The 72,089-nt window shown below is 40.9% G+C and overlaps 1 protein-coding gene across 1 annotated transcript; it reads left to right on the top strand.

The window, feature by feature from the left end:
* Positions 1-13,390: 13,390 nt before the first annotated feature.
* Positions 13,391-64,879, top strand: BASP1 (brain abundant membrane attached signal protein 1). The gene is made up of 2 exons (XM_057708034.1): positions 13,391-13,597; positions 63,302-64,879. The coding sequence occupies exon 2, from the start codon at positions 63,311-63,313 to the stop codon at positions 63,986-63,988; it is 678 nt and encodes a 225-aa protein (XP_057564017.1). The 5' UTR covers positions 13,391-13,597; positions 63,302-63,310; the 3' UTR covers positions 63,989-64,879.
* Positions 64,880-72,089: the final 7,210 nt, after the last annotated feature.

Here is a 72,089-nt window from a genome sequence, read left to right as displayed (position 1 = left end):
TCTGTTGAATGGTTGGGAGAGCAGCTCAGGGTACATTTGTTCTATGCAGGGACTGTCAACCAACCCCCTGCACTGCCCCTCTTCCTTTGGGTATCTCCTATCTCAAAGTCATGGATCTTTGACGGTTCTATAGGGTAAGCTGGCTTTCCAATCCTTCTGGGAAAGAATTACAGTTAAAACTATTTTCTTCACATTAGAGGGACCTGTTGAAGAAGTATTGCTGTGAATTGTGTGATGGGGTGGAATTGGTGATGCTTGATCTGGGCTGAAAGAATCAGCAGGAACTGCAGGTCAGAATCTACATGACTCAGCAAGTTGGCTGTTAACAGACACGCACTGAAAGCTATATTAAGACCCCTAAGTTGTCACCAATTGGAAAGCAAATTTGTATTCTTTGGGACATTAGAATGCAGTCTCACAGAAACATCAAGGGGATGTAAAAATAATTTTAATTTGGCACCAAATAGACATTGCTTTGTTACTGTGCCCTAGGACCAGCAGGGGAGTATGTACTTTCCCTTCCTTGATGTCAAGAACATAAGTGAAGAGAACAAAACTGTTCAATGGAATGGAATTTTAAAATCAGAATATCTTAGGTTAAGTAATTTGCCTTCATAGAATGTACTTAGCAGTTAAAGAAATGTGTACCTTCCGGATAACAGGCTGTAAAGGAAGAGAAGCCGCATCAGGGAAATTAACACTAGTTGTTCAATAAATACTCTTGAGTATGCGTGTCCCATAGATGGCACTTAATCACTCACACTTTTCATCACTCTCCATGTGAAAGATGTCTTAGACTCTTTATTGGGCTCTAAATCTCATTTTAAACCTCTCAAATGATGCCAACACCTTCTAATACAACTTAGATAAAGCCCAAGTGTGCTTTTATCATGTGTATGGTAGGTAAAGTGGATGAATGGAAATGATCAATGACACTAATAACACTTATTCATTGCTTAATATACACCACACTTGAGGCTAAGCATTTTATAGGTATTTGCTGACTTTTTCTTACAACCGCCATATAAAATTTTGTATCAGTTAATTTAGATTGTTATGCTGCAGTAAAAAGTAGCCCTCAGATCTCAGAAGATTATGACAACACACACTTGCTTTTAATTCACATGACATGTCCATCGTGGGGCTACATCACTGGGGACTCAGAGGTTAGGGCAGCATCTTGGTGGATACTGGTGGTTTCAGATGACAAGAGAGGAGAGATGGTAGACCATGAGCTGGTTCCTAAAACTTTTATTCAGAAGCAGCATGTCACCTCTCCCCTCCATTCAATGGCCAAAGCGGGTCACATGGTCACTCCTGACCTCCATGTATCAGGGAGGTTTTATTGTATTTCATGGAGACACATCTCAAACCACGTAGCCATGCCTGCTATGGGGCGGGGGTGGGGTGGGATGGAGTCCAGTCCTCCATCAGGGAGAGCAGCAAATATTTTGAGGAATACAACCCACTACAGACAAAACAGAACCAGCAAAACGAAACAAAAATGCAAGATCGAGGGCTTAATTATGCAGAAATCTTAGAATCAAACCCTATATGCCACTTTTTTAAAAAGAGAAAGAATTAATTTTCCCCTGTATGTTATTCGTCTAGGAGGTAGTTGGGAAAGAGAAAGAAAATGTTTAGATATTGTCTATGAGAAATAACACCAAGAGAGTTCTCTACAAAAGGGCCAATCTAATGTTATTTCTACAAATTAAATTCAGGTTCTAAAATCTAGACTTCAGACAGCTTAGGTGGTCTCGAAGAGGATCCTGTTTCACTTTGGGGATTTTGTAGTGTTTTACATTCATCATGTGACTCTGGAACGTGCCAAATGTGAGAAATAGCTGAGGCAGTTAAGTGTTATTGTTTTAAGGGGAAATAATTTTAAGAGGAAATAATTTCACATCACCAGAAGTGTATCTTAAACTCTTGGGTGACTAGCCAATCTTTGCATTTTATTTCCTTTCTCATGGTCACATGAAGTTTTGTTTGTCAAGTACGTGCTTGTCAAGACAAGTAAGTTAATATACATCCCAATGCTAGGAATTGTTTTCTAGTTTATTGGAATGTTCGTTGAAAAGTCAGCGTTCCTCTGGGTTTAGCACACTAGAAATTAGCCAACTAGGTGACAGTGTTTCCTTGGTAGGAGCCTGCCATCTTGCGGTCTTTTGGAAAACCAGACTTGGCAAAACAAGTGCTCTGCAGTACTTTTCCTGCCATAAATATTTTTTGACCTCCGAATGGGTCATGTGATGTCCTAGATACTCAGCTTACCACAGTGAATGAAATGGACAAGAATCTCTGCCCTCTTGGAGCCTACCTTTTAAAGCACAAAGACTTGCCTATATAAGGTAAAATTTGGAAACACGACCCCTTTTCATAACCTGTTAACCTTCTATCCTACTGGCACCTGTGCCCATCTTCCCTACCGTTCTCCTGCTTATATAGGTGAGCAAAATATCCCTGCTGCTTTAAAGGTCAGCTCGACCCTTTTATATTCTCTGGATCCAAACACCTCTTGCCCTCCCAAAGACTCAAGGACTCTGCATCTGTAATTACCCCTTGTTTTGCCAACATTCTCAGTCTTCCTCCTTCTTTGTACCTTTCCTTTAGCATACATGTGCTCCAGTAACTGGCATTAGAAAAAATCTTTCCCTAATCCCTCATTCTCTCTCGCTAATGCTGCATTTCTCTGCTTCCCATCACAACAGAACGTCTCAAAATTTTGTTTTTATTCCCTGTGTCCGTAAGAACCTCACCTGCCTTGTCTACTGCTGAATTCACAGCACTCTGGCAGAGTTTCTGACATTTAGTAGGTACTTGATACATGTTTAGTTTGCATATGAATTCATATGGCAAGAATGGTGACTCCCACCTGACCCTGGTCTCTCCGTAACCTGGTGTTTGGAAAACAGAAGTAGCAAAGGCCTTAAACTGATGAGAATGATGCTTAGTATTTGGAAAGATGCTTTAACTTTACAGCTTCCCAATTTGTAAGATGAGGGACTAGAATACATTGGAGATGACAATTATATATCAGCCCTGGGGTAAGATCTATTTGGTAGAGGCATCTTAGGTGGGTATAGTATTACACAGAACTTTTGTTGGCCAGGAAAAGAATGCTGTAATTGACTGACATTGATTGATTAGTAACGCCCACCTGGACGTGGGAGGTGGTGTTGGCTGTGCATTCCTGGGTCACATGGTTTCCTTCAGCCCTAAAAGGAAAGTGATTTAAAAAGACAGCTTCTCAAAACGTTTCAACTGTATTTTAAATTTGAACTAGACTTAAACCTTTGAGCAGTTCTCAACATTTGATGATAGAGTAAGAATTCAATTCAGACTCAAAATTATGAACTACAATCTCCAGAAATAAATCTAAGATGAATGGAAAGGGTTCTGCATCTATTTATTTTAACCAGAGTTCATCTGGTATCCTATATCTTGAAAGAAAACATTTTATTGTACATTAAAAATGTCCCTTGCAGAAAAATGTCTTGCACAGTCTGGTGTTTATTATACCTATGATTTTATTTCCCTATATGTGTTATCTTTTCTTCTAGTTGGCTGGCTTGATTTGCTTTCTTTTCTTCCATTTTGGTTCTTTACAAGGAGATAATTCCAGGCTAGACTGACAAATATTTCACTTACAGGAACAGTAAATGTGAAATTAATGAGATTAAGATAAAATGAACCTCAGAAGGGAGTGCAAGCCCCTTTTAATGAAAATCAAGATGAAATGCAAATTTTCATCACTTTATAGGTCACTCAGTCAGTCACAAATGTTTTGAGTGGATGAAAAAAAACACTTGAATGGACATGGAAATGTAAAAGAATGTGTAGAGTTTATCTTAGTGAAAAGAAAAGATAGTGACTGGTGATTTTAGCAAGAGGAAATTATTAATGATCTAGACCAGGGATGGGCAAACTGCAGCCCTTGTGTCAAAGCTGACCTGCCAATGTGTTTTTGTAAATAAAGTTTTATTGGGACACAGCCATGTCCATTTGTCTTTGTGGCTTATGTGGCTGCTTTCCTATAAAATGGCAGAGTCCCAGTGGCAGACAGAAATCTCATGGCTTACAGAACCTAAAATATTTACTCCTTGGCCCTTTCTAGATTATAAGCTTCTCCATTAGAGTGTATATTTTTGAAGGCAGGGATTCTAGGTTTAACTTCAGTTTTTAATTTCTCTTTAAAAAAGTATCAATCCTGTTGAGATGATCAGTTAACAACAACTTCATAGTATAAACATAGTATAAAATATAAATTCATGCAGTGGGTGGTATTTTCTCTCAGCAGTTACATGTGTCCTTTAGGCCCACCCTGTTTTCCTCAGCCATCAGGGAAAGGCTTGTGCTCTCTGCTTCTTTGCCCTCAGCTGGGGTCTGCAGTGAGTCCCACCCAGGAGAGCACTCTGCACAGCAGGACCTCAGAACCATCACCCTCCAGCCTGGATCTGCTCCCAACATTCCCCAGGAGACACTTAGGGCATCTTTGAGGCCATCCGGCTGGTTGGTAGGAAACAACTGCCCTCAAAAGTCTTCCCGGCCCAGGCCACCTCTTCCATCCTCAGGCTTCCAGCCTCTGCAGCAATTTGCAGGCCCCTGAGCAGATTTTAAGCAGCTGCCGGCAAGATGTGGGATGTCTATCACCAGAGTCCCATGGCATCCCTTCAGGTAGACATGGGGGAGCCCTCTACCTGGGCCAAAATACAAGCTCACATCTTAATTTTAAAAGAAGGAAAAGAAAAGCTTAAAATACAGATATTTTCTTATTATTTTTTCTGCCAACACGATACTTGAGAAGTCAATTTTTGTGCAGCAGAGTTTGCTTAAACTTCACAAGAAAATATCGGGCATTAGTAAGAAGAGGCTAAGGGAGAGGGGTGAAGAATTCCTGATGGCCACCCCTAAGTCCCCCAGAAGCCTGGAGTCCCAGGTTGAAAACTTCTGCCTGAGATTCAAGGGGAGAGGCCACATCAGAGCCTGGGGATAAGGGTGGATGCATATTCTGAATAGATCTTTCTCTCCCAATGGACATTCTGCCCAGTCCAAGAGAGGCTCCCTGTTTCCTCCCTGTGTCCTCCATCCATATGGAGAGTCTGTCTACCTGCTCCAACACAGAGTTGCTGGTCTGGACCACATGATTTCTACTCTTGTCATAAAAATGCTTTAGCAGAATGCTACTAAGATGGTTTCTGCAGTTTGCAGGTTGATATAATAAATGGCCTCATTAGAAAATTGCCTTATCTCCAGTAAAAGTCATTATTGAAAAGTTGTCCATTATGAAATTCAGTATCTTTTACAGGAAGGGATATCGCGATACATTCTTCTTAAAGTTGATTGCTAGATAGAGTTGCCCCTTCTAACACATTTGAAATGTTTTCCCTTATTAGCAAAATTAAGAGCCCATAATATTTTGATTTTTTTCTCTTGGCTGTCAGGAAGCATAGAGCTAAATTCTACGTGCAAACATAGTGACACACTTTGGGTCTTCTGTTACAGCTTATCTGTGCCCTCCCATCGTCCCAGATTCCATACTTAACTGTTATTATTTTTATCCTTTCCTTAATGGTCATATTGGTGGTGCTATTAAAATTAGCTTCTTTAGGACACATTTTCTGAATGTGTTTTATAAATTGGCTAAGGGCTTTAAATTCAGTTTCTTGTATAATTTTCAGAACAACCCAATGAAGTTGGTAATTTTCCCATTTTCCAGATGAAAAGACTAAGGCTAAAAGACAGGAAGGATTGTCTTCAAACTCATAAAGCTAGAAAGTGAAGGCAAAGTTAGGATTTGATACCATTATCATCTAAAAGCCAAGCTTGTCAACCGCTGAGATGGACAATTTCCCCGAGTCATACTCCAGTGGATTTCAACAGATGTCAGAGAGAACAGCTCTGTAAAAATGGAATCAAGTTTCCCATTGAAAATATGATTAAAAGGATGTAGTTAGAAGAGTTTTATCAAAACATAGAATTGATATTAACCTTTTCATAGGAGACTGAGACTGTTACACCAAATGAGATCCAAGCACTGAATCAACATTGGAAAAACAGTAATTAAATCAACATTGGAAAAACAGTAATTAAATATATGCAACTTAAATTCATTTTGCACCTATGAAAAGTTGTAACAGGTTTTTTTTCGTTTTTTTTTTTTAAGAGTGAGCCTTTATTGAGTACTTTTTATGTACCAGCCTCACTTACAAGGAAATACATTTTAAGTCATTTTACTCTTTTTTAAAATATTTATTTGGTTGCACGGAGATTGTGTGCTCCTTAGTTGTGGCATGCGAACTCTTGGTTGCAACATACATGTGGGATCTAGTTCCCTAACCAGGGATCAAACCGGGGCCCCCTGCATTGGGAGCACAGAGTCTTAACCACTGTACCACCAGGGAAGTCCCCTGTAACAGGTTTTAATGTTGGAGCTCTGGGGAGACAGGTTCTCTGAGGTTCTTTTGGTTGCACTGAATTTGTTTAATCTTATTGGAAGACAAAAGTCATAAAAATCAGCATAGCGATGATTTACAGGTCCCATTCCAGAAGCTGAAACTGAGGACATATTTTAAAAGATGAGAACTACGTGTTCAAAGCTGTCACTGAAGCATTATTAGGAGTAAAAAACAGAAAGGAGATGATCGATCTTCATTAGAAGGTAAAATGCTTAAGTGATTTTTAATTCAGCAACAATGCTGTGTACTAGAAGTTCACTCATATACTGAGGAAGACATGAAAAGCAATGTTATATAGAAAACAGAACTTTGTGTTGATTTTGAGTCCATCAATGCATAAATTAAGTAAATACATGGATGGAGTAGCAGGAGCTAACTATAGACTGTAATCACCTCAAAAGCTAGGGGTGGGGGCAGTCTTCTGCATTAGAAGTGGACTGGCTTAGGGCACCCCAGAGACCTCGACCCACAGCCCAAAGGGCAGTGCCAGGGCTGTGGCCGCATTCTTCATCCAAATTGAGCCACTAATTTAGAGGTGAAGAAGCAGAGAGATGCAAGAAGCAGAAGTATAGTGTTAAAATACAGAGTGCCAGGAAAGCTGATGAGAAGGCAGTTTCCAAGTAGTGATTTCTCAGCCCAGGTCTCCTGAGCAGCGTACCAAATTATATATTCTGATTCCCAAAGTAATGAGTGGTCATCGCAAAAACCTTCAGTCAACATAGAACCTTAGAACAAGGCATTAGAAAATTGAGCAACCCTCTGCCCCACCTCTGAAATGATACGAATTCCCAGTGAGAGCTACGATGAATAGTTTGGGCTAAAATCCTGCAGATGTCTCCCATGTATTTATTTATAGCAAAATATAGGGACAATAATACACTCTACATTGTTTAGCAACTTTACTTTAGGCACCTAAGAGGTTGTTTTTGACATTCTTCCTTGTGTTTGATTTTGATCGGATAAATATTTTAAGTACTACAATGAGACTGCTTTTCTTTTCTGTTCCACGTCCTCCAGAAACACTGATGCTTTAAGACGGGAACCATGATTTTCGTGTTGTGTCCAGTACCCTGGCCCATCACTCATTTTCACAGATGGCTTTTGTGTCTTCTTAAAACTACTGATACAATGGCTGTTTTTGTGGTTGGTTGGCTGGTTTTTGGATATCTTCAGCTATTTATATCAGCTCAATATATTTTAAGTCTGACTCTCATTTCTCACTATTTTACTTTTTTTGTTTGGGGAGAAATCATTCTTTCTGACATTGAGTTGAACTTAGCTGAGTAGGAGATTCCTGAGCTTGAGAAGCAAGAGGGTCAGGGCATCTGTTTGGCAATCTTAGGGAGTCTATCCAAAGAGCCGAGTTAGGTAGATGTTGGAATTTGACAATATTTGCACTTGGAGAAGTAGCCAAAGTAGCATCACTTTATTAATTTATGGCAAAAAGTGCATCTTCTGCATTCTGTTTGGCAACTGCCTTTTGCACTTACCAATTTATTTTGGGCACCATTTCTTGCATTGGAGTTAAAGTAAAAATATTTTCGTTACCAGTAGGGGCTGATCTGAGAGCAGAAGCAGGTGGTAACAAGAAATGGGGCTAGACTTAAGGTTCACTCTATTAACTTTGGAACTTCTGCAGTCTCATTTACTCAAAAAGGAAGCCATGAGAAAAAATGTTCTACAACATTCTTTATGCCATTGTAAAGTCACTTGTTATTTGAAGGGTTTAACTGGTGATTATGGGGGAAGGGAAGCCAAAGACTTAAGGACTATTTTCCCAAGAGTAAGGTCCCTCTGTTCTAATCCCCTGCCCTGTGTCTGTAGAAACAGGTAGCCACCACCTGAAAAAAAGCCCTCACTGGTGAGTGTGGCAACACCCTTTGATTACTATTTTCTTTTATTTATTTTTTCATTTATTTATTCATTCATTCATTTATATTGAAGTATAGTTGATTTATAATATCGTGTTAGTTTCAAGTGCATAGCACAGTGATTAAGCCCCCCCCATCCATATATCTGTATCTACATATATTCTTTTTCGGAGTCTTTTCCCTTATAGGTTATTACAAAATATTGAGTACAGTTCCCTGTGCTACACAGTAGGCCCTTGTTATTAGTGTGTATCTGTTAATCCCAACCTCCTAATTTATCCCTCTCCCCTCTCTCCCCGTTGGTAACCATGTTTGTTTTCTATGTCTAGTTTTAAGTATTTTCTTAATAGAAAATGCTGGTGCGTAGAAAAAGTGCTTTGGGATTGAAAGGATAGGTGGGGAAATTCCGGTCTCTGAAAGGGAGGAGGGAGTTGGGAATGAGAGCTATTCAGGTGGAGGATAAGATTGTTTTTTATCCGTTTTTTATCTTGAGCAAAAATGTTCCCAGTGTGGTGCCAAGGCCAGGTTGCTCCTCGCATTTCAAGTCCAATGCTTCGTGGTAAACACACATTGGCTCAGGTTTCCAGCTATCCTTTCACAGGACATAAAGAGGAGCGTGAAACAGGGGACCGGGTAAGGTGTTTTCTTCCAGTTACTCAAGTGTGTAGGAACGGAGTGGAATTCAAAATCCCGGAGGGTAACCTTTGCCATTGCTCTAGAAGCCACCGCCTAAATCTGTGTTCTAGCCGGGGAAGGTGGCAGTGAAGCGCTCGGGGCACGATGCAGCCCCTGCTCAAAGGAAAATCTGTTAAAAGCTTTGCAACTCCAGACCTGCTACCTGCTACTGACACCCTGGACCACAGCAAGAGGCGGTTCCCCAGGCAGCATGTGCTCTTCAGAAAAATCAGGTTTTAAACCAAGATCTCTTAGCTTGCCATTTGACATTTTGGGATGGATAACTGCCTGTTATGGGGCTGTTCTGTGTGCAATACAGATCTTTATCCAATAGATTCCAATTGCGCTTCCCCCCTTATAGTCCTTTCCCCAAAGCCTGGAGATATTGCCACATGTCCTCTGGGATACAGAAGAGCCCCTGATGGAAACAAAGTCCTTTCACTTGGCTATGGGAAGGGTGAGGTTGTAATGATGGGGGGAGGGTAGAAAAGGAGAAAGATGAGGTAAACATACAGATTTCAATATTTTCCTTTGATTAAAAATTATTAACGTATTTAAGAAAGAAAAGCTATCTGCTTTCATATGTAATATTGGCTCTCTGGCCTTTAGCTTGCAATTTGTAGAGGAGATCTTGTGAACAAATTATAGCAACTCAGTCCTTCACCCAGTACTTAGCTGTCAAGCTGAAATGATCAAATTCTCTACACGAGTCTCTGCAGGTTTGCGTTAATTCGGTGGCCTTGAACAGGAACTAGTCAAAAAGATGTCAAGCAAAGGTGGCTAGGGTAACACTGGGGTGACACTGCTGTCACCCTGCTTTTGCTTCATTCATGTTTTTCTGCATTGTATTTGGGATCTTAATTCTTTTTTTACTGTTTAGGAGGAAAGGATGGGGAACTGGTAGGTGCTTAGCCTCAGTGCGTGATATGAAAGGTACTGAGAGGGGAGTTGTGGGTGAGGTTTGGAGGTGAGATAATGTCTAAATAATAATCTATCATATATGTCTCAACTGACAATAGATATGATTTGAAAAGCTGAACACACATTGAGGTTTTTGTAAACCTACTAATTTAGCTGACACTGAGTCCATTACGTTGCCAGCAATTTTACAACAAATCATTTAGCAAAAATCAGTAGTCACTGACTCATTTATCTTTTTGATGAATATTTCCATAATGCAGGTTATGCCTCACTGAAGTAAAATAAGTAGGTGATTGAAAATGACAGTGGAATTCATTTTACAACCCAGGAAGTCTAGCTGTATTTATTAAAAAATTATTCATTCCTTTTGGAGAGTAAAGCAATTTTTATTTTCAGGAGTATAATGTTGAAAGGTAATTAAATGTGTCATAAATTGCACTTTTAACATCTACTGCCAGAAGTTCATTTGTCTATAATCTAAACAGCTAGTGACATCCACAATAGTTAATGTTAAAAATTTTCTGAACTCCAGAGCTTTAAATGCTTATTCATTAATTCCCTAAGTGTGTGTTAAAACAAACCCAACAAACTTTCAAGAGCATGCACCTTAAAAACGTAAGATGTTAGATGAACAACTAAAATTGAGACTAAAAACTTAACCAAATTGGATTTTATATAGTAATTTATTCAGACATAACATTTTGGGTACCATCTGATGCATATCTATACATTCTGGAAAAGATTCCATTCTTAAGATTAAGAGCACTATCCGCCAGTTACATTATTTTATTAAAGAAGAATTCCTTTAAAACCTTTTAAGTAAACAAATAAATCTGATAGAAGACAAAATTGAGACCCACAGTCTCACTGGTGTAAGCTTTTGCCTCCTGTTTCTATGGTAACCTGTGATCTATATTCTAATCACACCTTTGAAAGGCTTGTTTTCTCCATCATGAAAATTTAGCCAGGAGCACCCAAGGTAACAAACATTAATCTTTATGTCTTTTTTTTTTTTGACAAATTGAAAAAATCAAAGATAGAAAGAAGATAACATCCAGAGGCTTATGCAAACACAATAGGAACATATAGCTATTCATTTTGAGATGAATTTACATGCCTGGAAGGTCACTGGGATAAAAATTGAATGCTAAGTGAAATAACTACGCAGATACCCTAACAAGTACACTCAGTAAAGGTTTTGAGCATAAAATTGTAAATGCTCATTTAATTGAATAGAGTAAAAACTTAGAGACTTGCTCATAACAGTTAAAAAAAATTACAGTCCTGTAGTTTTCAACCTAGAGTGATTTTTACTCTCCGAAGGCATTTGACAATGTCTGGAGACATTTTTGTTGTCAGAACTGGTGGTGGTGATGTGTGTGTGTGTTACTGGTAACTAGTGGATGGATAGAGGCCAACAAAGAGGCCGCACAGCCTACAGTATGCTGGACAGGTCCACCCCCCCATCAGAAGATTATCTGCCCCAAACAGGAGGGTGAGAAACCCTACATCTAGCTTCGCAGATAATGTGCTGAAAAGAGGGACATGTATTTGACATGTTAAATTATTGAACATTTAAGTTCAAATAAATAAAATGCTTTGGAGGAAACCCTAGTTATAATTTGCTTCCCTGTTTTTGTACCATATTTATTTCTTTGTTACTTCATTTAAGTGGCAAACAGACAAAAGAAAAAATGAAAAAGGTAGCAAATTTCTCCTGCCACTTTGGCTTTAATATGTGAACATTCAGCTTGCATGCCTTTGTCTACTTTGGTGTGGCCCGTATAAATTGTAAATGCCTGTACAATGGGGGAGCCTTGTTCCACTGCAAAACTTCTAGCCAAGTATGGGGTTGGCTCTTCCACCCCGCTTAATTTATATACAGTAATTAAATTCTAAGTTTTTTTCCCTGTTAACCGAAAATGGACTTACCTTACCCCCAGTTGAATGCGGATGCACTTGCCTTTGGCGTCTGCCCCCCTAAATATGGTTACATTTTGTCACCCCGATTTTGGATAACATTTCTATCCTCGAATCCACGCCCAGGTCAAGAGGGCAGAACCATCCTGGAGGAGAAACATCAGCTCAGTCTTTTTTTTTGTCTTTGCTGCGTTGTAGGCGAGCATGAAAGCAATCCAGACACAGCCAGAGGGCGCCCAAATGCCGCAAATGAAAGTTCCAACGTTCAGATGGGTTTTGCAGGAAGGTAAAATTGGCTTTTGTCTAGTGAAAGAGCTACCGTTGCGAGCGATGTTGTGTTACGTTATTTGTTGCACTTGCTTCTAGCCAACAGATAAGCAAGGTGAGCACATCTCCCCACCCTGGTGGTTTTTGTATTCCTGTGTTAAACAAAGTGGCAGCCCCCCGGGACACCCGGACACACCGCAATAGGCTACGGTTTTGACCTGTGCGTTTCTGAGCGGCACTGTGAGGGTCGCTTCGGCTAACTCAGTCTTCCTGAGAACTGGTGCCTCCATTAAAGCACAGACATCAAAAACCGACGGCTCCTTGCCTAGGGCTCTTGTCTTCCCTCCTTCCTCTCCCAGGTCCTGAGAGCATCCTCGCAGGGGCTACGATGCCCAGCCGGCCGGCTGGACCTTAGCGCGGCGCTTGCTCAAAGCCGCAGCCTTCCCGGCTCAGCCCAGCCTGCGCGGGAGCCGCCCGCCAAGCGCACTCAATCCGCCGGGGCGCCGCCCAGGCGCGCCTGCCGTTGGAGGCCACTGTCAACCCCGAGGGCATCTGTCCTGATGGGCTAAGGGCTGCCACCAGGTCGCCCCCAACCTCATTCTGCCTGCCCGGGTATCAGAATCTCAGCCGGACGTAGCGAGCGGCCGGGTTGGGATGCTGAGGAGGGTAGCAGGTGGCAGGGGATGTCATTCATCACCTCGAGGCAGCCCCTTGAGTCTGAGCGAGAGCCCGAGCACTTCTTATCCAACCGTTCCAAATAGAAAGAAAGGAAAAAATTGAGAGACAGAGGAAGAGAAAGACTGAGAGAGAGAAATAGAGAGAGAGAGAGAGAGAGAAATTGAGAGAGAGAGAGAGAGAGGGAAGTGCCCACGGACATCTCTGGCGCTGCGGGGAAGGGGAGGCGACGGAGGTGGGGGGCAAGGGACGGGAGAGGAGTGGAGGGGAGGTGGGGAGGCAGTGGGAACCCGGCATTCAGATATGATGTAGAGAGGCAGGAGGGGCTCAGGGATGGAGGGAAGGGGAGGGGGAAAGCAGGGGACCAGACGTTTGGAGGAGAAGGGAGGTGGGGGTACCCGCGATGGAGGGAATTTGAAGGGAGACGGGCGGGGCACCAGGACGGTGGGGAGTTCAGGGGAGGCGGGCGGGGCACAGGGAGGGAGGGGAAGGGAGGGGAGCGAGGTGGGCGGGGTGAGCGGGAGGAGGGAGGCTGGGCGGACGGACTCGCCGGGGGAGGGCGCTGGGCAGGAAGGGGAGGGGGAGCGCGAGCGCGAGAAATGCAGAGGCTGCAGCGGCGGCGGCGGCAGTAGCGGCAGCGGCGACGGCGGCGGCGGCAGCGCTCCAACTCGCTCTTCGCTCCGGGCTCCGCCGTCGAGCCGGGGAGAGCCTCCGCCAGCGGCCAGGCACCCGGCCGGACGACGCCAGCCACCCGGGCCCCTGCGCGGCACCGCGTTCACCTAGGGGCGGCACAGGCACCCAGACCCGGTAAGGAGGCGCGCTCCGGGGGCTCCGGCGCCGCCGCCGCGGACCCGGGGTGCCGGCCGCCCGGGGGCCTCCGTTCCCCCACTGCACCCGCCCCACCCCCGAGGCCCTTTGTTCTCTCGCGGCGCCGCAGCCGGGGGCGGGGAGGGAGTGGTACGCGGCCCAATTCGAAGGCGCCGGTCGTGGGGTCCCTCCACGAGGGCTCCGTCGCGCTTCGGGGTTCTGGGGTGATGGGGGGCCCCCGAGGTGGGTGGCTTCAGCCACGCGCAGAGCGGGGAGGCTGGGGCGGGGGGTGGGGGGGTGGTGTTGAAGAGTCTGATAACCGGAGTTGGGGGTGGGTTATGTGAGGGAAACTGCTAATTAAGGAGGAAATAGCCGAATGTGAAACCCTTTAAATGGAGTCCCGAAGAGACGGCGTGGGGAGGCTGTTGGGAGAGTATCTGTCATAGGCACCGCTCACAGCCGGGAAGAAAGCGCTTGGTGCGAGGGGCGCAGCAGCAGAAGATGGAGGGTGGGGGTGGGGTAGGGCGGGAGTAAGGGGAGAAAGAATACGGGGAACCTGGTGTGATCAGGAGGAAGGAGATGGCTTTTTGATTTAGCAAATGGGTTTCCTTGACCCGTGGGACTCCTGAATCTTGGCTTGGGGTGGTTAAGGAATGCGAGGGTCACACGACAGCGTGTTTCCAGAAGCACAACTGAACAGATCAGAGCCCCGGCCTCGACGTGGCAGAAATGCCTTCCCATTAACCTGTGGGCCATATCTGAAGCATTTTATTTTTTTGAGTGTTCGTTTCGGAGAATGCGCTGGGCGCCTCCTCTCGAGGCCCCTGGCCGGGAGGGTGTGAGCTTGAACCTGACAACGCGCAGCCCCTAGGCGCCCAGCCCCTCTGTGAGCGAAGGTTTTTGGGGGTTTAGCAGGTTTTGCTTAAAGCGCTAACCCGACGCCCGGTCCTTGTTCTCCCTCCTCGCCCCATCGCCCCCTCCCCGCCAAGAATAAAAATTGCAGAATCCCTGGATCTGAGCGCACACAAAATGCGTGGCTACAAACCGCATTCTTTTCATGAATATTCATCGAACGCTTGGCTGGGCTCCTTATCTGCTTCCTCAGAGACATTTCCGCCTTGAAACGAACTCCGGGAACAGTTTTTGCCCGTGTAATTTTCATTCTGCTTAAATTAGCAGAGCACCCACGGGTGCATTTTTAGTTTCTTGAACAGGATTGACACCACACCTCGGTCTGCCGCGAGGCCACTAGCACATCTGGGGTGGGTTAAAAATCAAACACTAGCCTGGAGGTGGTCTTCCTGCTATAGGGGTGTGGACCAACCTCCCTGGTATTACAACCGGGGCCACAGGATCCTCAGTGCTGCGGGCAAAATGAATGAATCGGGACTGTAATTACCTATTCCTTTGTCTTGGCCTCGCGCATGCGCCAGAGAGCAGGGTGTGGAGGGCCCGGGCCGCCCCATCTGATCTCTCCATCACCCACCCACCCACTCCCTTCCCAAGCCCCGGAACAAAGGCGTTTGCCCTAAATGTTGCGTGAAAGCATTGGATACAGATGACAGTTTTTTTCCCCCTGTGTGTATGTTTCTTCTTTTCCAGGCTATCTCATCTTTTGCTTTCCCAGCGATTTCAATTGATGAAAAATAAGATTAGCCTTGATCATGAAGGCAAACTGTGGATTAAATATTTTTGTAACCGAACAGAACACTGCTATTTTCCTTTCTCGTGCTGTTCATTGTTCTTTTTCCTGTAACATATTGCGCTGCAGTGATGGTGGCTGTCTTAATTTGCATCAATTAACTGTTTGTCTGACAGGTTTTTGCTGCTGGCCATTTTATAAAGGGACATTGGTCTCAAAAATGACAGTGGGTATTGCCCCTAGTGTCACTACTTGGGAAAAATTAAGACATTTTGGCATTTATACAAACAAGATGGCCTACCAAACCCAGAGCTGAGAAAATGGTTACCTGGTCAGGATCCTAAGGCTTGCTGTCTGTTTTCTCTTGATTCATAGTATCTCATTGTTTCATTAGGCATCCCAAAAATAGTGCCATAAAGATAGCAATCCACAAATAGAAGAGGAAGAAGGCAGCTGGGGCTGCTGGGGTGAAGATGGTTGATTAAGTTCCTAATTTTTTTTTCCCCTACGTGTAACAGAAGCCATGAGCACCCCCGCCCCCCAACACACACACACACACACACACACACACACACACACACACACACACACACACACACACACACACACACACACGATGGTTGATGACTGATTTTCTTTCCAATGATGCAGTAACCAGATTATGGCCTCTTTTTAGGCTAGTTTGTTCTGCCAACTACAAGGAGACTTACTGTGTGTATAAAAAGGAGCTAAGTATTATATTTTCACAATGGTTTGTTATGCTTGAAAGAGTTTTATGCTTAGGTATTGTCAGTACACCCTGGTAAGGCAACGCGTGGCAGGAAAATGGAAGTCATCCCTTTTGTTCCTTTTGATAAAACTTGATATTGATCACCTTTAATGTATCAGGACCTTTATTTGGTAGGGTAGCTGCCTGCTACCTCTCTACTCCATAGTATTCAGTAGGTTTTTTAATGGTTTAGCGGGCTAGATTTAGTTTGGGGTTTTCTTTTTTTCCTTTAGGTTATATTTTTGAGATGAGTTGGAATACAGACCACATGAAATGACAAATATATACCAATATGCCCCCAATGCAATGAATCCTAGGTTTTTGAGCAAGATAATTTTTAAATTATAAATGATCAATTGCCTTATTCTTTTATCCAGCTAGCTTTTTGGCAGGCTTTAGCAGGTGGAGAAAGGGAGTTGGGCCTTTTGACAAAATGCGCCAACAATGACTACACAGTATTACCAGTGGCTCTAGTGGCGTATCTCTCCTTAACTGTGCTCCTGCTCTCATTATGCGGGCAGAAGAGGACCTTTTCTCACCACAGACCACCCTGATTTGAACATCTAATTTGAATGGAAGAGCCCTACGGGCTCTAACTCCCTATCTTTGGAGGCATCTTTATAATCTTCCTGGATTCACTGGAACAAACCATATTATAATTTAAGATGTGATGTATTCTCTTTAATTTTTGTCTTTTTTTAAAAAAATACACATTAAGAACAATTTCAAACCATTTTCAAGATAAGCAGAGTATGAAAAACTTAGGTTTAGAGGAGATTTGGTCACTGTAACATGGATGTCTGTAATAGTCACTGTAGTTTTGTAAAAAATGACAAAATCCAAAACCATTTTTAAAGCAAGTAAGGTGCTGTGTATATACACATACATAGTTTATATATATATAGCAGTGTTATTAATGACATGAAACTAATCTAGTTGGTGTAGAATATCATTTTACAGAGCTTCATGTTGGTCTTCAGAAGATAATCAGTTTTCTCCTTTTCTCAGTATGTATGTAGAAGGGAGAGCCTAGCTAGTCTACTGAGATGCTCATTTCCAATTTTTACCTGTGTACCCCTGATACAAACGGGTTGTTGCATTGAGCATCTGAAATCAACATGTTCATTTACTGGCTTAAACATTCACAGGAAGCACTTTAAGAGCTGTAATAAACAATACTAAATAAAAGATTTATAAAGTTGCTCTGCCTTATTTTTGTTATCGTTTGTAAAATTTCATTTCGAAAAATATTCAGAAAAGGCGTGCTAACTGTTGTTTGTTAAGAGCAATTGCCTTCTGTGTCTGATTCTGTTGAAAGCAATGCTCTGATTTGCTTAGGTCTTTATCTTTCTAATATGTAGTTTTTCCCTACTCATTTTACACTCTCTTTTTCAAGAGATTAATATCTTCTTAATGATTGTTTTAGATGGTAAACTGGAAACCAGGTAACTGCTGAGGGAAAGCTGAGCATGTGTGAGTTGAAGTTCTCTGGGGAATGGGTGCGGAATCTGTCATTTTACCAAGTTTCCTCAGGTCACTGAATCCTTTCCATTTATTCTGACTCTTAAGACTTTGGATAATACAATGCAGTGTGAACTTTACTTTGCAGCTTAATCTGGTGGATTAGTATCAGGAAATAACTGAGGTTGTGAATAGCCAGAATGTTTTTTACTGAGAAAATACCGTTGATGGGGAGGTTTCCTAGGATGTAGTGGAAAAGAGTCAGTTTTAAAAATCTTTAGGCACTGGCTCGGCCACTTTGGCCAAAATTACGTCAGACCTCTTTGAATTTCAATTTATTCAATTGTAAAACTGGAGTAATAATTCCTAATTTTAGGCTATAATAAGGACCACACATATGTCTGAAAAGGGTGTAAGTGCAGCGGCTGGCTCTGAAGGGCCAGCCTAACCTCTCAGTCTGCATTTTCAACACAGTTGTGATTGACAACGGTAACTAATTTCTGTATATTGAGCTGTATTTTTGTTCCATGTTGATTAAGACCTGAGGGTTTCGGTGTACCCAGTCAGAAGTAGGATATTTCAAACCTCATGTAGATACATATTTGAAATTCTGTGGGAATTTGCCCCAGAGTGGATTGAGTGAAGCCAAGGCTGGCCACCCTCAGTGGATTTCCCATGGCTGCTTACGTAACTCAAGAGGTGGCATTATGTTGTTTTGAGAAAATGCAGGGGTAGTCTTAAAACCACAGGAGTTCCCAGCCTGCCAAAGGAAGATTTTTGTTAAAAGCCATTCCCTCCGCTGCTGTTCAGACAGACATCTAGGTAAGTGTCGTGAGAAAAAAAAGGCCAGTAAACCTTATCAAAAGTAAAGGATAATCATTTAGAGAATCAGATTCTTACCGGGATATAGTTAAATTGTAATTTTGAAAAGACACAAGCCTGAGAAGCAATGAGATAAACAACCTTGTTTTCTTCCCTCTGAAACTCAGAAACGGGATGAAATGGATACAAAGTCTCATAGTGTGTTTTCCTTCTTCCGCACCCGAAGGGTTTAAGTAACCTTAAAAATAAGGCTTTCCAAAGGCAGTAGATTTTTTGAACAAAAATAGGGAAAGCAGAGATTTTTTTACTTTTTTGTTTTTTTGTTTTTGACTAGTGAAAGCAGTCAGTGAGGGGAGGTTATGATTGAGCATGGCTTGAAGTCTGGGAATAAATTCCTGGAAGCTTTAGAGACATAGAAATGGAGGCCCTCTGTAAGCACAACAGGGACCCAGGTCATAAGGAAACATTTCAGGGTAATGTAAGAAAATGGTGTTCAATGGGGAAGGCAAAGCATTTCCACCCATTTCTTCCTTATCACTTAAACACTTTCTGAACTTGTTTTTGACTTGAGTTTTTAATTTTCTTATTTATTTTGGATGAGGGCGGAAGGACTGGACTTAATTGGTTTGTTCCTTGAACTTATATAGAGTTCAGCCACTGTACCTTGTGTAGGAAATATGATATTTAGAAAGCATGATTTGGAGGGCTGGGTGTAGAACCAAATGCACTGGGTTACAAATCTTGTCTCAGCCATTTACTAGCTGTGTGACCTTTGACAAATTGCTTAGCTTCTCTGTGCTTCTGTTATTATAAAATGGGAGTTGCAATATAGTTATTGTAAGGATTAAGGAAAATAGTCAAACACTTAGGACAAAGCCTCACACATATTCTGCACATACACTATAGTGAGAAGACCAGCTTTCTTTACTTCATCCTCTACATTTATAGCTGTTTGTATGCTTATTTCAAAGGTCATTACTGCAAGACAGGCTGGTGGTAGTGCTTTGGACAGTTGGTAGAACACAGAAGTCTGTAGTTTAGAAAAATCCTCCAGGTGTACCTTCTTGAATATGTTGCCAGGACACTTGCACTAGTTTCGAAAGTCCAAAGTGGGTAGATTAATACAACCCCAGCCTCCATATTGATTGGTATTACAATATAAAACAATAATGTGAAAGTCCTTGGAACTCGAGAGACCTTCGGAGAAAGGCTCACTGTTTTGATATGTTGAGATCTGGACTCCACTGGATAACCTTGAGTGTAGACATATTTCATTCGTATTCCTGAAGAGGCTTGCTGTGTCCTGAATCAAGGTGCTTTCATTAGCATCTGGAAGGAGTGTCTTAGTCATTAGTACAAAGATTGACATAAACCATTTTAGATATTTACAATCCTGAGGACACACCAGGTAAAAGTTTTCACTTTTCCACATCCCCACCACCGACACTGGGAGTAAAACTAAAGCTTGTCTTATTCAGGAATGCTGAAGATACTGTCACCTGTTGACAAAAATCTTTGGAAATAATTATCCCCCTGGCAACCTTAGTCACTGTGGCCTCTTTAAAAAAAAAAAAAAAAAAAAAGAGGAAGTTCTTTGGAGTTTCACATATTTAAGATGGTTTATCCTGGAATCAGTTTGACCTTTCAGGCATTTAATTCAGGGATCTGCCTAAGTGATTTGTTTTTGGCCTTCTGGACACTGGGCTTTGTTGTTGAGTGAAGGTAAAATCATTCTCATTTTGGCTAAATTATTTTTCTAATAGTTTCTTTAAGCAGGGTTTTGAATCTTATGGAATCAGGAGGGAAATTATATTTTACTTTATCTGTCAGGTATTCACTTTAGGAAAGGGGTTTTGGATATGGTGATTGTATCATTTAAGATAGTTCCTCCATCAAAGGTTTTTTTTGTTTGTTTTGTTTTTTCTTTGAAATCTGGGGACGTTAAGGGATGAAACTGGACACCTGTTGACTATTTATTGTGTGCTATATGCTCTAATTGAAATTTGTCCCCTCAAACAAATTGTAAGATGCATTTTAGCTGTAAGTAAATGAAAAAATAGAGGGTTAAATAATGTACAGAAGATCCTGGAGCTAAGAGAAATGGATAGAATTTGAATCCTTGTCTGAAAGCCCTATTTAGCTGGCCAGTGCTGCTCTCTTTCCAGTAAGCCATGGCCATTTTATTTCATGTAATTAGGGACACTTGAAGATAAAATGGATAACATAACACATTACCTTCTTCGGTAGTCATTTAGAGAGAGTTGTACCAAGTTCTTCAATGAAAAATGATGTGTCTTAGAAGAGATACAGTGTCCAGTATCTGTAAATACATTAAGTGATCTCTAGATTAGAAATGCTCCTGTCATAGTGAACATGGGCGGATTTCCTTAAATGATCTCTTTTCTGGGATAATGAGGAGGAGGAGGAGGATGGCTGCTTTTCAGGACTATAGAGACATGTCCTCATTACACTTCACAGGTGGAAGGAAGCATTCAAATGCCTTACGTGTGATTCTACTTTGGAAATACTAATCAGAGCTACTAGTCAGCCCTCTGCCAGCTACGTAGTTAGGGTTGCCCGATTAGAAATAAACCAAGTCCTGAATTTGTGACCCCATTTTTCATTCTGCCTCCACGCAGGATTCATTTACAGAAAGTTGGTGGCTGCTTTTAAATACTATCCTGACTACAACCTCAGTCCTTGGTAAATACTTGCATCATCATACAGAAGGTTTGAAAGCTCATGACTAAAACACTTCCTTTTGGAACTCGAAAGGACCTTAGAAAAGTTAGTGGCTTATTCAGGGTCCCCTGAGCTGGTTAGTGGCTGAGCGGAAACACAGGTTATTTCCCCAAAAAGCCTCACTCCTACCATCTCGGTCTTCTGTCTAATTGAGTCAATCTCTTACTCACTGTCTACAACTGAAGAAAAAAAAAAATCCCTACCATTCTTTGACTCTCATACCAGTTTTTGAAACTCCAATCCTGACCCTGTTTCTCTCTGCTGCCCTGTCTCCCCTCTCCAGCAGAGAGAACCCGTTCTGTCTTTTCATAGCACCACCTGTGCTTACTCCTGCTACTGTATCTCCGCTCCATCTTTCCCCCTCATCTCTTTTTTCTTCTACATTCTAGGCATGTGGTTTACTTCAGATGCCAAAGAATTTATGGCATGCATTAAAATAATTTCGCCCAGAAAACTAAATTTTCGTGTCATATCCTTGTTTTCCTCCTAAAATAAACAGTATTGCAGGGTTTGGAGCCTGCAGATGGAGGGTAGGAGTTTGAAAAGAAAGCCAGTTGGTTTTAGACTAATGTGAGGGCTGTAGGGTGAGCAGAGCAGTCAAGCGTGGTGCCCTAGAAATGCTCCGGAATCTCTTGGAAGATGCAGCGTGCACAGCAACGTGTTGCGGAGAGGTGATGGACACGGGTTTTTATGCCCCTCCCTAGGGTTATCTGGCTTATTGGTTTGAGAGCTGCATGAAACACGAGGTTTAATCTTTTTTTCTTTAGAATTATCATTTATAGTATTTGGGCCAATGTAGAGGATTTAAAAGAGCTGTTAAATTTCTGAAGTTGTTATTAAAATATGGAACTTAAGTACTTAAGTTGTTAGAACAGTTCATAAAGCTTCATATTCAGATGTTTGAAACAGATTTTAGCAATGTAAACTGTTTATGTGCATCTGTATTTGGAGAAACTGTGGTAAGTTTGGTTTTAGATGAGCTCTAATTTCATATTCAAAACCATCTATTTAGATATTTCAACAAGTGGAGAATAACTTTTAGATAAGTTTATATTTTTTTTCCAGGGAAACCTGCAATAAACAAGTGACATCACAGTTTTTGTAATGCTTTTATTTTGGTTTTGCAGGTTCAGAAATTGGTATATTCCTAAAGTAAACCCAATTAAAACCTCTTTTTTAAGTTTATGAAGAAAAAGATGTCAGAGAACAGCTTTTCCTGGTTGAGCTTTCTAAATTACAAGTTTCCTGGATTGCTTGGCCAGGTGATTTTGAAAAGACCCACATCATTTACCGGTTGACAGCCATTCAAAACACCATTGCCACATAGACTAATACAATAGTCAAGTTAAATAGTAACAAGATCTACTTGGGGAAATAGTATATCAGAAGAGAAAGCAATAGCAACCATCTAGTAACTGAGGACATCCCTATTTCTTAAGGTTGTAGAGAAGAAAGTCTCCTTGGAATTGTTGGGTCTTCACAGAGTACTGTTTTAAGCTTCTCTGAGCTTGTCTTGGAAATTGTAGGGGCTATAGGAATATTTGCTGTCTCTGACCTTTACAAGTGTTCTCAGCTGTTTCAATATGGGATAACATCATCTGTATTTGCTTTTGGCATATTTAAGACTATTTGGTAAAAAAGAAGATCTAGAGAAATCAGTGACTTACAGGTGGAGAGATTTGAAATGACTTTCTCTCCTCCTTTATCCTGCATTCCATCAAGAAGGTAGGGTGAAGTTAGGTGACCACTTGAGTATTCACTAAAGACTTAAGTGATTAAATGAGGTGTTCTGGAATCTTCTCTGAATGACTCATTTTTCTAGGAAGAAAGAAAGAATTCCAACAATTGGTGGTGACAATAGCTCTTCCAGAGGCTTGTGATCACCCAGCCTCAATGAATACTACCCTTATTGACCAGAGGCTATTGTGGCACTAGGGTTTCCTCAGTAAGGGCTGGTGATCTTTTGTTGAGACCTCATGCTTTGAATTCTCAGGGCTTACTCAACTGGACTTTAGAAACCTGGTTCCAGAACTTTTCACTGTGTGGTTTTTCAGACAAATAGTAACAAGTGTTTATAGCAATGTTCTGCAGAAGGTTGTTAATACAAGATTGATGGTTTCCTAGGTATGTATGTCTTCATGTGACTCACATCTGAATATTATTCTTCCTCCTCACCTAATTCAGTGGTTGACTAAGGAAAAGCCTCATTGAAAGTTTCATTGGTATAAGAGACAGAACCAATAGCTCACTTCATTTACCACCACCCCTTCTATTCTAACTGATTTTGTTTCCACCATCCAGAGAGCTTAGCTTTGATTTCATCTATAATAAAGTCTCCTGGGTGGGTGGGTATGAGGGATGTCCTAGGAGAATTCAACTGACTACAGTGCAGAGAGAAGCAACTACACGATGGGATTATAACACATGATTTTACTAAGGTAAGAGTTGTAGTTTTAAATGGGAAAGGAGTTCTGCTAATATTTCTAAGCTGTGATATTTAATTTACCACTAACTTTGAGTGCTGAGAATATAACAAAAAATGGATTTTTAAAAAAACTGAATGTCAACAGGCTTCACATGTCACTGCTTCACCCAACCACCTTAATTAGTCCTTCCTGCCTAAAAAATATCCCATTGTTACACTTTAAACTTTCATGTTGTCAATAGTAACACATTTTTTGACTCTATCCTTATTTCTGGCAACACATATTACTGTGTTAAAGGGAGAGAAGTCATGGTTAGAGGAAGCAGTTGGCAGATTAGGATTTGTCCCCAATTAAATTAGGATTCGTACCCATGCTACCCCCTTGACTTGCCTTCTTTAAGACGAAGAGCTACTGCTTGTGTATCTCTTTCTTGTTATTGACCACCTTTGCTAGGTATACTACCTAAGGAGTATTCTTTGTCTTGTCTGTAGTGAGACAGCCAAGAATCCCAGATAAAGGGTAAAGAACTCCAGAATGATAGAATACTGCAAAAAAATGTCACTGCTGTTTCTAAGGGAAGTGAAAAAAAACTCAAGCCAGTTTTAAGTTGAACATAATTTCTAGTGGGAGAGGGCGTGATCTGGGGGAGAGATATCTAAAAATCAACCCCTAAATCTCCCAAACCCTTAGGGTATTTAGACAGCATCATATAATACAGTTAATGTTAGCAGCACATAGCATGGCAAACCAGCAGGCCCTGACTTGTTAGCAATTGTTTGCATAGTTTACCTGGTAGAGAAAATATCTAACTGCTAGAACAAATGTTTTAGGTCACTAATGTGCACCATGGTTAGTGTGAGGCGTAAGTTGCTGTGGATGAATTTCCACTGAAATTTGATGCTGATAACATGTTTAACTACCACCCTAGCTAAAGAAACCGTCCCATCTTGAGAGGCATTTGGGAACGATAGTGTTTCTTGTTAAATATTGAGGTTTGTAAAATCCTTCTGAAAAGGAGGAAATGGCTGTACTTGAGGGAAGTTTCAACAGGGTACTTTTGTGGTCATATTTCTGGATGGAGAGAGGGGAACACCATGCCTTTCTGTTCCTGAGAGTGTCCGGATTCCCCTTGTGTGGGCAGGATTTCTGGTAAGTACAATACAGGAAGCAAAACTACATTGTTCTAGATCAGCAGTCAGTGAGCTCATTTCTAAGCCCCACTGCCCCTTCTAGTGTTTTCTGGGGAGAAAAGGAGACTGGAGCATGAGGGGGTGGGGGTGGGGGTGGGGGGGCAAGAGTGGAGAGGTGGGGATGCTTACGCAGTGATAGGAATGACCGAGGCGGGGAAGCTTTGTTCTTGTATTTGTCTGCTAGGGCTGCCGTAACAGAATGCCCCAGACTGGAGGCTAGAATGCAGAAGTCAAGGTGTTGACAGGTTCGGTTTGCTCTGAGGCCTCTCTCCCTGGCTTGCAGATGCCCGCCTTCTTGCTGTGTCCTCACAGCGTCTTGCATTTGGGTACGTGCACCCTGGCATCTCCTTCTGTGTGTCTCAGTCTCTTTTTATAAAGACACACTGGTCCCGCTGGATTAAGGCCCACCTAGATGGCCTCATTTTCACTTCATTTACTTCTTAAAGGCTCTCTCTCCAAATGCAGTCACATTTTGAGGTATTGGAGGTTGGAGAGTCCATGTGTGAATCTGGGGGGAGGGGACACAGCTCATAAGAATTCACGTTTGATGTTAGGAAAGGTGGTTTACAGTGAGGAACGTGCCTGTGCAGAGTGCCCTTGTCCCTGCCCTTGAGACAAGGGCGTGAGGAGCATCAGCTGCCCTGGAGCCTGTGGTTTAATCCTCGCACAGCCACATGAGGTAAGCCTAAGTAGTGTTCTCTTCCGACAGCATGAGATGCAGAGAAGTTAATTTCCATGAGATTCACATCACTGGAAAAGGTAGAGGCTGTGTGGAATTCAAAGCCTGTTTCTGTGGCTCCCTTGGACTGGGGATGGCATGGGTATATGCAGGTACTGTTCCCCGTGTTGTACTCAGGATGGACACAGTCCATGTGTGGGGCCTCAGAATCCTTCTCAACACAGTGCTCTAGGCAGTTGCAGGCAGTCAGTAGGCGTTAATATGGGGTGACACCTACTTTTCATTCTAGCACTGTATGACCGTGCTTTTGCTCTGCTTGAAGCCTTTCCCACTGGTTATCCATATACCTAAGTACGACAAGAATGAGTAAGAGAGAAGGATTGTACGTAGTCCGTGTCGTGTAAACAACTAGCCCAGTCTTGGGTAAATTAAAATAGAGTTATTCTGGAGGAAAAACAAACAAAAAGACTCCTACCGATAGTGGCATTGGTAAAGAGCCCTTCCTACTCTAGGTGGGAGGGTTGATCAGATGTGTAAGCCAGTTTAAAATCCTATTCTAACATCCATGCTTGTTGGCAGGGATTCAGTATACAGAGGAATCTTACTGTGGGGCAAGTTTTATTGGCTGGAAACTTGAAGACATAGGAAGATTCAGGCTTTAACAGAAAGCAAATGTGGGAAGAATGGTTGGAGTTTTGATAGCTTTCTATACAGTGGGGCAGTAAAGAATGGGAAGTTGATGTCACATGTCATATGAGGTCTTTGATGACAATAGAAATCAAGGCTCATGAATTTTGGGGCCTTTCCAAGTAATAAAACAAGTAGTCATACTGAAAGGATTCTTTGAGGGGCATTCTCAGCAAGTGTGGGTGTGGGTATGTCTTCCCTTAACACTTGGGAGTCGCTGGTTTTCAAAAAGCAATTTACAACTTTTGAAAGTGTCCCCTCAAGTGATTCAGTCCTTGCCTTTCTATTTCAAGCTGCAGGTCACGTCATGTTGTGTTAACTATGGCAGTGAAATACTACCTCACTAAGCCACAGTCTAATTGAATACTGTAATTCAATTTGACGATTCTAGATGAACCACCAGCCCTAAACTAATTGAAAGTTGGTGCTGTTTAATATCTTTTGTAAAAATTTCACTGGTAAATTACTTTCTGAATAAAACCTGCGATGTGAGTTACTGTAGAATTTTTCACTCTTTAATTTATGCAGCATCTATTTTTGAGTTAATGTCTGTGGTCTTTCCCTGCTTGCTTTCTGGTTAGTAAGCACCTTTTTCCATTCATTCCAGAAAACTCGGCTCTTCCTGCTAACAAAGCTCTATGGAGTCTACCTTGTAATTACCCCTCATATCCGTCCATTCCTCTTTACACTAAGCCATGAACCTAGTCCAAGTTTCTATCCTTCTCCAAGATTACTGCCGTCTTACACTGCTGGATCTAAGCATGGCATTCCGGTGCCGAAGACTTTTCTATCATAACTTTCTGTTACACTTGGAATAAAACATCAAAAGCCTTTACTGATCTGTAAATTCCCACGTGTTCGCCTTCTGTTTTCCTCTTCAGCCTCCTCCTGTACTCACTCTCACCCGCCTTTTGTTCTCTTCGACGCAGCTTGCCTTTCAATTCTCCCAGTGCTCCAAGTTCTTTCTCACTATTCTTCTGCCTAGAATGTTCTTTTTCCTATTGTCCAAGTACCCCTCGGCTTCAAATTGCCACTTTCTCAGAGATGCCTTTCCTGACCGTCCCCGCACCTCTCAGAACACCTGGTGTTTTTGTCCCCGCGTTTATCAAAACCGATGTCATTATTTCATGTGTCCATTCCTCTAGCTGGAAAGACCCAGGAGGCAGGGATGTGTCAGTTTGGTTGACCCGCAATAGTGCTGTACATCAGTTCTGGAGCTTACCAAGGACTCGTATTTGTTCAGTGTCAAAGGTTGCCCACAGGACATTATATTCATGGAGGGCAGGCATCCTTTGAAGGTCAGCTTTGGCAGCTGAGGTAACTTCCACTTATGGACGTGAAATTTCACCTCATCAGTAGTGCTTACTCTGATGATGGATATCTGATGAATTCCAATTAGTGTAATTATTCTGTTTCCAAGCAGTAACCTTAGAAGTAATTGTTCTAAAGCCCTGTGACATTATGGAGTAATTAGTATTAATACCTCCTGTATCCAGGCTTCCTCCTAAGGTGGAGTCTCAAAGGAAGAATGAAACTGTATTGTTATTTGGGAAACAAGTAGACTTACACTGTGAGGTCTTTTCAGACCTAAACCACAGTGAGTGAGAGCTGGGGCTGTTGTGGTTGCATTTCTCATCCATCCTCCCAAGTCACTGAATATCACGGATCAATCGTACTGAGCATCTTAACCGATGAATGTTTGTAACAGTCTTTGTGAGATCAGGAGTATTAGGCCTGCAGACGACCATATGATTTTAAATCTTAACACAGTAGTGCATTATAAACCTAATGAAGTAAATGTGAATTTAGCCCTGGTTCTGTGCTGTGACCCCTGCTCTAAATGGTGAGTCCGTCCACACCAGGACTTTGCTTCCTTTATCATTGGATGTCAGTTGCTAGCACAAAACCTATGGTCCAGTAAGAGCTGAAGGCACGGAAGGGCGTGTTGTATGGACATGTGACATCGTGCTATACGGTAAGGCATATTTCAGAGTGTTGAGCTTCCCTGTACTTTCACATCCAGGAACAAGCTTGTAACGAATCTTTAGCAAATACCACAGTGTTTTCTTTGGGGTAGGGGGTGGATACAGTTAAGGCGACAGTTGTGATTTAACCCCCATCCTCTCATTTACCTGTCGTCCTTGGTGGTCAGTATTCAGCTTTTATTGTCTCATTCCTGAGTGTCTTTGACCCTAGTATGAATTAAGATTCTTAGAGATAAGTATTTTCATGTCAACCTTGGAATCTCTCACGGGACAGTGTGTAGTGCTCTAAAGCTGGTTCTTAATGATAGAATTCTTATTAAATAAAATAAGTTTGTAGGTTTTTACAATGATAGGGAATTGATTTCTAAAATAACCTGTAGTTAAGAAATAATAATGCAGGTTTCCAGTAAGCAGGTCTAATCTGGCAATACAACTTACTCATTCTAAAACAGTTCTAGATATTGATATTTTATTTGCATACTTTTATTTTAATAGGCTACCTTTTTAACATATTCCAAGTGTAGTTAGAGTTAAAGTGATTGCTGGGTCTTTATTGTCTATATCTGTGAGCTGTGTTGGGCTATAGGAGGTTCCCATACCATCTACATGATTTATACCATAAATACATGCTACTTTTACTATTAAATCAATACTCTGTCTTAAAATGGTCTCATTTAAGACAAGCTGGGGTGCTTTCGGGTGGTATGGCTGTAGACTCACGTGGTCTCATTTTAAATGAATTCAGTTTATGAATTAGCCAATGGCATTCTCTGCAGCTGTGGTTCCTTTATTTCCCCCTCCTTCCCCTGACGCCCCTCCCACTAACATATAGGACCGCACTTCCATATGGATCCAAAGGAACTGGCCCTCAGAAGGGAGAGCACAGCTAGGGATCATCTACTCTGTAGGGTCAAGTCAGTTGGATTTAAATTGGGTAGTAGAATAAAAAGGGCAGTGATAGCTCTCTGCAGTTCATTTTTTATCTTATGCACTGTTGAGTATCCCTGCTCACCATACTGATGGCTGATTTCTCACCTACCAAACTTCATGTTTTGTTTTGAAGCGTTGAGGTTGCAGATCACATACTTGGAATATGTAATTAGCTGGAATGACATGGTATTGATGGTTGAGCGACAATTTATGACACAAATGGTTAACTGAATGACTGGTATACCTTTGGATGTGTATTCCCAAGCAGTTTACTAGATGATATTTTTCCTTAGTTAATTTTTTTAAAAAGTCTTGTCATGTGACTTGCTAGGGCAGAGGTGTCATTTGGTTTTGAAATTGAGGAATACAAACGGAAAAGTTGCTGTGGCTGCAATAAGGAAGCCCAAGGCATGATTGGCTTAGATGTTTAAATTCTGCCATCCCCTGACTCCAGGAAACATCCTGTGTGGGCCTCCATCTTCTGCTATTGTGGGTACCTGCGTCATTCCCCTTCAGTTGTGTGAAGATGATTCTATTTCTGCTCTCTAAATGCATTGTGGGATTGGCTACACATGACGTATACTTACACATTTGAAGATGTAAGTTTAAAAATTTATTTTATATAGTTAAAAGGTACAAATATTGCTTTGGTGATGAATTCATTCTTTATTTAAAGACCATGGTTTTCTAAAAAATAAAAAATAAAAAACAAAGATTAGTGGTTTTTGTAAGCATATATTTAAGACAAAGCTTTTTAAAAGCAGTTCAGATGAGCAGCCGACAGAGTTTTTTCTACTCTGTAAAATGCAGTGAAGGAAAATACGAACCACATGAAAATCTTGTAGAATTAATGTTTGTTTACTGAGTGAGCTGAAAGACGCAGAGACCTGTTACCTTGTTTTTAAGGAGCTTACAGTTGGTGAAGGCAAACAAGTATACCGGTAATTACAGTGAGACAAGTGTTGGCCTGTATACACAGGGTAGAGATATTAGCAGATAATCATTGAATTAACAGCATGGATCATTCATTACCTCTGACCTTTCTCTGTTCTGCTGTCCATCTGCTGATCCATCTCTTCCACTTGACTAAGTCATGTGGGATGTTGCAAGTTCAATTGGCTATTATTTAAAAAGGGTTTTATGTAACTAACCATCACTTTTGAGAATATAGAATTCAGGATTGATTTCATTTATTTCAGAGGTCTTAAGCACTCGGTAGAAATGTCATTTACATATCTTAACATTTTCATCAAAAACAAAGTACTTTGGGATTATAGATTGAAGGAAAAGCCTTCAAGAATAGTTAGTTCTTAAAACCACAGTAAGGTTATGCTTTAGATCTCGAGCACAGCAGCATCCTTACAGTACCTGAGGGACCTTTTGGGGAAACGTCCCCAGCTGGTGCTCTCTCCAGCTGGCCTGACTGCTTTAAGACAGGCTACTCAGCTTGAGAAACAGAGGGAAGAATTTCTGTTGTTCTTTTTTCAAGAGTCTCAAGAAAGCACACAGTGATTTGCAGGCTTCTTCAAATCTATATTCTCTGGAAGTTACTCCCTGAAACTAGGAATGAATGGTGCTTGTCCTTTGTTCCAGAGAGATGGCATCTCTAGGAACACAGTGGGAGGTGCGTGGAAATGTCTCTGACATGTGACTAAGGAGTGTCTCTATACAAAGCAAACATTTTGATCAAATGTGCTTTGGAAAATGTTAATTCCGGAGTTTCTTGGATTGGGTAAGTTTGCAGTGCTAACGTTAATGATAACAGATCATTTTTCCATTAATGGTTTGTCATAGGAATTATATTTCCTTATGTGTCTAGTCCTTTTTGCTCTGAAGTGCTGGTTTCTCTTGACTCCTGAAATTTGGAATTCAGCTTACAGACTCTTGAACATGACTTTAAAAAAAAAGAAAATCTCTCAGTGAATTTATGGCAAGGTTGGTAACCAATCTCTTACTGTTCCTCTACCCTTCACCTAGTCTGATTTGTGCTACCTGCCAGCTACCTGTATTGTACTACCTGCCAGCTGTACTACCTGTACCAGCTGATTGACAAATGATTATTTCTCAACCTCTCAGGGAGACTCCTTGGACATAGGAACCCTGTCTGATTCACTGTTGTTTTTCTAGAACTTTAGGCAGTAGTTGGCCCAGAATAATTGTTCAACCTAAATCAATGTATTACTCTTGGAGATTATTCTGCCTTGAGGGAGAAAAGCAAACATGATTATTTTTTACATTTAAAAAATTTATTACATGAATTTAAATCAGTGATACATTTGTGGGTCTCTTGGGCAAATCATTCAGAGAGCTAGTTTCCTGGCTGATAAATGGGAATTAAAGTATTATTACTCTGTTGATGTTCTTTCCTAAATAGTTAATGGCTACTAAATGTATTCTGAGACCATGTCCTAAGAGTTTAGTTTTCATGCCATAGTCTTTAAAAAAAAAAGTCTTAATAGGAATTAAAGATTTATATCATCTTTGTAAGCCCTGATATCTAAAACTTGGGTAGGTCAGATGTGGCGAGTAATGGACACTTCTAATTAGATCCAGCTTAAGAAAAAATTCTTAACAGGCAGTCTTGATGTAAATTCATCAAGTCTTCATATCAAACAAGCTACTGCGTAATTCCTCTGAAATTTTCAAGAGCTAGATTTTTTCTGTATACCTTTGAACGCTCATCAATGGAATGTTCCAGCCCACCCCACAGTAAACAACCACGAATTCTTCCTGGAGGTGTTGTAAGGAAAAGTGATAAGGCTCTCTGATAGGGGAGCAAAGAACCTTCCTTGAGTTCATCTGGAATTCTCTTCTGAATTAAAACACAGACTAAAGATCTGTTTTGAATGTTAGCGACTTGAATAATTTTCGTTTTGAAGAAGGAAAACTGCCTAAACCTGGGGTTGCACTTGCAGGCATTACAGTGTAGACCTCGGGAAATGAGGTGTTTACATGAGGCTTCTGTAACCTGGCCTTTCCTGGGTGTTTCCTGATGTTACTTTCTGAAGTCAGAGTACTTGAGGTGTCGCCAAACAAGTACCAAATGTAACGTGTGTATGAAGAGGCTGTTTAATGATACAAGTGCTTACTTGGGGGACTGTTCTCTTTTCCCAGTTCTCAGTCATATTCTTTTGGATGGATCTGAGCAGTTTGACACTTCCACTAACACTTTATTTGGTTTTGTGACTTGGAATATGTTTGTGAATTATACCTATTCTATTGCCTAGGTACCTTTTTTTTTTCTCTATTTCAGTTGCTTTCTCTTTTCAGAACAGCACTGCACTTCCCTACTCCTTAAACTCATTCCAGATTCCTTTGGTTCTTCTCAACATCTTAGTGGTCACCATTTTCAACCAACGCAGTTTACATAGCTGGCTATGTGAGTTTTTATTGAAAGCAAAATAAAACTTCAAAGACGTAGAAGAAGCTTAAGCGTCGCTTCTCTCCCTTTCGACTAACACCTCCCGATGTTTATCTTGGGAGTAATTTGATGTTAATTTGATGAAACACGTAGTTAAGTACTAATGGAGACAGATGTCAAGCTTCAGAACATTGTGTGCAGAAGTCTTGAATATTTTTTGTTGAGCATTTGATATACTCTCTGGTCATGGGTTTCTATGGAATCCATGAAAGCTAGGAGTAAATGCTTGCCTGACTCCGCAGTAATCTCAACCAAATGTACTGAAGTGTAGCCAAAGCCATTTCACACCTGAACTTGACCCACCTTTCCTTCATCTGCCGTCTCTTCTTGTGCCTCAGACCATCTCCAGTTTGCCATCCCATTATCCAGCACCACCCACGGCTCCTAATTTCTGATAAATACCTGAAGTGTGGCAGAAAGGATACGACTCTCTAAATGTGACTCACGATGAATTGTATTTAATTATTGATACGGCGATGATTTTCCAACGAGTACGTGGAGACTTCTATTTGAGTGTAAACTATTAATCACTGACTTTCTTTTCAACTTTGGTTATCTTTGGTAAATTTTAAGGACCTTTCCACTCAGGTGAAGACTGCCCAGCTCTCCGATAAATGCCTGGAAAAGGAGGATTGGTTTACTGTTTTTGCTCACTTCAGTTGGGTCAGAAGCCTATTTAGCTGGCTTGAGCCAAAGGAATGTGTGTGTGTTTTGGGGTTGGGGGTGGGGGGTAATAAAGCTACACTTATTCTTACCTGAATAATCAGTCAGCACTTGACTGAATACTACACACTATTCTGGCTCCTTCTCAAAGAAGGTGTGGCAAAGAAGCAAAGTCCCCTCACTCAGTTTGTTTTTTCTTAGTAAACCATTCTTTTCTTTCTTCCTTTTTTAAAAAAATTTTTTATTGAAGTATAGTTGCTTTACAGGTAAACTGTTTTTAAAGTTGCCAAACCAGGGTCCAGATAAGAAGGTCAATGTTAGTCTATGTACAGAGGGGCATATATTCGGTGATAACCATTGGCCCCACCCACGCTCACCCTGGGACCTCGACCTCAGAGTCCTGAAGAATGTGTATAAATAGCCCAGGGCATCACCTTAATTACAGCCCGGTTACCTTCCTTCCATGACCTTGCAGCGTAGGGCTGATCCTAGTTTGGACCCAATTAGGAATTTGGCCGTGTCTGGCATATTTGCATCTGCTAATGTCCTCTAATCGTTGAAAACAGAAGCTTCGCTTCAAGCAAATCCATTCCAGTTTGGATTTCCCCTCCACCACCACCCACAATCAGTGAAATCCTCTTTACTGGTAACCACCATGGTGGTGGTGGTGGTAGAGTCTTCGGAGAAGTCACCTAGCAGTGTGGTGGTATTTACATTTTCTTTTTCAACCTGTAGTCCTGTATTTGGAACTGTTAATAGAGGTGCAATCTCAAAGATTCTACGAGGGTGAGTCAAAAATTACCCGCACTCTGGCTGTAGAATTTATAGAAGTTTTAATATAACTGGAGTGCGGATAATTTTTGACTCACCCTCGTACTAAATAAAAGGTCCAGGTTGTTATGATTTTGATTCTAAGGTGATAACATGAAACCATCATTACAGGGAAGGCAAAACTGTGCAAAGATCTAGTTTTTAGGTGGCATTTCGCAGCACTTTGTAGTCTTTTAGTTATATTATTATAAAATAAAATCTTTCAGTCTGCTGAATAGGAGGTTATCATGGGCCAAACAGGCAGTGCTTCAAGCTTTACAGAGACTGACATTTTAAGATAACAGCAACCTGATGGTTCTGTTGTCATCCCGTTGTACAAATGAGGGGACTGAGGCACAGAGAAATAAGTAACAGGTCACACAGCCAGTGTGACCGGCCCTTCTTGGGCCACATTCCATGCTCTTGACTTGCCAGAAGCGTTCCGGTCAATAGAAAAACTTAATTTGTTGCTTCCAATTTGGGTCACTTCTCTTTGACCTCTTTAAGTAAGTGCCACCCAGTAGCTGTGTTGGAAATGAACAGGATTCCGAAGCTTTCCTATGTCTGTTCTGGGCCTTGGAGCGGAGCGAGTGGGCACAGCCGTCACTGTGCCTGCCGGTGAGACCCTGAGGGCCACCGGTGTCGCAGACGCCCCTCCCCCAGTCCCTTTGGCTTCCGTGGGTGGGAATTGGTCCTGTGGGCTGACTGACCAAAACAAAACAGAGGCTCCAACCCCCAGACTGACCAGGAGCTGGGGATGTGGGGACCAGGCTGCAAACTAGTACACAGAGTCAGCATGCAAACTTGGGATTTTCTGAGACTCAAAATATTAAATCAGGGGACTCTTAACCTGGCGTATTGAACTATACTGTGGTCTCCCCACAAAATATGAGGTGTGCTGCGTTTTACGGGAGAATGGTTATCTCAGAGAGAACACTTCGTTCCCTCATGTTCTGTGTGCTTCCCTGAGCAGCAGAGGAAGAATTACCATTACAGGGAGGTGCTGTCTTATGCTGCTCCGTAGAGTGGAAGGCATTGTTTTTTTTAGAGTGTACACTTTGATATTTTTTTTCTTGTTAGTAATGTATATATGGCAATCCCAATCTCCTAATTCATCCCCCCCCCCCCACAGTCCCCCGATGGAAGGCATTCTTGATGCACCCTTCAGAGTGTTGGCAGTTGCCATCAACTACACTGAATCGCTGTTTGTTGTTCCTTTTTTTTTTTTTTTAATTTTATCGATGACTCAGTTAATAAAAAAGCAAGGAGAGGGAGAAGTTTGAGATACATCCATATCAGCAATGGATGGGGTTGAGTCAGCCTGTGGCTCTTTCTCGCTCTCTTAATACTTTTTAGAGCAGCTTTGGGTTCACAGCAAAAGGCAGTAGAAGGCACAGAGATTTCCCGTGTCCCCTCTGCCCCCGCACATGCATAGCTGCCCCCATTATCAACAACTCCTCCCCTCCCCCACCACCACGTTTACAATCCACGAACCTGCACGGACACGTCGTCATCACCCAACGTCCATAGTTTGGTGTTGTACATTCTGTGGTTTGGATTGATGTATAATGACGTGTATCCACCACTCCTGTGTCATAACTTTGTCTCTTCATAAATGTTCGAGTCAGGCCTCCTCATTTTCAGGGGGATTAAGTGATTGCCAGTGCATTTATTATGGCATTATGACTATTAATAATATGTTTTAAAGTCTTTAAACAAGAAAAAATAATGAATGTGATTTATAATACTACATATTTGCTCAGCTTATCAATATTCCAATAGAGTGGAAGTTGAGGGGGAAAAATCAACTTGGTTTAAAAAAAGATAAAAAAAGGTAAGCATCTTTTCCCTCCTAAAAGGAATTTTTGTGGGGGAGGAGGGCGTATCTTTAAATAAATGAACATGTGCTTGTGAAATGATGTTTTTATAACCCTTCCATCCCTGGAAATTTGCACTTTTCCTTAAAATTTGAGCAGAAGAGTGGATCATGTGTGTAAAGGGAAAAGGAACATTCTGGAACACCTGTACCCTACTATCTCCACCAGGATCATGTGATAGAGGATGAAAGGGAATCATGATAGACCCATCTGGACTTAACTCTTTGTTTCCTGCCTTATTTATATCTATCTACATTGATTTGCGTCAATTCCTCCATTGTTAGCTTCAGTTACTTTGTGTCTAATTTGAGATGAATGGCATCTACCTTATGTTATTTTGTTTGTTTGTTTGTTTTTCTCCTCTTCTTTTTTTTTATTATTTTTTGGGGGTACACCAAGTTCAATCATCTGTTTTTATACACATATCCCCATATTCCCTCCCTTCCTTGACTCCCCCCCCCACCTTATGTTATTATAAGGATTCTCCAGGCACCGGAGTTAATCCCTTAAGAAGGAGTGGTAGTTACTGTTATTCACCTCCCTGCTCTAATGGAGATCCTTGTTTCCTTATAGCACTTACGACATAATAGTAATTATTTTGGTTGGGAATTTGTCTTGTTTGTGAACTGTCTCTTATCATATGATCTTAATGTTGACGGTCCTGTCTTGTAGGTGCGCGATGCTAGCTGTCCCCTTACTAGCCAGTAATGTAAGCTCTCTGCTACCAGCCCAGGTCTGTCTCCAGCTCTCTGTACCTTGTGTTTGTGTGTAATTATCCACTGCCAGCAGAAAACAGAGCACTGGAACTCTTGTCCAAGTGTTTATCAGGCAGTTTCTCCAGTGCAATGCATGCTGGGTACTGTGTGAAATCAGGTAAAGTTAATTCCTTGCAAATGTATGCTTACACTGTAAACTGTAACACAGAGTTGAAGATTTCTGTTTGATATTTTTGGTTCTCAAATATTGGAGGATAACTTTCTATTTGATGAGAATCTCTGGATCTCTATATTAAGTATTTCTAATATATGCCCTCCCTCTTGTTAAGAATAAATATATTGTACACTTCTACCCTCTGGAGGACAGAATAACGAGAAAGGTTCGTCCAACATCATGCCTTCTCCCCCCACAAGTTAGTAATTTGACTCATGCCAGTATGATCAGATCTATACTTATGAGTGACCTGCTCTAACTTCAGACTGAATTTTGGATACTGTCAGTTTTTGTTTGATTTGCTTTGCATATACAGGTAAAAATTATATTGACTCACAAACATGAGTAAAACATCAGCCTGTTATCCAGTATCAGGAAAATACATAATGGCTTAGGAGTATGTAATGCATGGATATCTGGGGACCTACAGTCTAGCCAGTAACTTCTGCTGAGTTGGGGTCTGACTTTGAATCCTAGGAGCCATCTCTTCCAACTCTCCCGTTTAGGGGTGAGATAACTGATGACCAAAGGGTCTTTGAGTTACCCACAAACACACTGCTCTTGTATCTGCTATCAGATCCTAAAATTATGTTTTAACATAATGGGGGCTTGATAGGTGTGTAGGCATTGAATATATGTTTACGTTTATGTGCAAGATACTGTAATTACAGTTTTATTCTTTTACTTTTTTGATGTTTTATTTTTATTTTTTTTAGGTAAGAAGTGGATTTATTTAGAGAGAAACACACTCCACAGGCAGAGTGTGGGCCATCTCAGAAGGCGAGAGGCCTATAATTACAGTTTTTAAAAAAGTAGTTAAGACATTTTTTTCCTGTAGTGGATGTCAAATAAACTATATGAAAACTGTTTTAAATTTAAAAATTTTTAATATTAAAATTATTTTTAAATTAAAATTTAACTTTTAAAATTACATTTTACTCTCATTTTGAAAATGGAATTTATTATATCATTATTGATACTAACTTGTCTCAGTGGAGCTGTTCAGTGAACACTATTTGGTCTCACTCTTCTCATTGTTAACAGGCATTTTATCAATGCTAAATCTAAATGCCAGATACATAATATTATAAATTATACAAATACAATTATACAAATCATACAAATAATTTGTATGATTTGTATATAAATTATACAAGTCTATAAATACCACTTCACCTCCCTTATTATTTTATTTCTTTTATAAGCATTCTCACCTTAGCAGTTTAATATATGAGATTCTGAGATGAAGGATAAATAAATCTATAACTTTATAGGCCTTCAAAAATTACTAGGTTCTACATAGTTTATTATTTTTTTTCTCTAGGCAGAGACTCTCCTCAGTCTTCACTGTTTGTCTCACTTGAAAAAAACTACAGAGGAAAACCTGCTGGGTGTGAAAGGATAGAGAAAAGAACAAGGGAGAGCAGATAAGGAGAGAGAGAAGAAGAACTTGAGATGGGAGTGAATAAACTCATTGCTCAGGATAACTCAGGTGTTCTGTTGAGGCACCAGGATTCAGAAGCGTGTGTGGTGCTTGAGCTTGTGTGTTTGTATTCATGGAGTCCAGACAAAACCGGGGGTAAGGGGTGGACAGTAGTGAAGTACTGATGTGTTGAAAGATGTCAATGAATGTTTGGATAGAGAAGAAATGTGAAGAGGACCCTAGAAAAGGAAACAGGATAGATGTGTTTCTGGAATTCTTTTCCCTAGAATTTTCTAGAATTATTAGTGAAGCCTTCATGGTGGAGCCCCATCACACTCAAAGGTATTTGAAGGAGGTTTTACAGCGAGGCTTGTCCCTGCTTTGCAGATGGGCTTAGCCTCTTCAGAGCGCTGTCTCAGCTGTACTGACAGGAACAAAAGACTCCCTGTAAAAGACCTTTGGAAGGGAGAGAATCTAGATCATAGGGACCATAAGACAACCCTGAAAACTAGGGTGAAACTTGGGCTCACAAGATGGCATTGAGAGTTAGGCTGGTCACTAATGGAGCAGTGCCAAGGTCCCCAAGTCCACAGCCCTCCAGTGCACTGCGTTGTTACGTGGGAGGCGGAGAAAGAAACTCGTGTGCCACGGTCCAACCTGCATGCAACTAGTAAACTTGAGAGAGGATTTTTAGATTTAGAATCGAACCCTGGTTTTTATTTCAATTATTGCTATTTAGTTCCCAGCTTTGTTAAATACAGCTCATTATGAGAGAAATGGTGCTATGCTTTGGGTCAACTCACATCTTTGTATCCAGATACAAGCTAATGCAGATATTTGTAACTTGGTGAAATCTGAAGGGGGAGTCTTTTTCAAAATTGCATTTTTCTGCCTCTGAGCCTCTGGGGATTTGAACTCTGGCCATGACTGTAGAGGAAAATTGCCCTGTCTTCTATCAGTCATATAGTATCACCTTGTAAAAGTCATCTGGCTTTTTGAATGTTGGATTCTTACTTGGATTAAAGTTCTGAGCATAGAAAGTACTGGGCACTGGATCTGAGGAGAGGCCCTTGATCCAGGGGTCCTTGGCGTGGAAAAGGGCTCCACAGGCTCTAAAGGGCGTGGAAGCTGACTTCATAGGTACAACTGTGTTATCAAGATGTTTGCATTTGGTTCAGGGGATGGGAAAACAGAAATGTTTTCATGTCTTCATTCAACTACGGAAGAAATCATTTGAACACCAGACTACCCAGTGGGTGTGTGTTCCCGTTTACTGTGAGGCTTTTGAGGCTGGTCCGAAGCTGTAACTGCATCATGGATAAGGATTCTTCGAAAGGTATGCGTGGTTGGGAGTCAGCTTTGATGTGGCCTATAAAGTTCCTGGACCAGCACTTAAGGCTGCCTTTGATGGAATCGCCCTTCAGTCAAATTTAAGCAGGGTGACTGCAGTTGTATCTCTTTCAGCATATAAGACAGTGACAGGCATGGAGTACACACGTGTGGCGGAATATCCCCTGGCACTTCACGTGTCCCCGATTTAACTTAAAAGACTCGGTAGAGTTTGTGTTATGAGAATCAGGGGATAAATGTATTGCAGAGGATTTGGAAAATAGTTAGCATTTTTGTGGTCTCTTGAGCAGTGCCCCACTGTTTCCTGGAAAAGCAGTATTAGTGATCAGAGAAATGGTGAATTTCTTTGCATCTGGGTCACCACAAAGCTGTCTTAGGCATAGACTGGCCAGTAGCCTCACAGTCATGAGGTTTCCTCTGTCTTGTTCTCTGTTGCTTATGATTATTTCAGTTCAGGCATTTAAATATTCCACATCTGGGATCGTGAACAGATGGTTTCATGCTCGTCAGTATTCTAGTAAATACATTTTAGGTGGTTGCCCTTAGTCATATTGTCAGAATTCTCACTTCAGCTATAAACAGTCTCTCTGTCACACACTTAAATGTAGCCATTGTTTTATATAACTACTGCAGTGAAAGGACCAAGTTCACATCCAGTGTCTATTACCTGGAGAAAGTGACCAGCAAGTGTACATTTCAGAGCAGTCTCTGTTGTGACCTTAATCTACTGATTTGGTGTGAAAACATTTACGTCATACTTTAAAATAAAAGGTGTTTTCATCATATGCTGTTCCTCTGTGTGCCGGATAAGGGTTTTGTCACTAAAATTTATTTCTGAACGTCAGTGCATACGGATGCCCTAGCTGGCTATGTGAATTTAAATGGGCGGTCCCTTCAGCAGATCTTTAAAAAGGATCTGCTTCAGCTTGAGTTGGACATTACTCTGTCCAGTGTTTATTCTACGATGGAACATTCTCCTTGCATAAAACTAGAGGATTAATAAAACCAGGTTCAGTCACGGAAGTGTTCTTTTGAACTCAGAAGGAATGAGCAACTGTGTTGCCCTGTAGGATGTGAGTAGCTTGCAGCCCGTGGTAGAGCATGGTGTCCTAAAACGAGCATGTCTGGGGGCCCCTATCAAACAGGAGGGCGCTGGATGAGTCTGACACCTCAGTACCTTGATATAAACACACGCCACACATTGCAGTTGTGCTTTTTCATAGCTTTTAAGCACTGTTACCTATTGCTGCACTTTTTAGGTTCCTTGATTGCCTTTTTCTGTTCATATACCATCATTCCACAAGTTCTAGCACTCTTATTATGGAAGGCTTACTCCACATCATACTAAACATGAGAACACTCACATCCCAAATTAAATATAATTTGCACAACTGTAAATCTCCTTATGTATTGGGTTGTAGGAGATCACTGGCATAAGTATTACTGTAGACATATTCGCTTGAGTCCATGTGGGCTGCTCTAACAAACACTGTAGAATGGCTTAAACAATAAATATTAATTTCACTTAGCTTTGGAGTCTGGGAAGTCCAGGATTAAGGCCCCAGCTGATTCAGTGTCTGGAAAGGGCAAGGAACTCCCTAGGAGCTGTTACAGAAGAGCACTAATCCTGATCCCATTCATAGGGCTCTACCTAGGACCTCAAAAACACCCCACCTCCAGAGGCCATCACATGGGGGATTAGGTTTCAACATGTGGGTTTTGGTTGGGGGGAGGGGACAAACGTTCAGTCTGTAACAACACTTAAACACCAATTAGTTAAAATCTGGAGGTGTTCTTTTTGCATTTTGGAGGCACGATTTTATTTCTTCGAGATCTCAAACTTTTAGACTTTCCAGGGCCTTTGTGAGCTCAGACACCCACCCTGACGCGGGAAGCATCCCTGTTGCTGGCCTGCATTGCTTCACCTATCGATGGGTGGGTCTGACCTGTGTGGGGTCCAGTATATGTCGGTCTTCCTGAAGCCTTTTGTTTCTCACTTGGATGAAAATATGGTCCTAGGTGAGATGACGTCTGCTCCTCTCTCACGCAAGCCTGTAGCAACAAGTCAGAGCTGTCGTCTTGAGGTGTAGTGTTCAGTCCCTTCTTCGTGATGGCTCTCTCCTGAGCTGAGGTGCTGGCAAAAGGCTAGATGGATGTGATAAACTGATGAGAAATTTGAGAAGCCAAGTTCAGTGACTAGTTCCATGAGACCCTCTTAGCTCTGTTCAATCAATGCCAAGGCAGTTTCTTTCCCATCACACATTTTTTTAAAACCCTGCTTAAAATCACTTGCTAAACCCAGCCTCTTCACTTTTCTTAAACTTCAATGTAGATCCTACCGTGTTTTCTATAAATCACTTTTTTCACATTAACACTTCTCTATCTGTGCTTGCTTTGCTCCTTCCTTCTTCATTTTTTTTGTATCCACTGCTTTTTTCTTGACCATCCTTAAGGCTTCTCATTCGAGTGCGTTTTGGGGGCTCCTTTTTGCTTTGGCTTGTTCATCAAGACCCAGTCTTGCTTGTGCTGCTTGGTCCATCTTTACTAAAGTACACCTTCTATTTCAATTTGATATATGGTCAGCTTGACTGTGAAAAGTCGCTTTGTTCATTATAAAAACTTTGCCCTTTTCCGAAAGTATTCTTTGATTAACTTGTCTATTCTTTTGTGAGATGAGCTGCTTTGACTTTGCAGTAAGTATGAAAAATCAACCTAATTTTCTGTTACTGTTTTATTTTTTTATAGCATCAGTAATATTTTATGTGGTGAACCCATTGAGCAGACTTGGTATTTTCAGGTGATACCTTAGTCTGAACACTAATTATTTAGAATGTATGTATGTATTATTTGAAAGATGATTATGGTGAGAAGAGAGTCATCTGAATGATTTATTGCCAAATGTATTGAGATAATTTAACCTGAACTTTTGGTACTTGAGGAGTGATTTTGAGAAATCTACTCTGGTAGGATTAGATTTTGCTTCATAAATAGAACAGAAAATCCAAAATTATAATGGCTTAAGGGAAAGAGAAGTTGAATTCTCTCTTACGTAACATTCCGGAGATGGGCTCCAGGGCTGATGTGGCAATTCAGTGTTGCCATCAAGATATCAGGCTCTTTCTGTCCTCATGGTCCAGAATGGCTGCTGGAGCGCCAAGCTATCTTTCTTCAGAAGTACATACAACACTTTAGATCAGATTTTGTTTGCCAGCACTTAGCTGTGGAATTATGAACACTTTTCAAGCAGTTGGATGCAAAGGTGGTGGTGGTGGTGATAGTGGTGATTCAGGTTGGTCCACAAAGACCCTGTGTTTCTGCCCAAGCAGTGGGATAGATACAGTCCCTTGGGTGGGAAGACAGGAAAAGGAGTAGATTCAGGAAGGTGGGAAAGGTGGGAAAATGAGCTCACCTGGGGAGATCTTGAGTTTGAGATCCCCAAGGGACACCCATGTGGGGTCAGTGGTATATACTGTGTGTGAGTCTGAAGCTCAGGAAGTAACAGTCAGCAAATTGTGGACACAGAAGGCTCTTGAAACTGCGCAAGTAGGTGGGTCTCCCAGGAAAAGCAAGACAGCTGAGTTGATGGGGATCAAGAGCCACGCCCCCATGGACTTTCGAAGGAAGTCACGGACAGAAGACAGGAGCTTAGCTTAGGTGGAGGCTTGAAGATGAGAAAGACAGGTCCAGGGAAAATGAAAGGAAAGCAACAGCTCTGCTTCCTTAAAGCTTCACTTTCACCATTGTTTGATTGATATTCTGGAAACATCACAAAGTTGAGCCTTTTCGCTTCAGAGAAGGCCAGGCATGATAGAACCTGGAGGGTGTCATGACATCACACCCTCTGCTCAAGAGGAGCATTGAAGTCTGTCTGATTTGTATAAATCCTCTCTCACGTAAAGGTATTATCCCCATTTTATGCTTTTGAAAAAATAGGCTCGCAGGGTCTAGGAAACTCACTATCTCCAAGCAGCAGAAAGGAATGGAGTCCTAGCTTGGAAGCCTCTGGTTCCGGTCTGGATTTTGTGCTGTTGCCCCATGCCTCCTGAGAGGTTCAGTGGCTTGTTCAGTTTCTGACCTGGAAGTGCTGTGTTGATACCAAAACCTAAGTCTCTCTGCCTCTCGGGCAGTCAGAATACAGAGAGTAAGTGATAAGAGGTTAAAAGAAACAAAACACACTATCTTGTCCCAGCCTTGAAACATTCCCACCTGACAGTCTTCTTTACTGATGATATTGTTGCAAACCCAAAAGAGCCTGATTAATCTTTGCAGCATCTTTTAGGCTTGAATCACACTCTCATCTGATAGTAGGAACTGAGTCACTGGTGAAGTATGTTCATCTGAGACTCTAGATAGGGCTCAGCAAGCTTTTTCTTAAAGGACCAGATAGTAAATATTTGAGGCTTTGCCAGCCCTACAGCTTCTGTCACAACGACTCAGCTCTGCTTTGGCTTGTTGCGTGAAAGAAGCTGCAGTATGTAAATGAATGGGCATAGGTGGGTTCCAATTAAGCTTTATTTTAAAAAATGAGCATGTAGCCCAGTTTACTGTCCTCTGCTCTAGAAGAAAGTGAAGTTCTAGAATTTCCACTTTTAATCCTGCCAGTAAAATCATCTGACAAAATTGTGAAAAAAGACAATTGTTCTTTTTCATTTCCAGAACTCAAAATGTTTAGCTCATTTTGTTTTTTAAAATTAACTTATCTCTATCATGGTTTTTTACAAGTGTAATGACAGTTTGGGGAGAGCAGCTGCAAAGTATGAAACTGGATTTCCTTATTTTGTTCTCTATTACCCCTGGGTAGTCTTGATGGAATTCTCAGTTATCAAGGCCCCTCAACATCTCTCAAAATAATCCGTATCTTTCAAGTCAAGCCTTAAACCATGGAGAGCCTTGAGTACCAAACTGAGACACGGAGTTGCTTTGGTCACCTTCCGTGTGTGTGGACCCCAGCATCTGTGGATTCGCAGACTAGAATCTGTGAATGTGAGAAAGTTTAGATGCTTGACTTACTGGCAAAGTTCTGTGCCTTTTACTCACCAATGATGAGACCACTAGCACATTCCAGGGGCTTTATGGACTAGAAAAGTCCTTCAACATCAGTTACTTTATCTCCTGTTTTTTATTTGTATTATGCAGACATACATATCTATCTTACAAAAGCATTCTAAGTGGAATTTCCATGTTACTAGTGTTCTGATAGGTTCAAATTGCAGATCTGCATTTGTACTGTAGTTGACGAACGTTTCTAGATGGAATTTTTAAGGGAGATAACTTTTTCTCCTGAAAGAACTAGGAGGACCTTAGCATCTTGTGTGCAAATAAGCGCTGATTATGACAAATGAGCATAATTACTTTGTAAAAGAATCATAAGCAGATTCTTGATTGTTTTTAGCAGTTCTCATTTATTTGTAATTGAAAAAGCAAATTTTTGCTAAAATAATTGTCATTCATCCTTTCTGTTCATTTCGAAGTGCCCTTCCCCTCCCAGGTGAGGCCGCTACGTGCAGGGGAGTCAAACAGGGTGCCCCTTTGGTGAAGGTCCCCTCTCACTGCTGTGAGCACTGCTTTTCTGTTTGGGCTTTGGCTCTCCTCAGGACTTACAGGAAATAAAATATTTCTCCTCGTGCAGGAGGTCTTTGCATATTTCTCCTCGTGCAGGAGGTCTTTGCAATTAGAGCACCTGGGGGAACTGAGAAGCCATGATGGGGTTTTGGGAATCCCATGAGTCTATTATAATCACCTGTGACAGTCAAGTTTCACTAATTCCAAGTAAAAAGAGAGCTTTGGCTAAGAGGACGATTGGGATTTTAGTGTAGTCTGCTTTCAGAGCTGTGTTATAGACAGAATAAATCCGTGTGAATAAGTAAAGCGAAGTAGGTTGATAGAAATGTTTAATTTGCAATAGATCTTCTGTATTTAATGATGAATTCAATAAGTTTTGAATAACTGTATTCATCTCTCAGATAAGAATTTGGTAAGAATCGCAAAGCCCATGTTTGAGTCATCACAAAGTGTGAATCGTGATTCAAAGCAAGGAATTTTTACTGTGCGGCATGTTTGGTAATGATCTCTAAAACATTTTAGGCTTAAATTAGTAAGAGGTCCAATATTAAAATGGAGGAAATAAATCTTAAAGCACCGTCTATGTTGAATGCCCTTATTTCAGTAGCTGGCACCTTGGACGGCCTATTTCAGTTGACACCAAAAGAAATAACATTGATCTGACACTTGATCTTTATCCTAATAGCTAATCCCTCTTTTATGGGTGGTCTTAGGTAATGTTAATTCACCTGCTTTTTTAAATCTTCCAACTGACTGAAGGTATAGCTTTGATTTTTCTTCATGTTACATGGTAGTTTATTCTAACCAGCAACATGTATTTACTTATTTATTTGGGTGATTTTTGCAAACACGTGGATAGTTTTGTACATGGAAATTTTTATATCTTGGTAATTATCGTAAGAGTGTTTTAGACACCTGACATTTTAGAGATGAAGTAGCTCAATCCCTTTTTTTAATAGAAAACCCTTGTAGGTCCAGAGATGTGGAGGACAGGTAGACAGTCACTAGGGCTAGAGGATGCCATGCTAACAAAGATTTTCCTTCCCTTTGGTTCAAGATAATCTATTTTAGGTCTCTTGGTAATGACATAGTAAAATAATTTACCCACTTAATACTATAATAGTTTCATTAGGATTTTCCCGTTAACACAGACTCATGACTCATAGCCTAGTGTTACCTTCCAAGCTTTGATTCTGTACTCTCCCTGCATCTGAAGAGTTGTGTGGCGTCTGTGGTACCTGTGGCAGTCTACGGCTGCGGTGTATTTTGAAATCTCTTGCCCCACACTGATGTCTAGTGTCAATCAGGAAATGTTGTAATTTGTCACCCACTACCCCGAAGGTGTTACAGGGGAGGAAGTTGTGGGAGTGCAAGTTTGGTGGTGGGAATGAGTACTGGAACCCTTGGGATCTTTACTGAGGCTTAGTTTGTCCTGCTTGTGTAAGTCAGATGAACTCTGTCATGTGAAATACATCTTCTCTATCACCTCCACCTTCTGTTTTCAGTGGACACCGTTTGCCTTTGACTTCCTTATTAAGACAGTACACCCCTCATCAAATGTACTTGTCACAACTGCAGGGTTGCTTAAGACTCATGCTGTCACTGGCATATTCCATTTAGCAATGTCCTACAGATCAGAGAACATTTATAGACAGTGAACTCCAGACACCCACACATGGGAGACATGGGTTGAGTGTACAGGGCAGGACCCTTGGTCTACTGGTCAGAAGAAATTTATGCCTGACTGAGTCACTCTTGAGGCGTCCCTTGTTCCTCGTTTTGTCTGGTATCAACGTGCCTTCCCACCCTTGCCTGTCAGCACTCCTCTTTGGTCTGCGTCTCAGACAGTGCGGGAAAAAATTTGAAGGACACCCCACCTTGCTCTGCATCTCAGACAGTGCAGGGAAAAAATGGAAGGACGTCCCAAGGAGAGCCTCATGAGCAGAGATTTGGGCCCCTGCCTGTGTATTTTCTGCTCTAACTTTTGCAAGATAAATTGACTTTCTGTTGTAGCGTACTTGTTAAAATCGTTTAAGCCATACCGTCAGAATGTAGCTCACAAGCTAGCATTTGCTGTTACCTTCCATCTTTTTAAGAGGCATAATTTTCCTCTGACCTAGACTTGGAAGGTCTACGGGCTATCAGAGTTGACCTTGTTTCCCCTTGGGCGTCTAGCACAGTGCCTGGACCTTAGTGGCATTTGTGAAATAAATATATTAGTGCATTTGAGTGCTCAGCAGAATCTACTTAAATATGTACATTATTACAGCACGTTTGTGTAAAGATGAAAAATTATAGACCTAAGGAATATAATTCCAGTCATTTATAATACACATGAAATAACCAAGCCCTGGGGAATTGAGTGGTTGTCTAACAAGTAGCCAGGAGTTGTTTATGCTGAGACTCAAGCTCAGGTTTCTTGTAAAGATTCAGGTTCACAAAACATGTACAGAGAACGCTGTTAGTTCCTTTTCAAAAGGAGAGTGCTTCAGGTGAGTCATTGTGTGGCTTGAACAGCCCAAGAGGCACTCTGCTGAGGCATGCCATGGGTGCCCTGTTTTAAGTTCCACATGTTGGGGTGGCATTTAGCACTTGGTCAGCAGGCTGAGGTACCAGCGTGATGTTGGTGTAGCTCAGAATGTGATGTCACATTCCCTAGTGCCTCCCGAGTTCCAAGAAAAACGCTCGTGGGTTTGGGCAATTGGGTTTTCTTAACTAGCTTTTCTAAGCCTATAGGTAAAAAATAGAGATGTGGCTGGCTTCTTGCCTGAATTTTTTTTCTTTTGCTAAAATTGAGGAGGGATATCTGGTAATTCTTTCCTTTCCTTTTGTGTTTAAATGGATTATTTTATAGTTGTAGATGGAGAGTAAGATATTCCTGGGGAAAAGGTTTATTGATATTTCCATTTTAAAACTATTATTGAACGCCCAACAGGTGAAATCTGCGAAAGAGAATACTGTGCGTGGCCGTTCGCCGCAGCCTCTCAATCTAAAGCAAATAATATGGAAATACAGTTAGAGAACAACCTCTCCCTTTCTGAAGGTTGCTTTAAAGGACATTTTAAGGCCTGTTGTCCCTTCTGATTTTCCCTGGAGCATCTTCTCGTGTATGCTGGGCTCACTCTGTCCTTTGCTGTTCCTGGTTGGCATTCATCTTTTCCCTGTATTACCGAACTCAGGTTTGGCTGCTCACTGCTCGAAAGCCAATACTGGAGAGCGTTGGTTGGAAAGGAAAGATGCTTTATTCAGGTGGCCTGCGACCTGGGGAGAAGGCGGACTCGTGTCCAAGAACCAACATCTATTCTCATCGTTGTAAGATTTTGCCCATTTAGTAACACTTAACTTGGTTTTAAATGTACAGGTTACATAATGGATATTGCAGACTTTAATCTAGAATTTAGACGTTAATGAAAGTGATTGTTATTTTGATTATAATTGTATCCATTTCCATCTGTTTGCCTGTTTTGAATACTGTAATTTGTCCCACTTCTGTTTTACTTAATCTTGAAATTCAAGATTACTCCCTATTACGTTCACAGGGCTGAGAAATGGTTTTAGGTAAAGGAGTAAACAAAAATTTATTGAATACCTACTGTGTGTCTTTAGCTGAACTGTGTCCTTTCCTGCAAATACTCCATTTAAATGCTATTAATAACCTCCGCTCCCTCTCTTCTCTGTTAAGGGTGAGGTTGAGTGGGCTGAGGTTAACGTTCCTGCCTGAGTTCATATAGCTGAACTTGACCTGCTGACCCCATCGGCCATGTGGTTTCTCCCGCAGAGTGTATTGGATCAGGGCACAAAACTCATTGGCAAGCCATCAAAGCTCCATTTGAAACTAAAAGAGGAAAACCTGTTTTCTGAAACGTGAACTCTCATCACATAAAATGGATGCTTCTGAAAATGGTATGGTCTTAACAGGGCAGACCGTAAACCTTGAACAACAATTGAAGCCTCACATTATGTAAGGAGGGAGTTTACAGAGCTGAATATCCACTGTGCTGTGTTTCCCCCACCAGTGACAGAAAATTGCTGGGGTAACAAGGGACCACCCACAACCTGATGGAGGCACGGGGGTGCGTCTCTGCAGCTGATATAACTGTTGTTTGGTCAGGAGCCTTGCTCTTCTAAGCAGGCTGCTTGTGCGGTGCCTTTTCTGTGGCTGAACAATGGAATTAATGAGGGGCTTAGGTGGGAGAGCGGTGGAGAGGGTGGTAGAGTGGTGGTGGGGGCAGTTGGATGTTGGGGAATTTGGGGAAGGAGAATAAGCCCTGATAATTCTGACTTATTTGTGATTCTGGTAGCAAAGAGAACTCAAAGACAGAATGGCTCAGTCGTTGATGAGATTTCACTGGAGCTGATACCACCCTGTTTTGTGCACCCGTATCTCCAGGCGCAGCTAGGTGGTATGCCGTGCTTGTTTTTAGCTTTGTAACCACCAGTAATCACGTTGGTTTGGGGGGTTTTCATGTTTCAGTTTTTACAGATGGCAAAACATCCTTAACTGACTCAGTGTCACTTCAGACTCCATGTATCTGTATTTCTCAGCCGGTGGCTCTGAGCCACCAGCTTTGGCTATACTTGGTCAACTTGTTGAAAAATAGATTCTTAGGATGCACCCTGGACCCCCTAATTAATCTCTGTAATGAGACCCCAGATCTAGATTTTTAACAGGCTCCTCGGGTGATTCCTATATACACACGTTTCACTACTACTGTTTTACGCATTACGTTGACATATCAACAAAAGAGAAAATTTGAGTGACTTTGTTCCAAATGACATCACGAATAAGGAACAAATTGGTCTTGAATCCCAGTTGCTTCAATGAGAATTCATTCCCATTCATTCATGACTTGAAAAGCTATGTATTGAGCTTTTGCCATATGCCAGGTCTGAGGATAAAAGGCAGTCTTTATTTCTTCAGGAGTTCCATGGTTAAGAAGAAATACCCCTCAGTCATGTTTTTAAATCTCACAGCTCTCTGGGACTCAAACCTTCAGTGTCTCTTCATTGCTCAGTGTTTCATTGAGTACCTAAGATGCTCAAATTTGAAGAAGGTGAAAGCGTGACAGGGAGCGTGAACATGGACGGACAGCTTGGGATAGACTGTTTGGTTGAGAAGTTTTGAAAGATAAACTTGATTTGTAAGGACAGGCTGGTTGACAAAGGACATTAAATGTTACACTGTGTTGCTTAAACTCAACGTTGTAGTAGCCTCTTGAAGATAGACATAGCACGCACTTTTTGCCTGTGGATTGAATGCATTGTTTCTTAATTCAGCATACGTTTCCTGAACCCTTCTTTGTGCTAAAGCACAACACCAAGAAAAAAATCAATTTCTTCATTGAAAAATCAAGGACATGTATAAAGAATTTTGGAAAGTTTTCATCAAAAATGATTAAAATATGAAATAGCTTTAGGACTGGAAAGACTATATTTGCTATTGGTGCCGGAGGGAGTAAAAGACACATTAATATGTCAGTTTATGGCGATTTTATTTTAGAAGATCATAGAAAGTGTGAACCTCCCTTTATGATTGGATGTAGAAGTTACTAGAAGTAAAATCGGTGTAGGTGGGCCGCCTCCCCGTCTCCTTGGCTACCAGCCTGTCTTTGTTGAGTGAACTACACTGAGCAGGCCTGTTTGTTAGGGCTTCAGAGCCCATGATGGTCTGTCGAGTCCGTTAATAAACAGCAAAAATATCTTGGCTGCTGTGTTTTTTCCCCTGTGCTTTATTTTAACTCTGTTCTGAGAGTTCAAAATTAGTTGTGGTGAGAAGACATGAGAGTTTCCTGAGTCTGTGGAAGAGGGGAATGGTTCAGAAGTGATCTCAGTGGCTTGCATTTCCTGGGCTGGTTGTGGTTCACTTACTAGCTTTATTGACTAAAAGAACAGGTGATTCATAGAAAGTCATATGTTGGGATGCTGTAACCAGGGCTTTTTGAAAGGACCACCTCACCCGTTAAGTGCAAATAAATAATGATGTGAATGTACGGGACACTCTAAAAGCATATCAGACTATTGAAGGGAATGAATAATACATGTTTTCCGATAGTGTTTGCTGCATGTGGCAGGATATTTTAAAAAGCGAGGGGAAAAAACCCCTCTGTATGAGGTCTGCATTTAGTTAACCTTTATATTCTAAGACAAGCATACCGTCATCTGCCATATTTATAACAGCAGCATCAACTCAGGGTTTTCTGTTCTAACCTTGTAGACTCAACTAGAAGATAGAATTTGAAGAGTTGGTCTCTACAGTATGCACATAGTAACCTAAAAGAAAAATGTAGTCAACATTATTAGTGATTTCTGTGTGTTCTTGTTTTAATCATGTGACAGGTTCTAGAGTTTGCCGTCATGGGTGATCCCTGGAACTTGGCTAGTGAAATGGACATTTCAGGTCTAATTTAGCATACTCATTTCTATAGCTAAGTGAAAGCAGAGTTTACAGAACTCAGTTTATACAGTTGTATAGATTCTTTCAGCTTCTGAATTTGTTTCTTGAAAATTGCACGTTTCAGTGGATAGTGAGTCTGTAATACTTACCAAGCACCCATTGCGCTTTACCAACCTTAAAAACAAAATCTTTCTTCTGGGGTCATTATGTTTATGTTGAATAAGTCTGGAGTTAGACTTCGGGTCGATGTTGAAATGGGGTCAGATCTATTTTACTGCTAAAACTTCCAGCACAATGCAACACAATAGAAAAGGGATAAGTAGTGATGATACAGATAAGTAAGCAAAGATGGAGGCTTATCTGAAATCAAGACATAATAAGGAAAGAATAAGGGTAGTAATGAAGTTCTTAGGAATTAATGTCCCTTGTATACACTGCTATATTTAAAATAGGTAACCAACAAGATCCTACTGTACAGCACAGGGAACTCAGCTTAACACTCTGTAATAACCTAAATGGGAAAAGAATGTGAAAAAGAATGAATACTGTATGAATGCAGGTCTAGATATCAACTATGCATTTCTTATCAAAGAAACTCTTAAGCCCCTTAGTAATGCACTAAGCCTATTTGCTCTACTTTGCACATCGAATTGTTTCACAATAAGACCTCTCCTGGTTTAGTGGTCACTATGTTAATTCTTTCGCATTTTAGAGCATCTTAGTTGGTGAAATGTCTGTCCTTTTCCTCCAAGTACTTGAGAAATCCTAACTCTTATATGAAAGAACTGAGAGGTTAAGAGTACTGAAAGATGAATGACTGTTTTAAAGACACATGATCTAACATTTACTGTAGAGAGACCTGATTGAGTCTTTGGTCTGGAATAATTCAGGTTTGACTGCATGCACTTGAAAGAGAGCAGTGCCAATGCCCAGTCTGGGAAAGCCACTGACTTTGGAGTTCACTTGACTTCTCTCTCTCCCTCTCCCATCTGTATAGTAAGGGTCCCACCTTACCAAGCTTAAGCTTGACTGACCTTTCTGAATGAATCTTCCAGGACCTTGCCCTGTCCATTATTTCTTCATCTTTCCGCTTTCGTTTCTCTATTCTTCGTCTCGTCCCATCTTCCCGTATACGTATTTTCAGTTCTTCCAAGTCCTTATAAACAAATAGACGAAACTAAGTCCTGATAAAATTGCAAATTCTTGCCTTGGCATTGCCTTCACCTCACGAACACTCTTCAGTGTGGACCTTTGTGGATGTCTTTTCTGGCTTCTCACGTGTTCTTTGAGCCTTTCCAAGGAGGCATGTGTCTTCACTCCTCTACCTAAGTCACTCCAGAGTCAGTAGTTTACAACTCATCACAAGATCAAATTGCACAATTTCTGTTCTTGGTTGTTTTTTGTTTTGTTTTTTGTTTGTTTGTTTGTTTTTATCTTTTTGCAGTGGAGTATAACTCCTCCAAGCTGCTTCCTAAAATTCTCTCTTGATTACCGAGATATATCTTTTTTTCCCTTTCTGGAAAAAAGCTGGTTTTCTGCCCCCTAAATACAAACATTCCATTAGGCAACCTGGATAGATTATGTTCCATCATCCCTCCCTCCAGGTAGATGAGTCCTCACCTAGCTCCTAAATGTAAAGAAGGTTTTCTTATACTCTGGACTGGATTCTTCCTGTTTGTTTGCTCTAACATAAATACTTTACTCTTTCCCATCTTCATGTCAAGTTAGCTTAGTCATCTTTCAAGGCAATTTATCGTGGTTAAAAGATCTCACTCCAGACCCAGAGTGTATGGGTTCACACCACATCTTCAGACTAGTAGTTGTGTGATATGGGGTAAGTTATTTGGCTCCGACATGCCTTAGTTTCCTTGTGGTAAAGTGGAAGTAGTAATACTTTCTTCCTTTGTAGGGTTGATAAGAGAGTTATTGGGATAATATATGTAAAGATTGAATAGTAAGACAGCCCTAGACAGAGTTAAGTTCTATGTGTATAAGTACTTCTGATATTTCCAGTCTCAAAATCCACCCTGTCTGTAAAACTTCTATCTCCTGACTCCAGCTAGTGGTCATCTCTTCTGGGAAAACTGCTATTTTTTGCTCTCTTATGAGGCTTAACTTACTCTCATTTTAATTGTCTCTGTGTGTCTTAATCCTCTTGCTAGACTAGAGTAGGCTTTTTGCTCTTATGTTCCCTGCCATGTCTTATTTCAACAACAACAAAATTTCTTTTCCTACTAAAGATCAAGTGTATTTTTTATCTAGAATAATTTCGGAAGCTTTGAAGTTCTTGAGGTTACTCTACATGTTAAATTTTTGATGAGAGATCCCCAAAGATGCTTTGAGGATGCTCTGTAGACCTAGCCTGGACTTCATGAAGGAGAATAATGGAAGTATCACTTGGGATTAATTTCCTTTTCTATAGGGGGGCTTTCTGACTTTGTAGCTCTAACTCATCTTAACTACATCTCTAGGAAAACTGAGTTGTAGCAGTGTGAGTGTATGTGTGTTTTCCAAATATTTCTTGCACATTTTACAGTACATTTTTATAATGTTGAACATTTTTATTGTGACAGGGAAATAAATTATCTTGAAAATGTTTTCTCTAAAATTTTACTCATTGTCTGTAATAGGTTTGCCTTAGAAATTGAAACATGGGTTGACAACTCTTACTACAGTACCCTCTTCCCAGAGGACTTTCCCAGCTCCTAAATATTGGTGATGTTATGATGGCTGAATGCAAGCTTTCACTGAATCAGATACTGACAACAGTAATCCCAAGAATGGAAATTATCATCAGGCATTGATAAAACCTGAGAGCAAATCATTATGACAAAGTGCATCCTGGTAGGAGTACCAAAAATACGTATAGGCTCCATTATCTTTACTTCATTTTCCTCTTTTAGAATAAGAGTTTTGGCATTTGCATGTGTCGACTGAAAAGAAATGCACAGCGTGAGCGTTGCGAGTTAAGTTTTATTTGGGGCAACATGAGGACTGCAGCTCAGGAGACAGCATCCCAGATAGCTCTGAGAAGCTGTTCCAAGACGTGGGGGTGGGGGGGGGGAGGATCATTGTATATCTGATGTTGGTGAAAGGGGAAAACATGCATTCAAGCACGCATTGTTTACAGAAGGTTTCAGCTCGTCTTGTGCACGTTACTGCTGGTCACGGGGAGCAGGTCGTCACCAGGAAGGATTTTAGTGCTTTTCTAGATGTGAGGAGATACAAGCATTGGGCTCATAAAGTTGGCTCCTGAAAATATCTGACTATCTGAAGACCTGTTCTGCCAGTTTTTCCCAGAGCTCAGAGGGCCTCATTTCAGCTCTCCACCCTGAACCCTGAACACCTTTCAGGGAGGCGTTGGCGGCCAGCGGCTGCAGCAGCCCATGACTTAATCTTCGTAGAGGGAGATGGCAAGTGCCCGTGGCGAGTGCCAGTTGTAGTTGACAGAAGTGAAGCACCAGCAGCCAGTTGTTGAAAACAGAAATTGTTGGACATAACAAACCATATGTTTTAGATTTTTTTCTCCTCTGTTCTTATTGAAAGTGTATTTTGAATTTGTTGTGTTTCTCCATACTTTGTAAATTCTTTCCTTAAGGTGAAAAATACATATTTTTTTTTTCCTTTATCTTGTCCCAGCATTTGCTTCAGCTGGGTTTGACCAACATGGACTCGTTCAGCCTGAGTCTAGAAACCCAACGTGTCTGGTGATGTTTGTCTGCAGATGCAACTTAGAGTCAGTTCTACCTTTGTACGTTACCTTAAAAAAATCAGTAATGGATTGTCTCATAAACCTGTTGAATCTTTGCAGCCCTGGATTTGCAGAGTGACACAGTTAATATGCTATCTGCTATGGTCACATATTTAACTTTGTCAAGAAACACTGATTCATTTTCATGTGTGATCAAGATAAGAAGTAGTCTCTTTTTGATTCTGTTTCCATCTTATAATCAGAAGAAAATGTATCTGCCTCGCAGATGGAAACAGAATCAAAAGGAGACTGTGTCTTGTCTTGATCACACCATAAAGCAGCAATCAAACCATAAATAGCACTTCAGTCTCTGACACATACTGTTACATATTCATGTTGGGTTTTGCTATAGACTTAGAGGCATCTTTTTCATCATCATCTGTTTGACATCATCCGTAAGAACTTCAGTCTCCTGGTTCTAAATGAAATGGTTAATTAACCCAACTTTGTATTTTCAAAATAGAAAGTTGGCAGTCGGTGGGACCTTTGTATGATTCAAACTGTCCTACCTAGAAAATGCCTAGATATTAGTGCAGAGAGAGAAGATATAAATAGGGATAGCATTGAAAGTCACAATATAGTAACTTCCAGACCATATGGGGAAATACTCTGTCATTTTCTTGTTTTGTTTTATACACCAGTTAATGTATGCCAGTGATTTTCATTGTCACAGAACTGCATTATTGTTCATTGACAAAGTAACAAAAATGTAGAAATACACAAATGAGAAATGGAATTGGGAGATGTCATGGAGCATGTACTAATTGTAGGAAAAATACAGAGCCTGTAATCCCCATGGTTTGGGGGTAGTTAATGCCTGGAAGCTGTCATTATGCAAGGTTGCATTTTCTGAAGAGGGTCAGTGCTATAATTGGGGCTTGCACTTTTAATCTGAAGATGTGGGAAGCTTTCACTAATGGATATAGCCAACGAAATGCTACCTAAATGAAAATTCAGCAGTCACAAATGGTGATCATCTGTACATCAAAACATCTAAAACCAGTACATCAGCTGAGATAAACACTAACATTTAATTACAAATGATTTTGCTTGCCACCGGAATGCAAAATGGTTCCTGAAAGCTCTTTGGATAACACAGCTCTCTAGAGGGACTCTTCTAGGATGCCTGATAGCATGCTATTATCTACACCTGCCTCAGAGGACTGACATTTTAAAGTTGGTGATGGCAGTTCTGTTGTTGTTTCTCCTGCTCAGAACTCCTTTTGATCCAACATTTCCCCCTGTCTCCCTCACCTGCACCTACACCCAACCAGACTACTTAGTGTTTCATTTCAAAGACTCCAGAAAGGACACAGTACAATATAGCCCCCAGAAACCTCACATTTTATTAGAAAGCCGTAAGAACAGCTTCCATAATGGCTGAAATATTGATTATAGATTCTATCCTGGTAGGTGGGGCTGTGCCTTCTTATGTCTTAAAACACTGGCAGTTGTCTTACCCGAAACCAAAGGAATACATGGGCAGAGGGGCTGAGCTGTGTGTTTTCACTTGGTAGCCAGAGGATTTGAGAACCTCAGTCACTGGATGGGGCAGAACTTCTGATGGCTTCACTCACCACAGTCTGCCAGTTGACTTCTTCCTTAGCACTGGGACCAGGGAAGCTATTCCAGTGGGCTTCCAATTCCTGATGCCACTGCTTTACCTTTCATGCAGAATGGAGTCAAGATTTAAATCCTTTACTGCTGGATACTTTTGTCTTGCCTCTGAAGGTGTCCTGCTAGAGAAGCTTATGGGATCGAATATTTGGCTTCAGTTTCTGTAAGTTAAAATGCAGAAAAAGATTGGATCCAGTGGAGGCGTAGATATTCAGAAGCCATATATGGAGGGTGAAGAGAGGCTATTGAAAACAAGAAGCTTGCTTTCTCCTGCCTCTCTCGCTCTTTTATGTGTGGTAGTGAATCCTTGCCTTTACTGTGTAGAAGTCACCATGACCTCATGCTGATATAACCACAGCAGAGCTGTTGGCATTAAAAACCTATAACTGGCCTGGAACTCTTTCCCAACTTACAGTAAACTCCAAAAAAATTCTTCTGATATGCTGCATTCTAATAGCTCTGTAAAAATGGTGCTATGTCCTAGTTTTGTTTGGTATAGCTTTCCATTACAGTGGATGAAGAAATGAAGCGCACCTTGATTTTGGAAATCAGCAATTCATGGGAGATATCTTAGATAAAACTATTTAATCAGGTTCTCAACATACAAGAGAATCCATGAAAAGATACAGGCCTTTATGAACAGGTGAAAAAAAAATTTTTTTTTCTTAGAAGAAATTTCCATTTTCTGGGCTCAATTCAAAACAAAATAAAACCAAAAGGATTCCTTCCAAAATAAATGGTATAACTGAGTGGTGATAGTAGTGCTTGCTTGTGTGTTCACCTCTTCAGGCTTTTCGAAGGAAGGAAAAGGGAATGACCCCGCAGCTAAAACCTTCAACTTTGGCAAAACTGAAGGCAGTTTCGTGGTATCAGACAATCTTAACACTTATTCTGTCTCAGGAATTTAATCCACTTTCTTCATAAAATTTAAGGTCCTTTATCATATTTCTTCCATGAGATTAAACGAGGTTAAACTAGGTATAAATAAACTTACCCTTCATACTTTAAAGATCACTTGTGAACTTGGGGGGATGAAGGAGTCTCTAGTTAGGAACTTGAGAATTTTAGCATTAATTGAGGAACAAGTGAATCCAGCCTCTATTTAGATAATTGTTGTCACCAGTAGCAAGTGGGTGAAAGCTGGTTTCTGGACAAAATATACCCTGTTGGGGAGGCCACACAAGACTAAGCGCTCAGGGTTACTGTCCTATGAAACGGCAAATCCTGCTTTAGAAAAAAGGCAAGGCTTGCATTTGCACTGAATGCATGTTCCTGAAGGATTTACAAACACTGTTCATAATACGAGGTGAGTCAAAAATTATCTGCACTCCGGTTATATTAAAACTTCTATAAATTCTACAGCCAGTGTGTAGATAATTTTTGACTCACCCCCGTATCAACTAATTCTGGATGAGGTAGTGGAGATGGTGGCAAGAAAATAATTTCTACATTGCGCCAGTTTATGTTTTATAAATGGTTTTTATATATAGGAAACAGATTGCTTAGTCTTAGGTGACTGAATGTATATATTTAAATGGTTCTCACATGATACAGGGATGGAGAAAGAAGTTTTAATTTGGCTTTTCAGGCTTGGTAATTATCTTATGTTTCTATCTTTCTATTTAAGTTAGAAGTCCCTGACTTATTTTTTTTCCCTTTTTTAAAAAGAGGGTTAGATGGATATATTGTAGAAATTTGGACCTAGAAATTCTTACCACTTGATGTTTCTCAAGATTTCTATATAACACTACACTGAATGCAATGTTTATGAAAGTGGTTAGCATCAGATGATTTTAGGAAGCACTTAAAAAAAGAGTTTGTGCAGAGAGCAAATCTTGCCAAGCAGGACCACCAGCGGTTGGTAGGTGGCCCATCAAAAGAGGAGGTAAAGTGGAAACAACTGAGCTAAACAGTTCAGAACTACTCCATAGTGCTGTGTTTATAGAAGATGCTCAATGTCTACCTGTAGTTTCTCAAAATGAAAGACTAAGTTTTAATTCAGTAGGTTATGCTAATAGATTGGTTATTTTAAGGTCAGAAAAAAAAATTACATGCATGTTAGGAAAGTTCTGGGTGAGTTGATCATATTAGAATTTGCAAGAATTGTGGTTGTGTAGTGAAATCCCACGATAATTCAGCTTATACAGAGGTGGTTTTGCCCAGTGTGACCTGGGATTGTGTGTACAAAATAAACACAACTTAGATGATTTGAATGGCTAAGGACCATCTTCCATGTCCGCCGACAGTCTTGCTGGAGCAAAAGGAACAAAGAATTTGAAGAGCTTGGTAGAGGTGGTTATCTTTGTCTGTTAGCAGTATGATGGTAGTATGGTGACAACAGATAACTGTACAAACTTCTTTTCCACATATTTTCAGTCAGGAGGAACATGCTTGGAACACAAATACCAAAAATCTTCTTGATGCCATTTAAAAATATTTTTAAAATATTTTAATTACAGTGCTTCTAATTCCTGATTCTAGAACTTGTGTATGTTTGCGTGTGTGGAACCTGTGTCCTGCTATTCTCTTGGGGTTTACAAGCACAGAATTATCTAAGAATTGCATAACTAAATGATGGGGAAAGGAACTAACATTTATTGGAGGCCTGTGAAATGTCAAACGTTGTACTGATGCCTCACATTAAATTTTTCTAAGATTGACATCTCTTATATTATAGAAAATGAAAGGACAACGAGGTTAAGTAACTCGCCCAAGGATTCAGGGCAGGTGCGCTGTGGAGACGGAATTCATAACATCTACCATGACGCACTGTGCAAAAAGTCTCCGTGAAATAATTCCTGTCCAGTATTTTCCAGATTAAACACAGTGAAGTTCCTCTCTCCTGCTGTTTGTTGTTAGTTGTTTTCTATGCCAATTTAAAGCCATCCTCTATAGTTTTAGCCCTTGTAACATAGAATTCTGTTGTAATTTCAAAGGACAGTTCCGGAGTTCGCTTTCCTTTGAGATGTTGTAACTATAATAAATCAGCTTTAGTGTTTGGTTATTGAATCAACATGGAGACCTTGGTTCCAGTGCATCAGCTTGGGTGTGAGTTTTCTTGCTGTGTCACCCAGTGGCTAGTGAGTGTCCCAGATGTGGAGAAATGCAAAGGGAGTCCTAGCCCTTTCATTGTAGCTTAGATTTGGGTTTCATTGCCTTCCAGCATGGGTTACTGGTTGCTCAGCTGTTTTTGTTTTGTGTGTGTGTGTTTGTTTTAACTGCCTTTTTTTTTTTTATTAAACTTAGAAGTTCCAGCTTCTGAATTTCTACACCGAGTTCTTTCAAAATTAGAAGTAATAGAAATGAGAAGTAATTAAAATATATGTCTGCCACTCTCCTTATTTCTTAAGGATTTGATACAAAGCTCCATTGGCAAATGGGTGATAAAAAATTTAGGAGCAAAGGGTACCTGAAATTCTGAATTTCATCCTTACCTTGTCAACATCTTGAATTTTTGATTCACCCTAAATCTGCATCAACCATGTGACTCAGGGTAGGTACCATTCCTGAGATGAGAACTCTGCCCATTTGCCAGCTTCTTGGTGGAGTTCCTTGTAACCTCCTAGACTAGTGCCCTCCTGACTGACCTAATTTTGTTGGACTTGGCCTTTTGCTTAGGACATTGCTCCATGAACTCAGCTAGTTAGAATTTCCATATGGGTAAGAGGAGGATATGGATGGTATACTTACAACCTCATGGTGCTGTTGAGACGATTAAATAAAATAGTTCAGTAATGTGTTTGGGATTAGGCTTGTGCTGGACCCCTGGAAACAGTTAATAGATTTTAAGTTATAATTTTAATTTTTCCCTGGCTGTTGGCAAGGTTTTCACCCATCTTGTCTTGGGAAATAACCAGACTTGCCCTGGTTTGCAGGGTTCTAGTGGATTCTGTAAGCCTCCCTCTAATACCTCACTATAACTAACATGAGAACATTTGCAGAAGTAGGAGTGTTTGTTAACTTTGAAAGACAAACAGGAATGGAGACACACTTTCTTACTTATTTGATTACGTGTGTTCATTTCCTACCCAGAAACAAAGAGTAGAAAGTGGCCCTAACTGTGTTTCAGAACACCAATTTTAGTAAAGTAGATTTTAGGTTTGTAAACCAACATGACTTTAAGCCTCTGGGGATAGTTGTGTAGAATTTCATACTGTGTGGGTCAGGAAAGGGCACTCAAAGTATAAAACAAACATTTATACTTTGTTTTCTGTTCTTTAATTTCTAAGTTGGCATATGGGTTTCTATTATAGAATTGGGAGAAGATCTTAAAGGCAGACCTGCAGGTTTTCTATTTCTTGGCTCTAAACTAACGTACCAAAATATCTTGAAATATCAGAGCTGACATTTTGACATGCACCATTCATCCGTACTAGGTAATTCAGAATTCAAGGAAAGAGTTATAAACTATAATTTAAAATACTGCTTCAGTTTATTTCTTCAACTCTTCAATTATTGTTTTGTGATTGCTTACAGGATGAAGGTGTATCTAAAGTATTTTTACCATATATATTTGCTCCCACTTCTGAGGGAGAAATAACCAAAAATTAAGTCACATAGAGCCCGTCGGATGTCTAAAGTAGGTTATGACCAAAAGGCACTCCCTTTTTAGAAAGAAATGTGTAAGAGAAATTCTTACTCCGATAACGTAACGAAGGCCTTCCTTGAGAATAGGAACAGTATTTTCGTCACCGTTCAGTTTATTGCTTTTTTCTTCTTCCCCAATTTCGGACAGGAAATTCACATATAGAGTGGTGAGACAAATTTTGACTGAAGAATAGCACTCTTCTGCCTAACACCCGGCTTTTAAATAAGATCAATGTAGGTTTCACTGCCCTGAATCATGATTCCGAGGAATGGAATGAATAAGCAGCAGATTTTCTGTTCTAAATGGAAAATACTTAAAAAAAAAAAAAAAGAAAAAAGGCTGGTCAAAGAGTACAGTATAATTCTGCCAGGACTCAGCCCTGACCTGGAGCAGAAGCAGAGGTCTCACCTGTACACCTGTGCGCGGGGCACAGGGCAAGGCGTGCATTCTCTCCTCTCTCTCTGTCTTTTTCCCCTGGGCTATTTGTGATGATGAAAGAGGATGTTGCCACGTAACTCTGCCATGCTTCATCAAGGAAAGGCAACCAGTTTTCTTCTAAAGAGCAACATGCCAGTGGATTCCCACTGGTATATGATGCCGTAAAAATACACTTGAACAAAAAGAAATGCAACAGTTCTGGGCTGAATTTATTATTTTTAAATTTATAATTGATTCTTGATTAGGATTAATGCTTTAGTGTTAGAGGAGAAAAATTCAGGATTCAAATATGTTCACGGATTCAAACATATTCACACATTCAAAGTGTCCACCTCCAGGAAGTTGGAGGCTTGACTTTGCATGAAAAAGGCTGTTAATGACCATTGAACTTGCATATCTAGTTTGAATTCTCTTCAGGAAATTAATGATGAAGGACACTTTTATCTTACTGTGGAACTACCTCTTTTAAGCCAAAAATGCCTTGAAAAGCAATGAATACAAGCCTGACACAACTAACCAGCTCAGTGTCACTGGTGACACCACGCTTTTCATTTTCTGAGCGATAGTTTTCCTTTAATGGGTCCTTCTTAATAGTGAGATAGACGAAATCCTCCTTGCCTTTGGTCTTTGAAGATGTGTGTGCATGTATGTACATGTGTGCAAAGAATGGAATTTGAAGGGAGTTTGTAGTTTGAGATTATTTTCCTGAAAGTTGTGAGTTCCCAGCTGTGCCATTTCTCTGCAAAGTATTTTAAAATTATGACTCCTTTTACTAGCTTTACGGTGGACCTAAAATGGCTGTCACCGCCGTTTCGTTCAACACCGGGTGCTTGAGCCGGACATGGGAAAGCAGATAAACAAACACTGCTCCAGTTCTCTTGACGATTTGACAGGCTTAGTCTTTGAATCGCTGATTCTTTGATCTTGGCTTGGTATGTCCTTGGCTTAAATCCTCAGACACTTTATAAATGAGCTCTTGACTTTTTATAACTCACTGTTTTATTTTATTTTAATTGTGGCAAAATACATGTAGCCTAAGATTTACCGTGTTTACCATTCTGAAGCGTCCAGTTCAGTAGTGTTCTAAACCTTTTACTTTGTAAACAGAAGCCTCTTTCAGTTCTTACACTTGACAAGCATCTTTGTCCATTGGAGCTGCTATCACGAATTACCATGGACCGAGTGGCTTGTAAACAACAGAAATTTGTTTCTCACGGTTCTGCAGGCTGGGAAGTCCCAGATCAAGGTGCAGGCAGATTTGGTGTCTGGTAGGACTTGCTCTGTGATTGTAGATGGCTGGTTTCTGGCTGGTGGGCACAGGGGGAGAGGGGCCAGAGAGCTCTGGGGTGGGGTCTCTTCTATGAGGGCGCGAATCCCATCCGGGAGGGCTCTGCCTACATGTCCTAATTCAACTCCCAAAGTCCCCCCCCTCCTAATACTGTCAGATAGGGTGTTAGGATTTCAACCTATGAATTTGGGAGGACACAGACATTCCGTCTAGAGCCACAAGTAACTCTCGTTTTGCGTTGTGTTGTGTTGTGTTACAGAACTCCAAGATGGGAGGCAAGCTGAGCAAGAAGAAGAAGGGGTACAACGTGAATGATGAGAAGGCCAAGGACAAAGACAAGAAGGCCGAAGGAGCGGGGACAGAAGAGGAGGGAACCCCGAAGGAGAATGAGACCCAGGCTGCTGCGGAGACCCCAGAGGTGAAGGAGGGCAAGGAGGAGAAGCCAGAGAAGGAGGCCCAGGATGCCGCCAACAAGCCCGAAGACAAGGAAGGCGAGAAAGACACAGAGGCGGCCAAGGAAGATGCCCCGAAGGCAGAGCCCGAGCAGACGGAGGGAGCCGAGGGGAAGCCGGAGCCCCCGAAGGATGCCGAGGAGGAGCTGGCGGCCGCCTCGGGCCCCGCTACGGGCGGCGATGCCCCCAAAGCTTCGGAGACCGAGGCGGCGGAGCCCTCGGCCCCCATCAAGGATGACAAGAGCAAGGAGGCAGGGGAACCCACAAAGACTGAGGCTCCCGCAGCTCCTGCCGCGCAGGAGACGAAAAGTGACGGGGCCCCAGCTTCAGACTCAAAACCCAGCAGCACTGAGGCTGCCCCATCATCCAAGGAGACCCCAGCAGCCACGGAAGCACCCAGTTCCACGCCCAAGGCCCAGGCCCCCGCAGACGAGGTCAAACCCGCCGAGACCCCGGCAGGCAATTCTGATCAAACCGTAGCAGTGAAAGAATAACAAGGACAGCCTATGGATAAAAGAATACCGCTTAACGAAGACCTGTCTCTCTGTCTCTCTCTCTCTCGCTCTCTCTCTCTGTCTCTCTCTCTCCTATACTAACTTGTTTCAAATTGGAAGTAAGGATATGTATCGCCCAAGAATAAGGATGTGGTCCCATCACGGGAGGGAGGGGGTGGGGAGAATCCAAATAGTATTTTTGTGGGGAAATATCTAATATACCTTCAGTCAACTCTACCAATCAGTCCTGGATTTTAAAGATCAATGTCTGAAAGTACAGTACATCTTTTGTACCTGAACTGCTGTTACATGCACTCCGCCACTAAGATCTGACATCTTGTCTTTCTGCAAGGGGAGTCGGGAGTGATGCGTTTGATTCTGCCCGCAGGGCCTGTGCCAAGGCAATCAGATCTTTATGAAAGCAGTATTTTCTGTGTTTTCTTTTTCATTTACAGCCTTTCTTATTTTGATATTTTTTTAATGTTGTGGATGAATGCCAACTTTCAGACAGCCCACATAGCCTGTCCACATGTATCTCAATGACAATACTCCATTCTTCCTCCCCAGGTCTTTTTGGGAGTAACAAACATGCTCTCATCCTACTTAGCCTCCCTAGATTTCTCATGACGAGTTAATGCATGTCCGTGGTTGGGTGCACCTGTAGTTCTGTTTATTGGTCAGTGGAGATGAAAAAAAAAAAAAAAAAAAAGTTTGCGTTCATTGCAGTTCCAGTTTTCTCTTCCATTCTGTGTCACAAGACACCAAATACACCACTCATTGGAAAATGGAAAAAAGTAAAAAAAACACAAAAAAATGTACAATGGCTGCATTGAAGTTATATGTAACTGTATAAATGGTGCAACAGTAATAAAGTGAAACAATTAAACTGAAGTCACGGAGGCTGCTGGTTTTCTTTTACACCACCATCCTGCCCCCTCCTCGGTAACTGCTTCAAGTAGAGAACAGAACAGTGCAGTGGGCATTTTCATGGCTATGTTCGGATAAAAGTAGAAAGCAGGGTCCTCTATGTTATCTTTTTTAAAAATCAGCTGGATCGATGTCAGTAAATCTTGAAAGAAGGTGAACTGAAGACTTACTAGATCCATGGAGATATATATACCCTATTAAAAAATGTGGGTGTGATTAGTTCACTTAAAAGTCACAAATATTTTGAATAAAATACATTATAAGGCAATAAATGGGTTTAAAATTGAAGGCTGGGTAGAAGAGAATTATAAGGTCTTATAGAAACATCACACGTACGTAAGTTGTGAAGCCACTGAAGATGGTTTGGTTTTATCTGTGTATGTACCATAGTCATGATAGAGCTGGGAAAGGGGGCCTGAGTGCTGTGAGCAGGCCACAAGATAGCCGTGGAAAGCAAGGAAGCATGGACCTGGCCTTTACAATGACCGGATTCCTGTTCAGGTTTTGCACTAATAACTTAAACGGTTTCTAAGTTACATGCAACCTGCAGGCTTTCCTGCTCTACCTATAAGACAGTTTAGGCAAAGCCCCTTTTACTTCTGAAATATTTAGTAGTTTGTATGTATATGTCTGATGATAATTTTATAGGATGGATAGCTATGTAGCAACAGATGTGTTGTCACCTCTGTCCCTTGGTTTTTCCCCTAGGGCTGGAATGGTGACCCTCAGTTTGCTCATGTATTCCATAGACGGGGAAAGGGTTGGAGAATTGGTATCAGCAGTGGCTTTTACAGAGCAGCCAGGTACATGCTTCAATTCTGTAACATCAGAAAAGAAGGAATTGTCTCAGATCTTTTGGTGGTGATTTGGGTCTTTTCCAATTGGATATTAGAAACCAAATCTCAAATATAAAATACTTAAAAATGAGTTTAACCCTAGCCACTCAAAAATTTCTCGTGATTGAATCAGTTAAGTGGCAGGTTTTGGGGAGTGTGGGATTGGGTGGTAATTAGAATAATAAACACAATTTCCTACTCTAACCTAGAACATTTTCTTTAGAATTTGTGATGGGCCAGTATACTGGGATTAATTCCCAAAGGGAATTAGTTCATCCTCATCCACTAGCGAGATGAACCTTACTCAGTTCTTAACTGCTTACGTTACACATGGTTAAATAAAAAGGGAGAAAAAAGTCCCCTCTGATTATCATCTCAGTGTCTAGTCTGTACCACACCTAAGATGTTGCCAGTGGGTAGTACTGGAGAAGAAGAAATGGTGAAACTGAGTACTAGGCCAATATACCTGAATACTAGGCTTACGTTACACATGGTTAAATAAAAAAGGAGAAAAGAGTCCCCTCCGATTATCGTCTCAGTGTCTAGTCTGTACCACACCTAAGATGTTGCCAGTGGGTAGTACTGGAGAGGAACAAATGGTGAAACTGAATACTAGGCCAATATACCATAGATGTTCAATTCACATCTATGATCAACTTTCGGCACTTTTGGTTCTTGTTTCTATAGTGAAATAAATTTGAACTCAATGCTTGAAAGCACAACAAACAAGAAATATGTAAACATATTAACCACCAAGCAACTGTTTTAGGTAAGAAAAATAGCAGAGGAATGTCCAACTTATTACCATTGTGTCCTAGCGTATGTAAAAGAGCCCCTGCCGGTGGGTTGGTGGTGGTGGGGAGATAACAGATTCTGTGGACCTTGGGGGACATTTAAAGGGTTACTAAGATTAAACACTAGGCATTTCTTACAGATAGGTGTGCTTGATGGAAGTAATACAAATCCACTCTTTTCATCCTCTTATAATACAAAAATTCACTAGGCGTTTGGGTGCCTCCTGGGTGAGCGTTTATCACTATAAATTGCCATTTAGGGATAAATGAAACTAAGGTATGTTTCTTAGTTTATATACACTTAACGTTGTTGTATGGGAGAATTAAAATCAGAGCTACTTTTTCTCTTTTTTAACTCTAGTAGGTGTTCCAGCAATTAAAAAGTATCAGAAGTGTGGTCCCCCAAATATTGAAATCAGAATTTTAACCTAACCATGGCTCATGACATTTCATATTACCATAATTAAGAAAAGCCTAGTTTGAAATTGTGCATTCGACGGAATGTGCTCTGGGTGTGGGGATGATGGGCTCAGCCGGCAAGGAACAGTGTTGAGCATCCCTGCTAACTTTGGAGGAGCCTGGATGGCTCCCTTCTCATGAATGACCTTAAATAAAAGGAAGGTAATGCGCAGACTTGTGCTTAACGGGCAAGTTGTTTGGAGACTCACCGCGTGTTTGGCTGACCATCTCATGTGCGTTTGACATCTGCTTTACACAGGAGAAAGGGTTCCAAGGCTTAACGCTTGTTGGGGGCTTGTGTGCATGCTGCAAGTAGGAAACTAACAGGAATTGAAATGAACTTGTTCATAGGGACCAGCTTTGTCCCTCCACCTTGAATATCCTGTCCAGAAGCTGACACAGCTGAGTGACAGGGATGGACCCAAGACCCCAAGAGCTGGGGTGTTGCCATGGTGATCCTACCTGGCCTCAACCCTAAAAGCAGGTCATCTTCAGCCTGTCCCTGGCTACTGAAACAGAGGCCACACATGGCCACCATCCAGGAACACCATTTGCCATCCTTAGAGGGTCGTCTTCCTTTCACTGGGGTAAAGACCCAGGTCCAGTGTACATAAGGGAATTGGTTGTCAACCATCTGACAAGATCTCGACATTCTTCAGCCGCCTAAGTTGGGGAAATTATTAGGTGCCAGCAGCTGATGAACGTCTAATTCTGTTCTTTGTTCTCATAAAGCATCCTGAAATCTTAATTTCCGTTAAATGAAATACCATGGTATGTTGGAACACATTATCTTCATTGAAACATTCAGCATATCAATTGATGTCCACTCTCCTAGATGGCTTTGGGACACCCCTCTTATGTTGTTCTTTTACAGATACAGAGCCTTGACGTACAGCAAATTTCAGTGACGTTTCATTTATGGGAAAATAATCTACTATGTAGAGAATTTACTATTTTGTTGTTATCCAAATTCTTATCTCAAGATGGATGAGATGAATCTCCATTCTTTTGATTTCTACTTTCCAGAGTAATAGTGCAGTTACTTTGCTCTTTATTTTTAATTTACACAATAGTGGAAATCAGATGCTTGGAAAAAAATTTTAAGAATATACCAAATAGCAGTGCCACCAGTAAGTATTTGTGGGATTAATCAGATGAGCTTTTCTGTGCATCCTTATAAAAGGAGGCAAAATTTGCTTCATTTGTAACTGACACTGGTTTTGGTCAGCCATGTAGTTCATATTTTAAACGCTTCTCTCAGGGACTGCTATTTAGCCAGGATGTCACTTTTTTTTTTTTTTTTTTTAACCCTTTCTGTTCATGAAAAAGTGAAGAGAGTAACATAGAAAGTTTTTCATAAAGGTATATGTCTTTGATTTTTTTTAAAAAACAGCTATTTGTTTTCATGAGCCTATGTGCTGCGTACCTTTTTAATGATAGAAATTTTGTTAGTGTATGAAATCTCAAAATCCAGGAACCATAGGTTTGGTACATTTCTCCACGTTTTTCTCAATCTTCATTTTATTAAAAGCAGTGTTCTTCTGAAGCTGTACACTTCTATTCATTTACATATTTGAATTCCTAGAGGGAATATCTTTTTGAGAAAGAACTATACTCTTGAAAAAGAATACTTGGTACAACTGTACACATGGACATAGAAAAATCAAATAGCAATATCATATATCTCTATCTCACGACACTCGACCTTCATATTTTCCTAAAGTTCAAATATCACATTTGTTCCTCATTTCCTTTGAAGGTGGTTTTTTGTTTCCCCCAAGGTTCCTTCTGAGTCCAGGAAAATTCACATTTAATGTCATTCATTTATAAATTAATCAGCCTTCTACAATGTATCCACTTCTTTTGTTTTAACTCCCTCCGGTTCACATCTTTAATGGTCGAGTGACAAAATGATGGAACAATAAGCACCAGTTTAGAATCATCTAGAAAGCTTTCATATTTGCTTTCTTCACATATGTTTTTGCTTATATAGCCCAGGACTTAAAAGAGTAAAAGTGTCTCAAAAATGCTGTACTGGGGAATTCTCATCTTGAATATGGTTTTACATGTGTTTCCCTAATTCTGAGGCAGAGTTTCAGATAATGAAAACAAAGCTGCGGGCTTCTCTAAAGTCATGGGTGTAGGAAAGTCTACTAAAGCTTAAAAAGAAATCTATTTTTTTTAAACTTGCATAAATATTCTGATACATTAAAGAAATATATCTTAAAAGACTGTGTTTCAATCACTAGTAATCCTATTGGCAACCTCACCCTCTTTTGGCTTTTTAAGCTATGAATTTATTCAAGTAGAAAATATGTTGGAAAAGGCACCAAAGACTCTTGCCTTATAATTGACTAAATTAATCCTTAATGTCTATTGGATTGTACTTGAGTCACACATCCAGAAAGTCAGGCCCATCACGCTGTTACTCAAAGGAAGAAGGCATTTTTTTTAACCCGGAGAAAGTATATTCACTTGTAATACACTTTTGTTAACAGAACAGTAAAGAAAATTGAAAAAAGAAAAAAAATCCCTGAGCCCCTAAAAAGAAAGCAATCCTCTTAATGGAAGGGAGAGACTACATTTTAGTACTTTACTGACGGAAAGAACCCTGTTTGGAGATTTGCCATGAGCAGAAGGGGATGACATGTCTGATGACAATTGCCTTTTATGCAGGTTTGGGAAATTTGGCCTGACAGGTGAACCCCATTAAAAGCACTGACTAGAAGAAGGTCCTATAGCAGCAGTGAACAATTTCCATCCTACCCTGCCCTCAGAACAGACGGCTAAGAATAGAGCTGCCTCTCAGCCGGAACCACCCACCGCAGCCACCAGAGTCTGACTAGTATGCAAATTCCCCAGAGGGTTCTTTTTCTTCTTTTTCTTCTTCTTCTTCTTTTTTGTTTTTTTAAGCTGAGGATAATAGAGACTATATTTTGCTTGCTACCTATTCAACTGCCTTCTCTTGCAGGAGCTGAAAATGCCTTGGCATTCAGAGCAAATTCTACCTTTTCAAAATAAAACACACACACACACACACACACACAAATAGTAAAAACAACAAAACCAAAAATAACATAATTACAAGACAAAGAAGAGCTGCTTACATTTCTGATGCTAGTCAGAATTTCATTATAACTTTTTTTTAATCTTTTATTTCCTCTCTTCCTTATTCTGTTTCCTCTGCATTTTGTCTTTCCCACCAGGTCTCCTATTTCTACTTTTTTTTTGGTCAGCTAATTAAATTCTAAAGTGATAGTGTCACTGTCTTCCCTCCCTTTCTCCCTCTCTCCTCCCTCTCTTCCTTCCTTCCTTCCTTCCACCGAATTTACACTGAAGAAAATGCATACACTGGAACAGAAGTATAAAAATTATATGCATCTTAAATGTGCAGTTCTTAAATACACTTGAAGTGTACTGTTTTGTTTTTTACTTTGCACAACATGTTATTCATTTGTTCCTTGTTCAGGAAGAACAATACACTTTACTTGGAACTTACCTGTACTTTACTTATGTCTCGCCCACACCCTCACCCCCATTCATCTGTAAGAATCATGGGGAGATTAGGGAAGGTATTTCCGAATCTAACATAATTTGAAACAGTCTTTGATGTAAAGTGCTTTTTAAAAGGGAATCCTATAGGTTTCACCTCAAGAAACTCTATTCCAGAATGCAGGGCTGTGGTTCTGAAATGCCATATAACCCAACTACATAAAATTTTCCAGGATATTGAAATAAAAACATTCCAGGCACCAAGCCATGATTCTGAATCAGTAGTTCTTATGGAAGGTGGAGGAAGGGGAAGAGTTTCATAAAGCTCTTCTTTGGGAATTCACTGAGATATTGTAACTTTCACAAGATTTACAAAGAGATTTGGGTTAGAATCTGTTTTTGTCGATTATTTGATCTTAAGTAAATCACTTAGCATCTCTGAGACTCACTTACCTCATTAGGAAAAAAGGGAGTAATAATAAGTTGCTGTGAATATTTTTAATAAGAACTGGAATTAACCAACTTGACATATACTCAATGAACCACAGCAGAGATTTCAGTTCCTAAAAAAAGCTGGGATTGTGAGCTCTGTCTTGTCTATCCTACTTAAATTGTAAAGAAAAATGTAATGGGAAGACATTTCTTAATATTTCCTTGGAAACACAAAGGCAATGACTGTGGAATTGAGACCCAAATTATCCTAGACAAGACAGCCTAGTTTGTAGGAAAAAAATAAAACACACATGCAAGGCATGGAAACCATTTGGGGGGCGGTCAAGATCCAAGATGGTTTTCCTGAGAATATTCAAACTAGGTTACTGAGGTAACTAAGATATGAATGAAGGAGGGAGAATGAATTACCTTTGTGTGTGGCAGGTGAAGACTTCGGAATCCTACCTCTATTATTTAGTTAACTCTGAGACCTGAGGATAGATTTAACTTCTCAGAGCCTGAGTATGCTAATCTGAAAACTAGAGAATATGCCTGTCTTGGGGGCTTGTGGAGAGAATCAAAGGGCATGTTTAGCACAGCACATAATACAAAAGTGTCACTAAGGCTGTTGCCCCGGAATCATACAGCTGCCTCTCCCTCAAACGGAAACTAATTACTCTCATCTAAGTTTCAGGAGGAAGCTGAAGCAAAGAGACCAAAACAAGAACTAATTAGAACCAGCTAGGCCCAAGATGGTGGACGCTTTGACTTCCAGTAGACCCAGGGCCTCATTATATGCTCATTGTAATACATTAACATGCTAAATGACACACCCACCAGCGCCAAGACAGTTGCCAGTTGCCTTGACAACAGCCAGAAAAACTCATACAGCTACTGAAAAGGAGTATAGCATCAGTTCTGGGTCCAAACCACACCCCTGTTCTCAAATAAGTCTTGAAAAGTTCCTCTAAGGCAAGAGTTTTTACTGTGACATAGGGGGGCCAGTTGGGGTGCTGGGCAGATAACTTGGTAGGAAATTTGAAGATGGAGAAGAAGGAATATCTGCAAGATGACCCTCAAAGTCTAGTAAGGTGGTAAGACACATTTGAGGGCCCACGGGAGATGGCTGATCTTAAATGATGAGTAATGATTCTCTGTTGC

This window comes from Hippopotamus amphibius, chromosome 15, assembly GCF_030028045.1.
Source record: "Hippopotamus amphibius kiboko isolate mHipAmp2 chromosome 15, mHipAmp2.hap2, whole genome shotgun sequence".
Lineage (NCBI taxonomy): Eukaryota > Metazoa > Chordata > Mammalia > Artiodactyla > Hippopotamidae > Hippopotamus > Hippopotamus amphibius.
Note: the sequence above shows the minus strand (reverse complement) of the source record. Positions and strands in the feature narration are given on the sequence as shown.

Coding starts and splice junctions, on each gene's coding strand:
- BASP1 (XM_057708034.1), top strand. CDS start 63,311: ATGGGAGGCAAGCTGAGCAAGAAGAAGAAGGGGTACAACGTGAATGAT.